Source organism: Sorex fumeus, unplaced genomic scaffold (genome assembly GCF_029834395.1).
Source record: "Sorex fumeus unplaced genomic scaffold, SorFum_2.1 ptg000098l, whole genome shotgun sequence".
NCBI lineage: Eukaryota > Metazoa > Chordata > Mammalia > Eulipotyphla > Soricidae > Sorex > Sorex fumeus.
Window position 1 is genome coordinate 33,896,881 of NW_026606155.1, and position 60,948 is coordinate 33,957,828.

The following is a 60,948-nucleotide window of genomic DNA, read 5'->3' on the forward strand; positions in this document are numbered from 1 at the left end:
AAGGGAGCACCAAATAAAGGGTGTTTGGAGGATCCTCCCAGGAGGGGAGATGCATGTCAAAAGTAGACTATGGACTGAACATGTTTGCCACTCAATGCCTCTTTTGCAGACCACAACACCCAAAACGAGAGAGAGAACACAGGGGATTGCACTGCCACAGAGGCAGGGGAGGATGGGGGGGATATTATCCATGGTGGTGGAAAATGGGCACTGGTGGAGGGATGGGTATCTGATCATTGTATAATTGAAACCGAAGCACAAAAAATTGTAAATCTACAACTGTACCTCATGGTATTTCACTAATAAAAAAAAAATCAATAAAAAAAATTAAACTAGACTAAATGTGGTAGAGGGAACAAATTCCCATCTTCCCAAGATCTTCCAACATTTTTCCTGCATCTCATCCAAAACTACACTTTTTTAGTAAGGACTGGGAGGTAGTCCAAACGAGACTACAAGCAGCTGGGCATGCACTAACCCAGGCTCGGTCTCGGTACTGCAGGGCTTCCAGTGCATCACAGGACAGGGGCCTAAGACAACCAAGAAGCAGCAGTGGTGGCTCCTGAGGTTTGAGCATTGAAGTGGTAGACTGATTAGCTGAGAATGGCTGGGTGTGGTCCCTGGGTATCCTGAGCACCAGGAGGGAGGCCCCACATATTAAAAATAAATTAACTAAAATGACATTTTGAAACCACCTTTTATACTAAGTAGCTAAAATGTAGCAACGAATCTATCTGAAAGACAATATCTAAAAATAAAAACATACAAGAAGCATTGTGGGAACACTACCACTTTTTTTGTTCTGTTGTGTTTTTGAGACACAACCAGTGGTGCTCAGGAGCTCTGTGCTAGAGGTGATTCCCAGCATTATTTGGGGACCATGTGGTGCCAAGGGCTCAAAGCTGGGCCTCCGTGCATTCCTGCCTGTTGAACAATCTCTCTTGCCTCCCACTGACACATTTTAAGACACATCAGACGTAATCAGTGATGGTATCTTACTTTTTTTTTCCCTAGAAGTGTCTCCTAAAATAAGATGTGGAAGTAGTTACAAAGGCAAATTTAACAAAGACTAGTCTTTAGGATTCCAGTGTAAAAGAGTTTTTAACGCTGAAAAGGCTAACGAGGAATACAGGCAGCTTGAGCATCAGTACTCGGATCAGGGGACTTAACTGAGCATTTGTGCTGATGAGATTTGAACACAGATAAATCAAAGCTGGAAAAGGATGTATTAAATAGAAAATCATGTGCCCTGCCACATGGGAGAAGCCACTACTCACATCCAGCTATCTGCTAGTATATGGCCAATTGCGACTGACATTACTGGGCCTCTGATTTTTGGGGCGGAGGAGAGACCACACAGTGGTAGTTGGTGAATCATGTGAAGCCAAACTCCCTTTGAGCCATCCCTCCAGCCCAGAACTCTAATTCCTGAACCTCCCGCCTCCTGCCTTGTGTGTGTGTGTGTGTGTGTGTGTGTGTGTGTGTGTGTGTGCGCGCGCGCCTCTGAAGGGCCCAGAAAGCAATCCTCTCAATTCTTGGCCAGCTGGGCCAGTGGCTTGGTGCTAGAGCCGAGGATGCAATACTGCTTGAGCCCTATGATGCTGAGACCGCCCTGTGGTGCTGGAGGGCCTCCAGGGCCGCCTCCAGTGAAGCCTAGGGAACCTTGGGGTGCTGAGAATCAAACTGGGGTCAGCCATACAAAACACATACACTTTAATCCCTGTATCTCCTCTTTCCCAGAACTCACTTTTTTTTGTTTTAGTTTTTGGTTTTGGGGACACACACCCAGCAATGCTTCAGGGCATAGTCCTAGATCTGCACTCGGGGACCACTTCTGGTGGGCTCGGGGGAACCATAGGGTACTGGGGACTGTAGACTGTACCTGCGTCAGCCATGTTCAAGGTAAATACCCGACCTGCTATATTATTGCTCCAGCTTCTCAGATTTTTAAGAAAATCTGGATATGCAGTACTTTACATGATGCCGTCAGATATTTAAATGTTAAAAAATATTATTTAAAAAAACTTTAAAACAATATCAAGCAAACAAACTAAATCTGTGTGAAAAATTTGGCCAAAGACTATCAGTGTGCAACTTATGAAAAACACTAAATTATAAAGAATAGTAAATCTGTGCTACATTAGCATCACATTACTCAAATTTTAAATGCTATATAATTTTATTACATCTTATAAAGTATATGCTTACATATCTTAAGAGTATGCAATTAAACTGTTTATGGCAGAAAATCCACTTTTGAGGTTAAACATAACATAGCTATTAAGTCTTGAAGCAAACTGGAAATAAAAAGTTCTCTGAATTTTAGCTCCAGAGAATGAAGCCAGTACTCTAGGCTGCCTCTCAACACTGCCATGCATGTGTCATCGTTCATCCACAAAACAAACATAACGGTGAGCAACCAAACAAATAAGTAATGACATACCTTCCTGTCTGCTTGCCACTGCTGATGCTCCAAAACTATGTTTTTGATATTGTCAAAAAAATCATCCTTTATCAAGCTGAGGGCTTTATCTGGATTGGATTTATCAGCTGAAATGATATGCTTCATATTCTGATAATGGTCATGAACATTCAGCATTTCCTAAAGGTAAAAAAAAAAAGAGTCCTTTATTTCAATTTCAACTTGAAGGCAAAATAACACAAACTAAATTCACCTTCGACAATGATTGTGCTGATAAGGAACTAACAGACACAGGGTCAGAGCTTAGTACAGCAGGTAAGGTACCTGCCCTGTTCACGGCCCAACTGCGTTTGATCCCCAGCATCTAATATAGGTGCCCCTATAATTCCTGAGAGTAATTTCTGAGTGCAGAGTTAGAAGTAAGCCCTGATCATTACGGAGTGTGGCCCAAAAACAAAAAATGTATCTCAATGATAGTCCTCTCTTCTTAGCATATACACAAATATCTAAGCATGTGTGTATGTGCGGGTTGGAACAATAGCACAGTGGTAGGGCACTTGCCTTGAGCGCAGCCAGCCTGGCCGAGCCAAGTTCGATTCCTCTGCCCCTCTCGGAGAGCCCAGCAAGCCACCAAGAGTATCTTGCCCACAGGGCAAAGCCTGGCAAGCTCCCTGTGACTGACATATTCAATATGCCAAACATAGTAACAACAAGTCTCAAAATGGAGACGTTACTGGGCCCACTTGAGCAAATCGATGAACGGGAGGACAGTGACAGTGTGACAGTGTGTATGTGTGCGCGTGCATGAGCATGTGTATACACACGTGACACACATACAGAGATGTGTGCATATATACATATATATGCAAGCACACACAAATTCAATTTTTTTGAAATGTGAACACACCACTATTTAAAAAGTTGTAGTTCTGTAAAACAATCTTGTTTGAATCTCAGGGAAGAACCATTATAACAAAACTCTACAAGAAATACTATTTATCCATGCATACATATCCATGAAAAAAAAAGAAAAAGATTTTCCTCACAAATTATACCACACAAGTAAAGCTGTTTTAAGACCATACCTCTTACACACAGTTCTTTAGAACAAATTTCTGTTTCATCAGAACAGCCTCGTTGTCAAATTTTTTTTTGGTGATCATTTTTTATATAAACATTGTAGAAAGGAACTCAGAAAATCAACGTCAAAAAAGTTTAAAGTTTTTCTTTATGGACTATGTCAATCTAAAAAAATTATTTCAGTATTTGAATCCAAAAATACCACATTCACATTCAGTCTTCTATAACCTTCTGTTAATCAGTGCATTTCAAGATTTATCCCATTAAATTTTAATGTATTTAAGATGCGTTATTTCTGATTCCTGAAAGTAAAAGCAGTCTATGGTTGTTTAAATGAGAAAAGTTTTCAGCACCCAGTAGAGAACAGTATAACCTTAATATATACTGACCAACAAAATATTTTTTTAAATTCAAGTATGCAAGTAAATTTACCTCTAATACATCAGAAGTGATAAGTTTCATCACACGATCATTTGGATCCTTAAATTCTTCTGTAACTTCTGCTCGTTGAGCTTTTTTCTTCATTCTGTATGACAACTATAAAATAAAAGTCTTAAAATCAATGCTTTTTAAAGGATTTTGGGGAGAATGAAATATAAGCTGGCAATAAAAGTGCTAGAAATAAACCTATCCAGGTTTGTTAGGTTTGTAAACCTAACAAAAGCAGCTCTATGTATCCCTGTGCTAAATAATCCATTATCCAATGACTACAATAACTTAATATACCATGCCACATGCTTAAAAATTCAGGTAAGATTCAGATTTATACGACTTGCCTGTTAATGGTAAAATCCAAACTGGAACCTAGTGTTCTTTCAACTTACTGTTCTGTCTCAAGACTGATAAAATAAATTAGTTGAAGTTTCAAGTTTTTACAAATGGACACTGAGATTTCTGGTCCTCTATCAGTAAACTCTCTAATGTTTGAATAAAAGAATGAGCAAATGCAGATGCTAAATCTAATTTTCTCTAACAGTTTGCTGAATAGACAGTCTCCAGAAACACACTGCATTTGAAAGTAGAGACTGAAGTTGTTTACACAGAAAAGTAATCAGAAGTATTTTCTCCTCTTTTAAGTAGGCCCTCTCAGCCACAGAGAATTGCCTTGAATTTAGGAGACCCTAAGTTTCACCCCTGGTTCCAAGAAGGTGGGGGGGGGGGGGCAGGAGGAGAAGCTTTCTATAGATAATAGAAATTATAAAAAAATTCCTTTGACTTTTTGAGACTGAGGTACTTAGTGGACAATCAGAAAACATATCTCAAGGAACATACCAATTTAGGCATCGCTGTATAGTGAAATGCTTTATCTAGTCGTAACTTCCTAAAAATATAAGCTGCATCAAAATGTTGGGCATTTATCAAATCTTGCTGAAATTTTAAAACTTCATCCCAATCTTTCAGGGCAACTCTAATCTGCAAACAAGAAGAGTAAAAAGTTGTTACCAAATATAAATTTTTTTCCCCATAGAAACATTATAACTTCAAAATACTGGTCATTCAATTTACATCAGTTTGTGAAACTGATGTAATTCACAAAGTATTACCTTTTGTTTTGGCTGGCATAACTGGGTATTATATAATCCATATAGCAGGTACAAAGCACCAACTCTTATCTGGAAGGTATACGGAGGTAAAAAATATCGCCATGCCAAAGCTAATGCTTCTTTTGTAAACGTGTTCTTTTCTAAATTTCTCATTTTACCACTAGAAAACAAAAGGAAAATATATTATGGTTCTAAGTAAATAACAGCAGAAACCAGGAGTGATATATAATTGCTTAAATTGCAGTTTTTAGAACTGAGTGAGATTAGTGGTTACTACAAGGAAAGGAGGAAGATATAGGAAAATCAGGCAGAGGGGTCAACTGTACAAAAAAAAAAGGACTGAATCCGATTTTTAATGATGTGTATACATGCACTTAGTTTTAAAGAATTCTTACTGAAACTTATATGTTATAATGCAATGTTATTTGAGAAAGAGAAAAAAAATGATAAATATCCCACACCTGACCTTTTCATGATTCAAGGCGCAGATATCTGACAAACACATATCTTTTTAAAATATTTTACTAAAGAACTGTGATTTACCAAGTTTTGATAGTTTTGTTTTAGCCATTTAATATTTTATCATCAATCTCACCAACAGTGTCAACTTCCTCCCACCAGTGCCCCATATTCCCTCCCCACCCCAACCCCTATCCTATCCCTGTCTATCAACTTGGCAGGCACATTATAAAGTTTCAGTGGCTGTAGCTTAGATCTCATGATTACAGTTTCATTGAGCATGTTAAACATGAATCTCTCTAAAACCTCAACTTTACTTACTAACTTGGGAACAAAAAAGGGAGGAAAACAGTTACAGATAAACTTACATGTATTATTCAAATATAATAGAAAATTTCCCCCCAATACTTTCAGGGACTTATTAAGAAGTATTTGTCGGTTGGTTGAAGCCATAGGATATTGGGTAGGATGCTCACCTTGCACACAGCTAAACAAGGTTCCATCCCTGGGCCCTCCAGGAATGATCCCTGAGTGCAAAGGCAGGAATAAGCCCTAAGCATCACCATGTGTGCCCCCCAAATAAAACAAAACAAAAAGTAAAAAGCATTGGTCAGTCTAGAGAGAGAGTTCGATTGGTCGGGTTCACTGAAAGCCAACAATACAACAAAAGTCTACCACTATTTCTGCTTCTTCCACTCTTGGCCAATTCCACAGGACAGCTCATCAAAGTAAAGAAGGAACAGGACAAGAACTCAGACTTAGCTCTTCATACTAAGAGCCAGAGAGATATTTTCTCTGGGTTAAGGTTCTAGACATGACAAATTTGGGGAGGCAGGTGGGGGAACCACCAAAAAAAAAAATCCTATAAAATTCTGTGAAAAACATGGCAGTTATTTAGGAAAAGAGAACGGATAGGGTGAAGAGAGGGGGGAGAGAGGTGGTTATTTTGATAGAATGGTGACTCTGGAGCATCTGTGGTGAATATGGAGTGTGAAGTCATACTCCTGATATAGAACTGCAAACCAACAGTAAACCAGTAACATTTTATGAAAAATTAATTCCAGAGGGGGTAAGAGCGTTAATTCACTGGGTAAAGGGCTTGCCTTGCACGCTGCAGACCCGGGTTGGATTCTCGGTATTCCATACGGTCTCCAGAACGCTGCCAACAGTGATCCCGGAGTGCAATCCCTGAGCATCGCAGAGTGTGCCCCACACCTCTCCCTGCCCAATTAATTCCAATGATGCTATCCCAAGTTTTATGGAAAAGTTCACACGATCATATACTTCAAAGTTGTACAGAAATATGGTTTTAGAGGCTGGAGAGCTAGGATCACAGGTGAAGCGCTTGCACGTGGAGACTCGTTTTGTTCTATAGGGTCCTTCAAGGCTCAGCAGGCCACAATCCCTGATGGCATAGTAGGGTGCGGCCCAACCCCCTGCTCCCATCTAATGGAGTTCAGTGCTTATCAAAAACCATCTTACTGGGAGCTGAAATTAAAATAACATTTACTTCATTTGGAGAGGTCTGTTCAAATTATACGTTCCATACTTTTTAATAAAATAATCTAAAGCTGACTTTAGTATTATAAATCGTGTCCAGAGACATAAGTTATGATTTTGCAAAGTCTAAATAAAAATTTCACTTTTGTTTGGGAACCCCACCCGGAGATGATCTGAAGATGATTCCGGACTCTGCTCCTGGGATCACTCCTGAAGTGGCTGGGGGAGGTGGTGCGGGGGGGCTGGCGGGGGGGGGACGGGGGGGGGGGGGGGGAGATCATATGGGGTGCTGCCGAGGATAGAACCCAGACCGGTGGTGCAAGACAAGCACCCTACCTACCCGTTGTACTATCGCTCTGCCACCCTCTCCCCAAATTTCACTTTTTAATACACACAAGACACAGAAACACTGGGTGCTTTCCTTGCAGGCTAATCTGGGTTCGATTTCCCAACTTCACAGGCCTCCCTGGGTATCTCTCAATGTGGCCCAGGGGGTACTACCCCCTGGGGCGGAGGGTAGACGTGCAAACTCTTACTCCAAGGCCAGAGAGGAGAGTGCAAACTCTTACTCCAAGGGCGAAGAGAAGTGTGCAAACTCTAACTCCAGGGAGGAAGAGAGCGCGCAAACTCTTACTCCAAAAACAGAGGAGAGCGTGCAAATTCTTAATGCAAGGACGGAGCGAAGCATGCAAACTCTTACTCCAAAGGCGAAGAGGAGCATGCAAACTTTTACTCCAAGAGAGGAGCGGAGCATGCAAATTCCTACTCCAAGCACAGAGGCGAGCAAGCAAAGTCTTACTCCAAGGGCAGAAGGAACCGTGCAAACTCTTCCAGCGTTTGTGACCCGGCGGAAGCGGGCGGGAGACAAATACCTACCAGAAGATGGTCCCGAACTTCATGTTCCTCCAGAGTTCGGTGAAATCTTCAAAGCGCACGCTGTCGGTCTCCTGGAAGCGGCTGAGCAGCGCCTCACAGTCGGCCTGTAAGCCTGGAGGAGTCTCCATTCCTACAGAGGGCCAGAACAACGCAAGCTTGGAGCTGTCACCGAGGAAACAGGGCCCGGACAAGCCCGTCCCTGCCACGTGACGCGCCCGTACACGTCCCTTCCGGTCCCGTTAGCCCCGCCCACTGTGGGCGATGCGGACCACCTTCCTGCGCGTGCGTGTTGCGTGTGCTCACTTTTCTGGTTTTTCACGTTTTCTTTTTTTCTTTGGATTTTGAGCCACACCAGCTGTCGGGGACCAAACTTGGGTCAGCCGCATGCCAGGCAAGAGTCCCACCCTCTGTACTGTCTCTCCGGCTCCTGTTAACTTCTTGATTGATTCTTCAGCGAATCCGTTTTTTAAATTTTTTCTACTAACTTGGCTGTGTCGTGACCCTTAGGAGGAGGGGTTTTAGGGCATCACAGTTCCCTCGTTTATGTAAATTGGTTTACTCTTACAGTCACACTCTTAAAGTGATCCCAGAATGATAAGTCAACTGGAATGGCTAGGGAAGAAAAGTTCCTCCCAGCCCATGTGGGAGAAGGATGTAAAGAAGAGGGTTTGCTAGGAAATGGACTGTCCCACATATTACGGTCCCACATATTGCTTAAGGTGTAGCCCTGACAGCCTTCTTCAGCCGCTCAAGAAGCTCTTGTTAAATACAGCGCGCACCAGAAGCCCCTACTCAGATTCTACAAGTGCAGTCCTTAAAAGCATCTACATACTAAATACTTAGTGATTAGAGTGAAGACTTTCTGCGAACACTGCACCTCTTACCCTGAAGCCAGCGATAGAGTATTTGCGCTTTTCATCCTTTTTCCGATTGCACGGCATGCTACTTTTGTTCTTTAGAATAAGTATCCTAAAATAATAGAAACACACTGGACTTGTGCCTGTTGATGGAGATGGCAAGTCAACTTTTCTCATCATTTCATCTGTTTTTTATTTTTATGTTACCTTTATGTTTTGTATATACAGAAAAACTTACATACCCTATCTTAGATGGTATGGATGGGGTTGGATTGTGTGCTTTGCATGTAGGAAGCCCAAGTTTGATCCCTGGCAACACATGATCCCCAGCACTTCCAGAAGGACCTACCAGCACAGGCCCTGGGGGTGGGGGGAGGAGAAGAAGAGAGAGGGGAGGACTGGAACATATCTAGCAGAATCTTACCAGCACTGTCAGATCCATCCGTGAATTACTCTGGTCTATTGCTTTCTCCTACCTCTACCACTATCTTACTTTGTTTCTTTTAATCTTGTGTGCATACCTATGTGTATAATGTTATCACAAGTGTATTCATCTCTGATAATTTAGCAGCAATTGGTTTTCAATTTTGAAGAAAAAAATTTAATGATATTGCAATTTATAATAGTCTTTTAATTAATTTGGGGGCTATACCCAGAGGCACTCAAGGGACCATTTGGTGCTGGGACTGTAACCCAGTGTTCCTGCATGCAAAGTGTGCATTCCAGCCCTTTGAACCATTTCGCTGTTCCATCCCATTACTTGAAAGTACCTTTTTTTGTTTGCCTCTCATATTTATATCTTTTCTGAATTTTTAATTGCTCGATCCCAATATATAAACACATCAGTTAATTTTATATGGTTTTAATATGCAGTTTTCTTGTTAAACTCCTATTAATTATAATACTTTTTGATAGATTGTTTTAGGTGTCCAATATGTATATTTTATCAGCTATAAATAATGATAGTTTGCTTTTTTCTTTTCCAATTCTTTTTTTTCCTCTTAATTTTATTTTTCTAGTGAAGATCTCTTGTACTCTATTAGAAACCATCCATAGGAACATGGGCATGTGTCTGTGCGCTACAATATTACCAATAGCAAAAAGTGCTTGTTGGTACATGGTACTGAAGTTCAGTGACTGTTTCTTTTTCTTCTCAACTATAGGATTCCTATCTGGCTTTTTTAATTGTGTCTATTTTTTTTATATTGTATTTGATGAGGCAATGCCATCAGGTCTTTAAATGGCTTCTTGTGGTTCTTTGAACATGTTTTCTTAATGTTTGTATTAAAATCCTTGCTTGTTAACACTCGCAGCTGAGCCATTTGATCTGTAATTTCTGTTGTATGTTCTCTTCCTATGATGGCCAAAACTTTCCTGAGCACTTTCTTGTGAATTTTTTTTTTTAATATCCCTTTACCTACTTTCAACACTCAGTTCTTGTCCAGAGTGATCATTTCCAACTATCATACTTGACCCTTCTCTATTTTAACTACCCTCCACCCTCCCAATTTAAAAAACAATTTAAAGTTATTTTTTAAAACAATTTTAACAATTTAATTGTTAACTTAAATTGTTCAATTTTTAAAACAATTTTAGCAATTTTTTTTAACAATTTAAAAATTGTTTTCAAACTATGTCTGTACACACAGCACACTGGGATGACAGTGGCTTTAGCAGGGCTTTCTTTTCACAACCAGTGGTACTCACAGCCTACTCCTGGATTTAGGAGTCACTCCTTACAGAGCTCAACAGGGCTGGCAGGCTTGGGAGACCAGGAATTGAATAATTGAATGATGGTTGGCCATGTGCATGACAAGTGCCCACTGGCTATACTTTGGCTTAGGCAACATAGCAAATCTTTCCTAATGGTCTCTCTGAACTCTGTTAAGCTACTTCTTTGTTGATTTGTTTTTAAAATACCTCCTTTTTTTTTTGTTTGTTTGCTTTGGTTTGCTTTGTTGTTACTGTGTTTGGCATATCACATGGGCTGGAGCGATAGCACAGCGGTAGGGCGTTCGCCTTACAAGCGGCCAACATGGCCGACCCGAGTTCGATTCCTCCGCCCCTCTCGGAGAGCCCAGCAAGCTACCGAGAGTATCTCGCCCGCACGGCAGAGCCTGGCAAGCTACTCGTGACATATTCGATATGCCAGACACAGTAATAACAAAGTCTCCAATGGAGACGTTACTGGGCCCGCTCGAGCAAATCGACGATCAACGGGAGGGCTTTTACCTTTACCTTACCTTTGGTTTGGTTTTGGGTTTGGCCACACCTTGCCATGCCCAGGGCTTACCTTTGTTTCTGTGCTCAAGATTCACTTCAGGCAAGGCTCAGGGTGCTGGGCATTAACCTAGGTTGGAAAGGATCAAGACAAACACCCTTCCTACTTAATACTATCTCTCCAGCCCCTGGATCTACTTCTTTTTGAATCACACTTAACAGTTAATTGCTAGTTGTATTTGGCAATGTCCCAGGCATAAATTTCTTCCGCACTCTAATTCAATTATGGTTAAGTTCTTTTTGCAGAAGTAGTCTTTTGAGTATGGTCTAGACATTAGTTCTGATCCCAGAGTGCTTTTCTAAATTGTCTCTAGTAAAATTGCTGTCATGGAACTACTACTAGCCTCCTCTTACCATCTAGTCATTGCTTTCAAGAGCACCTCCATGTTTGAGTTTTCTCACATTCATTTCCCCGAAAATACCTATTCCTTTGGGGACAGCTTTAAAGTTCTCCGTTGGAGTAGGCTTTTTATCTCACTGGGAAAATTTTCTGAGACTAGTCTGGAGCTGGGGAATGAATGTGGGCAGTGGCTTGTTTCACGTTATGAGCAAAGCCATCACGGGAACAGTATCCTATCATATGATACTCAGCTTCAGGCTTCCTCTCCTGACATGGATCTCCCAAGTGACCTGTGAGCTGGGGCAAGGACATTTGAGAGCTGGAAAAATCTGTTCCCAAAATGGTATCTTAAAGGAAGAAGAGAATGACAATTTCTTCCATCTCTAGACCACACTCACCTGAAATTTAGCATTTGCAGCAAGAAAACTAAGGATGAGAGATGCCTGCAGCCTATCCCTCCTAGATGTTGGGGAAAATGCAGCCTCATATCCTTGGCCACATCACCTCTACTGGAATTTTTATTACACTGAGCAGGGTTTGGTTGGCAGGCAGTTCAAGTGCTAATAACTCCTGCTGTTCTTATCAAGATTTAGTCTATTATGTTGAATAAATGATTCTTCGCTTGCTTACATTCCCTTTAGAAAATTTCAAAAAGTCTCTAAATGGTTATTTTGTAAAATTTTCATCAACTTTGGTTGTCTCACTGGTAAATTCATGGAGCGCCTCTTTTTAAAAGCAAACTCTGGATAGTTCTATTAGGAAAAACCATACACAATGAATTTTACCAAAGGAAACAATTTATACTAAAAATGTAAGATGTACCCATGTGTGGGAGTGCAGAGGCATAGTTATTTTTTCTAAACAAGACCTGTCTTTGTGCTTTACAACAAAATTGTGCAATTATTTCAATTACAAACAATTGAATGGAAAATCCATTGTCTATAAACTCCAAAGGATTCTTATTAGCTCTTCTCACATCAAACTCAAGATGTGGCTCACAATAAATTCAGAAAACACACTCGGGACAAAACCTCCCCAGGGGCCTGGACTTTTGATTAGTGCCATCAGATATATCTCAAAATGCTTTGAAGCAAAGGAGTAATTAGGGTATTTTAAGGGGATATATTTGTATATATGTAAACAAACAAGATTAAAAGATGGCTAATCTTGGGCTGGAGATTAGCCAGCACAGCAGGTAGGGTCTTTGAGCCTTGCATGTCTGTGACCCAAGTTGGATTCCCAGCATCCCATATTACTGAGCACCGCCAGGAGTAATTCCTGAGCACATGAGCCAGGAGTAATCCGTGTGCATCCCCAAGTGTGACCCAAAAAGCAAAAAAGAAAAAAAAAAGATGACTAATCTTTACAAATTTACACTACCCAAGCTCCAATGATCCATTCTACAAAATATGGCATTAACACTTGGGTAGGGCTGGAGCTGGAGTGATAGCAAGGCGGAAGGTTGTTTGCCTTGCACGCGGCCAGCCTGGGCTACCGTGGTTGGATTCCTCCGCCCCTCTCGAGCATAAGGATGAACAATGGGAGGACAGTGCTACAGTGCTACAACACTTGGGAATAAGTGAGTTTTCCAGCAACATACCATCTCTTATTCTTAGACTTCCTCCCGCCTCCCAGCATTCCAATATCCCTTAAGGAAGAAAAGGAAAGGCTGAGGACCTGCCATCAAAATCCTGCAAGTCACTGACGACAAAGGACGGCCAGCCCCCTTGTGCACCCGCCCCGCCCAGCCAAAGGCCAAGGCGGCAGCGCCTGGCACATGCGCTCTCACACGTAGGCCCCGGGCAGGGAGCAGCTAGTCCAAGCTGCACCAGCAGCTCCCAAAGCAGGGCAACAACCCGAGGGGCTCCGGCAGAAAGCTGCGGTGTAGGGCCTCAGCACGTACCGGGGCGTGGCCTGCAGGACAGAGGGAGGGGCTGGACAAGTTTCCCTGGTAGCTTCAATTTTGCTTCCTTACTGTGTCACCAGCCGCACCAGAGAAGCAAGGGCACCGGGCCTCTTCCGTATCTACATCCGTGGTACTTTCCCTGCCCCGGAGGTCTGATCGCTGGCGCTCTCAGGCACCTGTTTTTCCTCTCCATCCCGGGCTGGAGCCAAGACAAGGCAATAAATGAAATTAAATAGTACAAGGAGATCGGGTGTCTGGGCAGCGTCTTGGATAAAACCTTCCGCCACAGGTAAGAATAAATGGTGGCCAAACTCCAGAACGGTGTAACACAACAAAGCTCCAGAAGACATCCGTCCATGGGAGGTTTGTTTGTGGTAAGGTGTAGCTTTATTCTTAGAGCAAAACTACATCATATCAGATTCTACAGATTGCACCAATTCTCTGTAAAAATGATCTGGGACAGCAGGCTCAGAGCTATTTAAAGGGATGAAATATGAGCAAAGTAGTTAGTGGCAGACTGAAAAGGAAAAAAGGAAGATTTTTAAGACAATGGGAGGGGACTGTACTTAAAAAATAGAAATAGAGTAGAAATTTACAGGTTTCTAAAAAACAGTAGCTTTTATCATTTCTGTATTTTATTGGTTCTAGTGGTTTAGGAGTAAATTAAGCTTTATAATAGTAAATGTGAGGTGACACAAACTTGAAAAAGAAAAGCAGGTTCTCATGCCATGAAGTCATGTAGCTCTGGAAGGTTCATACTGCACGTTCACTTTTCATACTCAATGTTTCAATACCCTAGTTCGTTTGCCTGAGAATTAATGTCTCTATAAAAACACCCGAATCTCTAGTGCAAACTCCAGTCAAGTAGTCCTACAGCTGTATTCATTTCCATTTGTTTTGTGGAGATCTCGCTTACAACAGTTGGTCAAATTTTTATATTTAATTTCCTTCAAAGGACCCTTACCTTTAGTTCCCTCTATGGACATTACTTTTTATTTGCTGTTTAAACAGTTATCCATGGGAAAAGCGGATGTTCTATTTAGCCAGAAGCACTCCAGGGTGGCACACACTTGGGGTATGGAGTCACCCAGTCAGTTTGAGCTCTGAGCCTCACCAAGAAAATCTTCTCACTTACAAAATTACAAACTACTAATTCATAGTTTTTGAAGAGTGTCAAGCTGCATACAAAATGTTTTACATGAAATCTAGCATATACTAATAGATACAGCACTGTAGTACTGTCCTCCCATTGTTCATAGATTTGCTAGAGCAGGCACCAGTAACATCTCCATTGTGAAATTTGTTACTGTTTTTGGCATCTTGAATACACCATGGGGAGCTTGCCAGGCTCTGCAGTGTGGGCAGGATACTCTTGGTAGCTTACCGGGGCTCTCTGAGAGAGACGGAGGTCTGGAACCTGAGTCGGCTGAGTGCAAGGCAAACGCCCTACCCTCTGTGCTATCATTCCGCCCTTACTAGTACTAATAGATATATCCATTTTAAATCCAGAGTCTTAAGAGTCATTGACCTAGCAGTGGAGGAGGGGTGGGAGGTGGGAAGGGCTTCTCTCTGGGAAACTATTTGATTGCAAGGTTAATAGTGAGTTTAGAACAAAATACATTTTTTTTAACCATATTTTCTTCAGGTGTGCAAGTAACAGTCATTTATTCAACACACCAGAGAAGACAAAAAGTCTACATATGGACATCTTATCAGGACATCTTTTTATGACATCTTATTATCTCATTCCTACTTTGGACAAACTTGCAGGCTATTGAATGTAGCCTGCCCACAGGGCAGAGTCTGGCAAACTCCCCGTGGCGTACCCAATATGCCAAATACCAGTAACAATGATGGGTCTCATTTTCCTAAAGAGCCTTGAATATAATCTCAGGGCTAGGATGAAAGAGACGTTACTGGGGCCTGCTCGAGGCAATCGACGAATGGATAGCTAGGGGAGAGAAATATGGGTAGAAAAGCTACATATAGTTGACAGGGGAGGGTTACGTTTCTGGGATAAAGACATAATTAAGAAATCTGTAACTATCAGAGGGCTCAATACTGGGAATGATAAAAAGGCTGGAGCTGCTATTTCAAACAACTTCAATACTTCAAGGAGTTTGTTTTCTGAACGACTGAGAGGTAAGTACTTGATTTCTTTTAGTTCTTACTGTCCTTTAAAGTAGCTTTCTTTTCTACATTACTGATTTCAATCATTACATAATCTAATTTTAAGTTTAAAAATTTGAAAACTATACATAAACATCTAGTTTTAAACTGAAGCCAATTTATTAGCAAAATAAACAGCTTTTGACATTTTAACTTAGAAATATATATATATATTTATATACTCACATATACTATATTTTTTGGTTTGGGGCCACTTCTGGCTATGCTCAGGGGTTACTCCCCACTTTACATTCAGGAACAACACCTGGTGGTACTGGTGACCAGATGGAATACCAGGTATTGAGCCTGGGTCAAACGCATGCAAGGCAATCTGTGTACTATGTACTATGTCTATACTATGTCTCCAGCTGTGTCCTACAAATATTAAGTAACAACTTTATTCTCAAATACCACATTCTAGTATTATCTGTAATTAAATGAGTAAGGATTTGGGATCATATATGTCCACTGAATTATACATGTATTTCCAAAATCTTGAATTGGATCCTTATAAATTTTTGTCACCAAAATTTCATGTACTTAAATAATTTTCATTCTAAAACAAACACATAAATTTGTGGCTTATTTTGTTCAGGGTATTATATTCCTGTAATCTCAAATTATAGTACCCCAAACTTCAGTATTGCTATTATATATTATGTCCATAAAATTATTTTCCATTACCTCTAGTTCACAATGAACATAGGTTCTAGGTTCACAGTGAGTTTTATGTGATATTTAATTTCTTAAAAATTAGAATATTATTTATAATCAGAAATGTATTTCATTAAAAAATAAGAATAAAATTTTAAATATACAATATTGTTAAAAACAAAAGCAAAGCAAGACTTGTTCTAGTTTCATGTTAGAGTCATTAAGACCCAGTTTATTTTTAAAATACAATTTTTTTGTTTGTTTTTGTATTTGGGCAAAATTTGGCTGTAGTCAGGGCTTACTCTTGACTTTGTGCTCAGGGATCGCTCCTGGAGAGATTTGGGGAACCATAATGTGGTGCCTGGAGAATGAAACCCAGGTCAGCTGTGTGCAAGGCAAGCATCTTACTTGTTGTATTATTTCTCCAACTGCAGAAGATCTAAAGTTTGACCTGCCATTTGTGACCCTTAGAGTTCATCAGTTACATTTCAATAATTTGAGATCTGATTTCTTCATTCATGAAAAGGAGCTTTAGAGACAGCTTTTTTTTTTAACAGCTTTTCTGTTAAAAAGCTTTAGCAGAATTTCAAACCATTACATACTGTAATTGTAATGCTTAGAATTTGCTTCACTCATCTTACTCATTAAAACATTATAAATTTTTTCACTTTAATAGGTTAATAAGTTTATAAACGACAAGTTTCTTCTCTAAAAGCATACTTTTTACATTGGGACTTTATGATGTTGTTACATTTACAGACACAGTATACAGTAAAGGTGAGGCAATAAGATAAATGTAGAAATAATCAGTACCAATATAATTTCCATAACATACTTAAACTGCTGGTAAACAATTTTATGAGCTAGAGGTACGGAAGCAAATACTATAAGGTGATCAAAGGGGACCTGGTCCACTAAGATGTTTATTTGATATAACAAAACAATACAGTTAGTGTTAGATTCAACCACAAAGAGCAAAAGGAATAAAAAATTTGTACAATGCACAGAGGAAAACAAGATGTTTACTGTGACAGCTATATATTTCTAAAATAATGCTTCTAAAATTACTCATTTATTGAAATCTATATGAAAACAGAAGGATGTTAATAACAACAAAGTGCATAAGACCAAACATCAAATTTTGAGCAAATTAACATACTAGGTAATTTTGCTAACAAAACATGATTTTTTTTCGTGTTTACAATCTGCTCAAAATAAATTTATACCAACAGGGTGGGTAGAACATTAGGTTTAATATCAATTATACAATATTAGCATAAACATCCACAACTACAGATAGGGTACTGTTTTTTCCTTTGAGCTGGCAGTGTGATTACAGAAACATCAGATCTTTTCTCTGAGTTGAGAATTTTTATTCAAATAAATGCTACATAACTCCCAAATATATGTATATCTTTCTATATCATGTAAATGGCTTTACCCATTTAAATAATAAACTGTATACGTATTTAAGAATCATTATATGATTAACAATGGCATGTTCCAGGTTTAACAATTTCATAGGCCAAAGGGGGAAAAAAAACTTCTTAAAAACTAGTTTTATAAATGCAGAATATATTGCATGATTAACTGCTGGTATCTTTTTAAGAAAATATATTGTGCAATTGTGGCTACCATGTACTGCTGGCAAATCACTGTTATGTAAAATATGAAAAAAAATGAGTAAAAATTTTCCAAGCTGATCATGATGAAAGGTTACTGCCTTATTAAAAAATTATACTGGCATCTTATTAAAAATAAATCGATAAGGGACAAATTCCCTAGCCCAAAATAAATAAATAAAAAGGTGCATTTTTATAAACGAATGCTATTGCAATGCAACAGTTTAAATACTAGAGAACAGTGAAAATGTGTGGTCTGTGATCTGGCATTAAAGAACATATTAAGAAAGAGTATTAATGTAAATTAAGTAGAAAGGGGATCAAAACTGAACTAATCAAGTTTGTGCAGTATTGTAGCCAGGCTTCTAAAATTAGATATAGAAAATATAAATAGACTGCTTTAGGTAATGAGCCACCAGTGTCCAAAAAAAGGAATGAGATTATGAAAAAGAAAAAAAAAGAAGCTCAGTTAACTTGATCCAAAGCTCTGAGTAATTCTTCACCCTGCAGTAGATTTCTGCTGCCTTGTATAGGAGCATTAACTTCACAATCATAACTCGTTAGTTGTGGCAATCCACTTTCATCCATTGATTGCCCCAGCAATCGACATGCTAAATCTGAAAGAGAAAATTGAGTGAAGTATTTATTTTCTAGTTCAGGATTTCTAAAACTTTTATTTTTGTGATCCCTTTCTGCCTGAGACATTTTTACACAACTCTAAGTATAAAAATAAGTATACAAATAAAACATTTACAGATTTACAGATTGCATTTAAACATTGCAGATAATCATAGCTGCACTGCAAACCACATATATAATCAATAAATATTACTAAACACCCACTATAGGGAAAGTATGGTAAAAATTATTTTTGAAGAAAAAAATTCTGCAACAGTTTACAAGCTTTTGGGGGAAACTCACAGGTATGGGAAAAAGTAGGTGCAAAAAGAAGCACTGCTTATAATGAATATTAAGTACTTAGAAAATATAATGAAGGCACAATGAGTAATACATAAATTTAGAAAGGGCAAAAAAATTATTAAGCTTCAGCTTCCATACTGGTAGCACAAACTAACTGCAGCTAAAATATGTATGTTCCACCTTGAAGTGCATGCTTTACATGCAATAGAACCAAGTTCCATTCTCAGCACCACATGGTCTCTGGAGTACCACTGGGTAGTGCCCCCCAAAAATTCCACCTTGAAATAGCTATAGCATAGCCATAAGATAAAAACACTTTTATGTGATGTGTGTGTGAGTGTGTGATGCTGGAGATTAGACCCAGTACCTCACACATATGCTCTCCCTCAGCCACATTCCTTATCCCTGCTACTTCACTTTTTAATCTTGCAAAGGAGTTAGAGCCACTCTCTCACTTGAATGTTAAAGTCTGATGTATTTTAATTGTTTTGTGATGGTTAAGGGCAGAAATAGTTAACCAACCAGAGGGTATTAAAATAATTGTCTTCTGCTCCATTCCATTTTGTTCACTGGTTTTGCATCCTTTAACTCGTTTCCAGGAAAGCGATGAAGTAGTTGTGCGGTTATCTGGTTGCTGTATTAATGTTCCCTAAAAACAGTAAGATTAGTTCACCATATAGAAAGAACTTCACAAATACTGAACACTAAAAATAAGCTTAAGTTTGGTAATATGTAGGCAGGTTTCCTAAAGCAAATACTGCTCTAAATTAAAAATTTTAAGTTTTTATATTTAATAATACTCCAGTAAAGTCATTTGCACTCATTCTAGCTAATTTGTTCTAAAAATATAGTATGAATTTTATATCAGTATCAAATCACCACCAAAACATAGTAGTATGTTAATAATAGAAAGTAAAGGAGTGGGGGAAGAATGAGATTAGTGTTGAAATTAGGGGCATATTTAGGGGAGAATTTAATTTTTTTTGTTACTGTCTTGGGGTCACACCTGGCTCTGTATTCAAGAATTGCTCCTGATGGTACTCAGAGGAACATATGGGATGCTGGGGATAGAACTATCTCTCCAGCCCCAAGAACTTAATTTTTTATATAAAATACACAAATACTTAAAAAAATTATGGCTCCCCAAGTCTCACCAAAAGTGATTCCTGAGCTCAGAGCCAAAAGTAAGCCCTGAGCACCACTGTGTGTGGCCCCAAACCAAATAAAAATAAATAAAGGAGCCAGGAGATAGGACAGTGTGTAGGGTGCTTGCCTTACATGAAGCCAACACATGTTTATTCCCTGATTTATCCCAACATGGTCCCCTGAGCACTGCCAGGAGTGATCTCTGAGTTCAGAGCCAGGAGTAAGCCCAATGCACTGCCGGTGTGGCCCCAAACCCATAAAAACTAAATTAAAATAAAATAATTTTTATACAGAGAAAAGACTCATAACTCCTAGTGTTTTATTTCTGAAAATTAATCTTATACGTATACACACACACAAAAAAAATAACTCCTCAAAAATAGCACACTAGATTAGAAAAATAAACATACTTTCAGACTTACAATTCCTACTGCTTGAAAAAGTGAACCATCATGTTCTATTTTTCGCTTTCTCTGAGCATTTTGCAAAGCTATTATCTTTGGATTTAGTTCTTCCTCAGGAACAGTGTTTCTGTGGGGAAAAAAAAAAGCTTAATAGAAATATGGTTCATTATTATTACTATTTAAAAATACCCGGCTAATCTTTTTTTTTTTTTTTTTTTGCTCTTTTGGGTCACACCCGGCGATGCACAGGGTTACTCCTGGCTCTGCACTCAGGAGTTACTCCTGGCGGTGCTCAGGGGACCATATGGGATGCTGGGAATCAAACCCGGGTCGGCTGCGTGCAAGGCTAACGCCCTACCCGCTGTGTTATAGCTCCAGCCCCACCGACTAATCTTTTGAAACAAAATCTATAATGCCTTTTTTCAACATTATACATACTATTCATATTATACATGAAGTAGCTTTAACAAAATTATGTGTTAAAAGTAACATGTCTAAGGCAGTCTACTTCTCTAAATGAGCTCAGATCAAAAATCAGTTGGTAAAATCCGTGTAAAGTAATGAGAAGTGCTTCTTTGTTACTCCAAAGCTCCAGAATTTTTCCTTAACTCTAGAAAATAACCTCTCCCAGAACTTTTGGTAAAAACAGTGACACAGGACAGGAAGAAAAAGAGATCAAACTCTGGCTTTGCAGTGCCTTTTCCTAATGGCAAAGAAAAGATGGAATAATTTCTCTCCTCCATAAATGGATTAGCAAAAACATTTTTTAATTATAGCTTCAAATTTAAAACATGTCCAATGCCATTATAAATAAATTATACAGAGAAATAATAACTTAAGAATTAGATGGTGGGGCTGGGGAACAGTACAGCAAGTAAGGCCCTTACTTTGCATGCAGTCTACCTGGGCTTAATCCCCAGCACCCCATATGGTGTCCCGAGCACAGAGCCAAGTGTTAAGCTCTGAGCACCACAGAGTGCGGCTCCAAACCAAACCAAAGCAAAATTAATCAACAGATGTTTATCAAAACTAGCACCATATAGAAGCCATGGCACGAATCATGCTTAGATTCATTCCCGTCATTTTTTTTTAAACACCCTGATTAGCCACAAAATAATGTCCTATAAATGCATAATGAAAATTAAGGACAACTGTGATATAAGTATGTGTAGAATTTAAACTGCGATATAATTATATGTAGAATTTTAAAAGGTTTATAAATAAGTATCAACATATTTGTCATCACACGTATTTTCTCAACATTATATAACCTTAATATTACACATAAATACCTTTGACTCAAAGTGACAGATAACACATTAGGGCTTCTTGGATGAGATTTTTCTGTCTGTTCTATGACTCCATTGCCTGCTCTGTTTGGTGAAGCTGTTCGACTTCGAGTATCACTATAGGGTGACGTTGTGGCACTTGTAGTTTCTTTAGATATATGAGTAGGAGATGGAGATGCAATCAATACTTTAATGTCTTCCATACCATCTTTTGTCACTGCTTTTAACTCATCAGTGGTGGCAGTGGCAGTGGAAATAGTAGATTCTTGCATTGGAGTTGGTGGTTGGAATACTGTAATTGTGCTTGCATTTTGAGGGCTTGAAGAACTGCTCTCCAATGGTGACAACTGATCGAAGGAACGTAACTGGAAGTCATCGTCCATAGGGATATAGGGAGCTAACATCTCCAAGTCTAAATCAGTATCCTTAAAAAAAAAAAAATACATGTTTTTATAATGGCCATAAAGTCCAGTTATTTTAGTGTAAAAAGTAATAAAATTTAATATGGAACAAGTCTATACCTGAGTGGAAAATGGATTCTTTGCTTCTGTGTCTTCAGCAAAAAGTTTCTCCACCAATTCCAACTTGAATTCATTGACCATGTCACTATCCACATCAAAACAGTATCCGCTGGGACTGGTAGGCTATGTATAAAGAAAGTAAATGTCTAACTTTAAAGGAATTAAAGGAGTCTTCACATTTTCTACTAGTAGTTAGAATTGTTATATCGGCTCTTAGGGAAATACTGAACAAAGGCCATTTCTTTTAACAATTTTTATTTAACTGATTAGAAGTGACAGTTTCAATATTATACTTGTATATGACTTTGATAATAAACCTATATCCTAACTAGATCATATAGCATTTGTAAAATTAAAAGACACATCTAATTTTTATTTATTTTTTTGCTTTTTGGGTCACACCCGGTGATGCACAGGGGTTACTCCTGGTTCTGCACTCAGGAATTACCCGTGGCAGTGCTCAGGGGACCATATGGGATGCTGAAAATCGAACCCAGGTCGGCCGCGTGCACGGCAAACACCGTACCCGCGGTGCTATTGCTCCAGCCTCCCTCACTCATCTAATTTTTAAAGACTAAAACATATTTCAATTCAGATAATTTAAGCTTTTACTTACATTTGCCTGATGGATTTACAATTTAGGAATTCTGGGGAGTCTAGTAAGAAACCATAGCTATGCATTCTAAGCACAAACTTCTACTTTGCTCATTTAACATTTTTGTGGTTGTAACCTGAGTGACTACCGTGTAGATACATTCCCCACACTGATATATCAAATCTACTACAATTTGCCACTCTGAATCAATAAATAATAAAAATTTATATTCTTTTAAGGTTTGTCACACGATACTGTTCAAACCTAAGTTGCCTTACTCAGAAACAAATTTCTAGACATTCTGCAAAATTCTGAAATTATTTTATATTTAGAAAATGATCACTTTGGGCTGGAGTAGGTAGACTTAGTTACAGCAGGTAGGGGTGCTTGCCTTGCATGCGGCTGACCTGGATTCAATCCCTGCCACCCCTTTAGAGTCCACTGAGGCCAACAGGAGTGACCCCTGAGAACAAAGCCAGAAGTAAACCCTGAACATAGCCAGGTATGGCACAAAAACAAAAGGAAGAAAAAGAAATGAACACCAATGTGATGTAATCCTGATACAGTCTAGTCTTTAAAAGATTTTGTTTATGTGGCTGGAGACACAGTACAGACTGTGTAAGTCCGCCCCCAGGACTGCTAGAGATGAACCCCGATACAGAGTTAGAAATGAGCCTGAGAACTACGAGTGTGGCCCCCAAACCAAAACAAACAAAGTAATAATTATTTGTGGAGTCAGGGAGATAGTTCAAAAGGTTAGGGTGAACATTTAGCATCTGGAAGCTCTGGTTGAATATCCAGCACTGCATGGTATTCCAAGAACCACCAGGAGCAATCCTGGAGCATCACATCAAGAGCAGCTTTTTTTTTTCTTTTTTTTTTTAATTTAATTTTATTTATTTATTTATTTATTTATTTTTTATTATTAGTGAAACACCATGAGGTACAGTTGTAGATTTACAAATCTTTGTGCTTGGATCTCGGTCATACCACGATCAAATACCCATCCCTCCACCAGTGCCCATTTTCCACCACCAGGATAATATCCCTCCCCCCCATCCCCCCATCCCCCCCTGCCACTGTGGCAGGGCATTCCCTTTTGTTCTCTCTCTCCTTTTGGGTGTTGTGATCAGCAAAAGAGGCATTGAGTGGCAAACATGTTCAGTCCAGTCTACTTTCAACCTAAGAGCAGCTTTTAAAACAACACCAGTTGTGTCTCCCTTCCGACCCATCCTATGTTTGTAGGGTAATTAGCATCAAGAAAGTATTAGAATTAAAACGCTTATTTTGTGTATGAAGGCATGCTATATTCATATTAAATCTGTACAGAATTTCAAAAAGGAAGGAAATTGAAGTAAATTAGGGTAAGAATTTAAATGATTATTCTTTGCCAGTGAACTATCTAACTTTGAATGATTAAATTAAATTAATTAATTAATTAAATTAATTAATTAATTAAATTAAATTTAAATGATTATTCTTTGCCAGTGAATTATCTAACTCAAAAGGATTTAAGTTTAGAGCTATGTTAGGGAGACATAGTGGATGACATATTTTTCTATGGATGTCTAAACTACTTTTCTTTGTTGTGTTTATAGAAATATCTAGACAAATATTGTAAGTTTTACTTTGTGATCTATGTGACATGTGGTTCAAGTTAAAATACTGAGTAAAATTTATACATACATTTCTGAACATGACATCTTAAGTATTATTTATCTTACCATGAAACCTACCTCAGGTGAACTTTGTCTAGTGCTTCCATCAGAAGGACTGACTGGCTGATCTTGAATCTGGGGCATTGTAAAAGAAAGTTCTAGCGACTCAGTATTTGGTTCCAATTTTAATGCAACTTCCTGGTTGAGTGCAGGGTCAGCATTACTTCGAAGAGGCTTTGGAGTTTCAGAAGCAGGTAATGGAGACAGTGCCAAATTAATATTCTGTATTTTTTCACTCGATGAAGGGAGCATTACATCATTGTACAATGGAGCTTCTTCCAGTTGTTGGTCATCAGTGTCCGTATCTGCAGGGGAAAAATGGTCAATTTTAAAAATATCTGCATTTTTTTTTTCTTTTTGGGTCACACCTGGCAATGCACAGGGGTTACTCCTGGCTCTGTACTCAGGAATTACTCCTGGCGGTGCTCAGGGAACCATCCATATGGGATGCTGGGGATTGAACCCGGGTCGGCCATGTGCAAGGCAAATGCCCTACCCGCTGTGCTATTGCTCCAGTCCCAAATATCTGTATTTTAATATATAAAAACTTTTATAAAAGGTTTCCAAATTTTTTTTTAATCAGAACACATGTATTATGGTATAACCTTAAATTACATTTATCTTTCTAGCTCATTAATAACACTATTTATCTATATGGTACAAACCTGTTCTTTTTTTTTTTTTTTTGTTCGGGGGCAACACTCAGCAATGTTCAGGTGCTACTCCTGGTAGTGTTCCGAGGACTACAGATGGGGCCAAGGATCAAACTGTGGTCAGCTGCATGTAAGGTCATGTACCTTATCCCTGTACTATCTCTCTGGCCCTGATTTTTTTCCCGAGGGAGGGAGGGAATTTTTGAGCCACAATGGCAACATTCAGGAGTTATGATCCCAAGCAATGACTCCTGGTGGTGTGGAACTCAACCAGCATGCTAGAGATCAAATCAAGGTCAGCTGTGTGCAAAGCAAACCCCCTCCCTACCTGCTGTACTAAGGTTCTGGCCCATCTGCCCCCTACTATTTAATGTTTAATATCTTGTATGACTGCTTACTTTACCTTTAATGTAACTGTACCTCACTGTCACTGTCCTCCCGTTGTTCATCGATTTGCTCGAGTGGGCCCAGTAATGCCTCCATTGTGACAATTGTTACTGTGTTTGGCATATGGAGTACATCACGGGTAGCTTGCCAGGCTTTGCCGTATGGGCAAAATACTCTCAGTAGCTTGCCAGGCTCTCCGAGAGGGGCGGAGGAACTGAACTCTGGTCGGCCATGTTGGCCGCTTGCAAGGCAAACGCCCTACCCGCTGTGCTATCGCTCCCATTTAATTAAAAACTTGTAGAGAAAATATGACAGTGGAATACAGAAACAGGGCTGAAAAAAGTTATCTATAAAGATATTTCAAAGCACAATTTTCAACAAAGTGTTAAAAACAGGAATGTTGAGAAATACTTAGGAAAATAATTAACCAAATATTTTCAACAACTGTAGCACTACACTGCACTGTCCTCCCTGTTCATTGATTTGATTTGCTCTAGCGAGCACCAGTAACATCTCCATTATGAAACTTGTTACTGTTTTTGGTATATCAAATATGCCACAGAGAGCTTGCCAGGCTCTGCTGTGGGATACTCTCAGTAGCCTGCCCGACTCTCCAAGAGGGATGAAGGAATCAAACCCCGGTGGGCTTCATGCAAGGCAAACACCCTACCTGCTGTGTTATCACTCCAGTGAGAATTGTATAAAAAACAAAATATGGGGGCCGGAGCTATAGCACAGCGGGTAGGGTGTTTGCCTTGCACGTAGCCGACCTGGGTTCGATCCTTGGCATCCCATATGGTCCCCCAAGCGCTGCAGGGATAATTTCTGAGTGTAGAGCCAGGAGTCACCCCAGAGCATCGCCGGATGTGACCCAAAAAGTTAAAACAAACAAACAAACAAAAAACTCCACCAAAATATGAAAGACAACAATATCCAAATAATTACTAACCCCCTCCCCCTACCAAATCAGACTAAAGTGCAGTTAAACAGACTTGTAGCAGGTGGGGGATGGGTGGGAGGGGTTCTGGAAACACTGGAAGGGACCCTCATGCTCTGGTGGCTGGTGTAGACTGGGACATTATTATGCCTCACCTCAAACTTGATTATTAACAGTACTATAAATCATGGTTTTAAAATAACTTAAAAAAAACTGAACCAGGCTTGTGGTTGTAGACAGATTAAAAAATTAATAAAGTAACTAAATATCTACCATTGCTGCCAAAATCTAAAGATATGATTGTGTCTCCAGCAGCAGGTGCCAGCAAAGTTAAAGCATCGGGTTCCTTCTTAAGTTTGTCAAAGAGGCTACTTGTGTCTTCGGATTCAACTTTGGTGAATAGCTGAGTCATTTTCATATCTGAAGATTCAACTGGTTTGAGGATACATTCTGTTTGTTGAAGGGAGAAAATCAAGTCGTGCTGAATAATACCACTGTTAAAAAAGAGAGAGAAGTAGTTCTTAAATGAGCACTTGACACATTGAGTGGAAGAAGCTCTGAAATACCCCGGTCTCTTAAAAAGCTCTGCTTCTATGTAAGGAATACTTTAAAATTTCTTAAGCTAATCTCATACATACTTGGTCCTATCCTACGTTTAGAACCACCAATATGAAGTAAAGATTAATTGGTGCTAGAGAAATCAATCATCAGGTTGAGAATATTTTTGCACCTTGGAGGCCAGAGTTTGATCCCTAGTACTGCTGCATGGTCCCAAGCAATTCCAGGAACGAACCCTGAGTACAAAGTGAAAAGCAGACCCTCAGTACTGCCAGGTATGGTTCAAAATCCACTAAAATGTAGTTTAAAATAATTCAAATATTTTACTAAATTTATTAAGAATTTTCAGAATTCAAAAATTTGGAAACAAAAAAATCCCTTTGGAAAAAGTTATGGTAAAATCCAATAATTGAATTGGGCCAAAAAAAGATCTTCACAAACTGTGTGCTGATTCACAATAAAATTTGCACAGAAGTCTTTGCCACTAATAAATATTGCCAGATTGATATCCTTTTAAAGAGGGATGTCATATTTTCTTTAGTAGCAAGAAAATAATAGGGTTGTACCATGTAGGCTAGAGTTGGGATGGGATGATGAACAATAGTAGCACTTTCATGGTTCAGCTAAATGTGAATTTTACTATTCTTTCAGTATTAAGTGTTTGAGGGTGGAGAGATAGCACAGCCAGCAAGGTGCTTGCTTTGAAAATGGTTTACCCAGGTTCAATTCCTGGCACCCCATGAGGTCCCCTGAGCCTGCCAGGAGTGATCACTGCGTACAGAGCCAGGAGTAGGTACTGAGTATAGCTGAGTGTGTCCCCAAATTAAAAATAAATGTCTATGCTATGTGAAATGAGCTGGGAATACAAAAATTGAAACGCACAACTCTTGCTCCGAAAAAGTTTATACCTCAATATGAAAGTAGATGTGTAAACAATTAAACACTGTGATAACTTCTAAAAATTGCTCCACAGAGAGGACAATAAGCTGAAACACAGGCTCAAATAGGATTTGTTAGGCAGACTGAGAAGGGGGAAAGAAGCATATTCCACGTTGGTGATTCTTACATCATGGTAATGTCACAAGAGAAGCCCTTGGCATTTATACTAAAATATTAAAAAATTTTGTTAATGGTGGCAAAAATAAAAGCAAATGACCAGAAATCTAAGGGGGATACCCTCAGATATCAGAAAGAGGACTTACATCAATAGGACATAAAAGTAATAAAAATGCCAAGAAATGAAGAGGAAAAACAAGCTTACGTGTATGTCTATCTTTTTAATTTTATTTTTAAAATGAAATATTTCATTAAAAAGAAAGGTTTATGTTAGGTCTAACAAAGAGATTTTTAAAACACGGTCACGGTCCTCCCGTTGTTCATTGATTTGCTCGAGCGGGCCCAGTAACATCTCCATTGGAGACTTTTTTGTTACTGTGTTTGGCATATCGAATACGTCACGGGTAGCTTGCCAGGCTCTGCCGTGCAGGCGAGATACTCTTGGGAGCTTGCTGGGCTCTCCTAGAGGGGCGGAGGAATCAAACTCGGGTCGGCCATGTTGGCTGCGTGCAAGGCAAAGGCCCTACCGCTGTGCTATCGGAGCACAGCAGGTAGGGAGTTTGCCTTGCACTCGGCCAACCCTGGTTCGACTCCCAGCATCCCATATGGTCCCCTGAGAACCGCTAGGGGTACTTTCTGAGTGCAGAGCCAGGAGTAACCCCTGTGCATCACCAGGTGTGACCCCCCAAAAAAGAAAAATAAAAAAATAAAACAACAACTTCCTTGTTCATTTTGAAAACAATTCTCAAGAAAATGAGATGATGGGTCTGGAGCAATACTACAGAGATTAAGGCATTTGCTTTGCACATCATCGACCAGGATTCGATCCCCGGCATCCCATTATGGGCCCCTGATCACCACCAGGAGTAATTCCTGAGTGCAAAGCCAGGAGTAACCCCTGAACACCACTAGGTATGGCACCCAAACAAAAAAAAAAAAGATTAGGGGCCAGAACAATAGTACAATGGATAAGGTGCTTGCCTTACACTTGGTTAGCCTGGGTTCAATCCCAGCACCCCAAATGATCACCCTGACTCCTACCAGGAGTGAGCACAGAGGAGTAAATCTTGAACACCACTGGGATGGGGGGGAAGGGGGGAAAGAGGGAGAGAGAGAGAGAGAGAGAGAGAGAGAGGAGAGAGAGATGAGGGAAGAGAGAGAGAGAGGGAATATCAGTTGACTCTGATGAGCAAAACAACTCATCCTGGTAAAAGATGAACTAGAAGGAAGCAGTAGCCTATTGAAATATATCAAATGAAACACTAGTTTAAGATATCCTAATTTCCACAGGTCAATCAACTAAGAAAAGAGTTCATGAATATTCAAGGCCTATTTTGACAGTAATAATCTCCCATAGAATTTCATTTAAACTCTCATAAGCATTTAAAGTATAATCATCTCTCAGACATAGATGAAATTCAAGAGAAACAGTATTTCCTCATGGTTAGGGTACTATCATGTTACAGAGCTAGGGCACAAAGGCCAGTATTCAAGACCTACAAAAACATCATAGTTCCCTAGAATTAGTAAATGACTTTAACTACATAACTAGAACAAACTATAACATGTTGCTTTTTTCAAGGTATTCATTTTTTTTTCCAGTGGAATGAAAGGATGGGATAGACAGGGATAGATAGACAGATAGATAGATAGATAGATAGATAGATAGTATAATTACTGTGCAATAAGTAGATTGAAAACCCGAATCAAAAAATCATAGTAATGTGAATGGAAAATAAAATGCACCTTTATACACAAGAACAGGATCTAAAAACAAGTTATTTGTTACCCCAAATTACCAATTTTCCAAGCTTACCTCACAACATAATTTACACACACAATGCATTGTGGTTGAGAATTCTTGGTGTTATATATGACAGTTGCTTGAGTTTCAACCCATACATAACCACCTCTTTTTGCAAGCATCCTGTACTGTCCTGTGGTAACTTGTCCTTTAGTAAACACTATAAGTGAAAAGGAAAAAGAATTATGCAGAGAAAATAATCTGATTTTAATAGATGCAATTACAAAGAAAGCACCGAGCAAAAAATGCATTTTTCTAATCTTCTGAATAAACTTCTTTCCTATCGACCTTCACTTTATTTATTTTTTTGTGATTTGGGGGCCACATCCAGCAACACTCATATTTCAGGATCATATGTAGTGCCTGAAATTGAACTAGAGTCAGCCACATGCAAGGCAAGCAACATATTCCATGTATTAACTCACCAGCTCCCAATCTTTTATTTTAAATGAGAAGAAAGCTAGGATTGAGGTATAGCAGTGACTAAAGTTTCTCTAAATATCTTGAAAGTATCAAGAATGATTTTAATAAAATGAATAATCTACAAAAATCCAATACTGATCCAAGAAAGAGACACTACTATCATTTTCTTTCTTCTTTTTTTTTTGTTTTTGTTTTTGGGGCCACAACCGACAGCGCTCAGAGCTATTTCTAGCTCTGCACTCAGAAATCACTCCTGGAAAGTCTCAGGGAACCATATGGGGTGCCAGGGACCAAAACTAGATCAGTCACATGCAAGGCAAGCATCCAACCTATACTGTTACACTTGCCCCTACTATCTATTTTGTAAAAATTTTTGCTATCGTTTCCAGAGAACCAAAGATGGTTCAAACAGCTGTGTCAGCATATTTAAGCCTCTGAGTCCTGATAACTTATTTTATTTTGGGCCTGTCAAACTATGCTCAGGGGGATCTTGGGATAAAGGAGAGATGAAACTGTCTCAGCAGTTAACCAGGCCACAACATGAAGGTCAAGGCTCATAAAAAAGATCTTTAGGCATTCCCAATCATATGAGGAAACCTGTACAGATGACACAGGTAACTGAGAAATTACAAAGGTTTACTTGTCATGGAATCTTTAAACAAAATTTGGATAAAATTAAAAGCCATAATCATATATTAAGGACGCTTGTTACACCAAAGACCTCCAGGACCAGCTACCACCATGCTGAGACCACTCTCCGCACACATGAAGGTACTGGCAGAGGGACAAAGTCACGCAGGTTCCGGGGCCGAGATCTCCAAGCCTACTCGGATTGGGGCCGAGCATCCTCCACCCAGATCCTCCAAATTCCAGTAGGCGGGGATCACACCCACCAACTGGCCCCCTGGCGCCGTGTAATCCCATCAGCGGCCAAGACTCAGAGACTATAAAAACCAGCTCCCGGAACCGCGCGGCCGGGAATTATTATGACATCTTATTATCTCATTCCTAATTTGGTCAAACTGGCAGGCTACCAAATGTAACCTGCCCACACGGCAGAGTCTGGCAAACTCCCTGTGGTGTACCCAATATGCCAAATACCAGTAACAATGATGGGTCTCATTCTCCTAAAGAGCCTTGAATATAATCTCAGGGCTAGGATGAAGGAGACGTTACTGGCGCCTGCTCGAGGCAATCGACGATTAACAGGATGATTTGTGATTTTGTGATTTGTGTTACACTATTACATAGTGCTGAGTATTTTCATATTAATTGAACAGCTTTTTGTTTTGAGTGCCTACTATCTACTTATCACTTTTTTTTTGATGGGAACACAATAATTTTAATGATTTAAGTTAAAATGGAAACTTGATTCAGTGATAGGAAGATGAAAATAATTACAAGTAAATCTATATGGAAAAGTTCAAGCTTCAAGAGCTAAACATCAATCAACTGTGGTCAAAATATTTAAGAAAGCAAAAATAAAACTGCTTAATACATGAAAGCATGAAAGTACATATCTCAAGAGGGGAGATACGGGCGACACATATGTTCAGTTGCCACATGTGCTTGGCCGCGTGGGTGTAAGCAGCACATGGGCAGGGGCAGCATATGTGCCTACTTACCACTCTTGATGCTGAAATGTTCTATGATTTTGAGTCTTTGTATTAAAATTTCAGGGAAATTTTAAATAGCATTAAATGATTCCATTTTAACAGTATTGGTTTTAGTAAACACAAAATACAGATTTAATAGTCAAGATCTTAGGAAGAGGTTTATTAAGATACTTAGTCTAGGGGTCCAGAAGAATAGTACAGCAGGTAAGGAGCTTACATTGCACATGGTAGTCCTAGATTCGACCTTCAGCACCTCACATGGTCCTCCAAGCCCTGCCATAAGTAATACCTGAACACTGCCAGGTATGGTCCCCAAACAAACAAAAACCAAGATACTTAGTATAGGAAGACTTGTTTATTGAAAATGGTTGCCTTGGCCACTTCCAGCAATACTAGGGATTGATCCCAGATTTCTGCCCGATGGACCATATGGTGCCAGAGATCAAATCAGGGTCATGTAAGTCACATGTATGCTTTAACTAATCCCTGTGTAATTTTCCCAGACCCAAGACCGGCTAATTTTAAACAAAAAGGTTGCCACATGACCAAACAGTAAAGAGACTGCAAAAGTTAAATAATTTAAATATCTAGGAGTTCTTTCATTATACTTACTATCATGATGAGTTTTGGTTAAATGATCAGAGTCCAAAGCATGATAATATTCATATATTGAGCGGCCCAGAAGTTCTTCTGGCTCATATCCCATCAATTCAGTAATTCTACAATGTTAAAAGAAAAAAAAGATAAAGAATTTATTAAGGCAAATTTCACTTCTCTAGAGCAGGGTTTTTTTTTCCTACTTGCAACCCCTTTTTGCCCAAGAAGTTTTTATGCAATTCTAGGTAATAAGTATAAAATGACTCATACAACAAATATTTACTGATAAAAAATTAATCAAAAATTATTTCTAGGGGCTGGAGCGATAGCACAGCGGGTAGGGCGTTTGCCTTGCACACAGCTAACCCAGGTTCGATTCCCAGCATCTCATATGGTTCCCCGAGCACCGCCAGGAGTGATTCCTGAGTTCATGAGCCAGGAGTAACACCTGTGCATCACCAGGTGTGACCCAAAAAAGCAAAACAAAAATTATTTTTAACAAAATTTTCACACACACACTTACTCACATTTAGTTATGTTACCCCATATCAGGTCAGGTTATGACCCACAGTTTGAAGAAGCTATGTTCTAGCAGTGTTTCTAAGCCAGGGGTAATATGACCTCCTGTAAGCCCCCAGAATTTTCCAAAGGGCCACAGTTATGAGAACAGGGTACTAAGCAGTAGGCTAAGGGTGCCATAGAAAAGAAACAAAGTCAGAAGGAGGCCACAGTTTGAAAAAGGTTGAGAAATACTAATTGTATTAATATCACGGAGAAGTAAATTTTATTTTTCAGACGGTCTTGGAGCACGCTTGATAGTGCTCAGATGATTATGTAGTGCTGGGGGCTAAACTAGAGTGAACAATGTACATGGTAAACACCTCAACCCCAACCCCAGTATGATCCCTAGCATCCCATATGGTCCCCAGAATCCTCCCAGAAGTGATCCCTGAGTACTAGGTAGGAGTAAGCTCTGATTACCACCAGGTATGGCCCCAAAATAAAAATAAAGAGCATTCACTATTTTTTTGTATAGATTACATTTGCATCTTACTTTCAGAAACTTCACAGCTACTAAATGTAGCACCATACATGTAAGTACTCTGGGTTCATTCTGCTTTCTTGTCCTTTTATGTCCTTTACCCAAGTCAAAATAAAAAAGAATTCTTCACAATGGGATATTCCCAAACATCAACACTAGGGGGCAGCATTGCAAAGGACATTGCTGTTAAAAACTTTTTTTTTTTTTTTGGTCTAAAAATAATTCTGGAAGCCAGAGCAATAGCACTGCAGGCAGGGCATTTGCCTTGCACATGGTCTACCCAGGTTCAATCCCCACCAACTTAACACGGTTCCCTGAGCCCACCAGAAATGATACCTGAGTAGTTAGGAGAGTAAGCCCTGCGCACCACTGAGTATGGCCACCAAACAAATAATAATCCTGACGTTAATTTACATGTTATGTAAGTGAAAGTAATTTTCAAGAACCACATTTTCATTCATCAGAAGATATAATGAGGTTAGATATAAATTCTTATAGGAGATGTGTAAATTGAAAAGTTGAGAGAAAGAGATGAGAAAAATGCTCAAACTGTACAAGCCACAAACATTCTGAAGGAGGGACTAGAGTGGAAGCAGAAGCTGAAGAAGGAGGAAGAATAAACAGATTATTGAGGTCATTATATTAATTAAAACATCAATTTGGTCACTGGCAATGTTAATCTGAGTTGAGGCATGTCTATAATACAAAATGTCAAAATACAGGTATTTTCCTAGAATGTTGAACTTATTCATGAATGAGGTAAGTTTGACTTAACGTAATTATGTAGCCCAAACTGTCCCCCCGCCCCTACCATCTCCACCATAGTTAATTCAGAAAATATGATCAAAAGTTTTATTGGGGGGAGACAGGACAAAACAACTGGTGTTTCTCAGGTACTACCCCCAGTTTGGGGCGATGGATTGACTCAGAGGTGTATTCTGGGGACCATGTAGTGATGGGAATCAAATCTGGGACTCCCGCATTGAACATATGCATTTTAGGCCTTTGAGCTATCTCCCCAGGCCCTCAAAAAAGTATTTTAAATGGACCAGAAAACCTATGATCTAAAGCCATATCATTACTTTGTTGTAAGTTTAAGGGCAACAACTTTTTAATCTTCAGTTTTTTAAAAGTGAAAATGCCATGCTACAAAAACACAGGGACGAATGGAGACATTACTGGCGCCCACTTGAGCAAATCAACAAATAAAGGGAACTCAAGTGATGAAGTGATCAAGTGCTTTTTGGGCCATGTCTGGTGGTACTCGAGGAACCATGGGGTGTCAAGAGAAAAAAAATTGAGTCCTCCTACATACAATGCATGCACGCAATCCATTTAAACAATCTCTCTAGCCTAAGACATTTTATGGGGAGCAACTGGGGCCACCAGTATTCAGGTATCACTTCTGGCACTGCAGTCAGGAATCACTTCTGGCAGTGATTCTTGCAATGCCAGGGATCGAACTTGGGTTGGTCATGTGCAAGGCACATGCCTTACCCATTGTACTATCCAACTGGCCCCATACTTCATCTTTAATTTTTTCCCCTCATTATTGTTGCACTAAGATTTTTTTTGGGGGGGGGGCACATCTGGCAGTGCTCAAGGCTTACTCCTGGCTCTGTGCTCAGGGATCATTCCTGGTAGACTTGGGAATAATCCTGGGTATCGAACCCAGGTCAGCTGTGTGCAAGACAAGCACCCTACATGCTATATCATCTCTCTAGATGCTTAAGATAACATGTTAACAGCTTTGATGTACAGTTATGTCTCTCCACCACCAAAATGCGTGACACTTCACACAATCCACTTCATTTTATACACATAAAAGTGTTCAATAAATGTGGTTTATGCCATCTACAAAAGTAATCTATTATTACTGAGTTTTAGGATATAACATTTAATTTAACTTAATAGAAGGAAACATACGTAGTCTTAATTAAAATGAACAGTAAAGAAAATGCTGTGGGTTAATTAAAATTTTTTAAGTTGTACTTTAAATATGGTTACCTTTCATCACAGTAAGAAAATTTCATATCCAGGCTGTGACGACTGAGGAAAGTCTTACTATCTAAAGGAATCTCAATATTTGATGGATGAGGAATGGGTTCACAAATCAGCACCAAGCACGTCATAGGTGGTTTCTTATACCCACACTGAGACTGATTATTGTTGGTATCGTACACATGAATATGGCCTGTGCAATGAAGTACCTGTGCATGAAGAAAACAAACTATTTTTAAAATATGCAATATTGGAGAAAAATAAAGTATAAAGAATAAATAGCTGAGTCTTGGCATTACAAATAAGCTTTGGTAAATTCACTATTATTAACGGTTTGACCATATTTTGTAGAATCAATGACACTACCTTAGGGCACCACAGATTTTTAAAAATTTTCCTTCAGAACCCACATCAAAATATTCTTCGCAATATTTTTTGATTCAGTCTTTGTGGAAAAAACAGGATGGAGACCTCTAAAAACAACTAAGAATTGAGTTTCCTGAGTGAAGCTGAAAAGAAATTTTTTTCTGCAAGACCCAGTAATTCTGCTTGTTCACATTTACCCAAGTGCACAAAACCATTAATCTTTTTAAAAGATTTTAAATATAAAAGATTTCTTCTATATTAATTTCAACAAGATCTGGAAACAAATGAAGAGGCCAGAAATAGATGAATGCTAATAGGAACTTGGTATAGATAAACATGGAATATTACTCTAAGGAAAGATGAAATACTGCAGTTCGGTGCAACTTAACTGGATCTGAAGGATGGGTATCATACTGAGTGAAATAAGTTCAAGGAAGAGGAACAAATATCAAATGATCTCCTATATGTGAGAGTATTATAATAGCAAGGGAATAAAAGCAGCCAAGGATAAAAAGAAATAACTCTCAAAGTATGCTTATAAAATTGAGTTTGCTGAAGTGGGAGGGTAAAGCTTGGTAGTAAGAGAGGAGCTAAAGACAGTGGTAGAGGGATGCTATTACTCTGGTAGTTAAGTATAGTGTAGCAGCATGGTTTTCCTGAAATATCACTAACAATTTGTAAATGACAGTGCCTAAAAAGAAATTTCCTTCATACAAATATAGGCTAATTTTTCATTTATCTGGTTATTTTAACTGTTTGATGGCTACTTCTTGCTCAGATGACTATGTTTCGATACTGAATAAAGAAATGAACACCAGTGAACAGAAAAAGAAGTCCTTTTAAGATTCAAACACTGAACTTGCTTGTCAAGCTCATGTTCTCCCCTTGACCACGTATCTTTTTAAAAGTAAAAGTAAAGTTATTGATTTATGCATGCTATTTATTCAGTCACTGACTAAGCTGACTGAAGTGGGCATGAACTCCACATTACTTTTTTAAAAAAATTCTTTTTAATTGAATATCTGTGAGACAGACCATTAAAAAACTGTTCAAAATTGGATTTCAGTCATACAATGATCCAACACCCATCCCTCCACCAGTGTACATTTCCCACCACCAATGTCCCGTTTCCTTTCCACCATTCCCCAACACCCCCAGTTTCCTACCCTCAGCTTCACTCTGTGAGAAGCACTTTCTTTCTTTCTTCCTTCCCTCCCTCCCTCCCTCCCTCCCTTCCTTCCTTCTCCTTTTCCTTTTGTGCATTATGGTTTGCAATACAGGAACTAAGAGGTCAACGTGCTCAAGGCATTCAGTATTTTTACTGGGACGGTAAAGTTGAAAGAGCTTTTTAACTGTGTGGCAGCATTGGGATGTGGATCTGACTGCAGAGGCTTCCAGAGGTAAGAAAGGTGGGGGGAGGTAGCCCATCCCAATCCTGAGAAAGCCTGGAGGATCTTGAACATGTATCTTGCTTGGTTGTCCCATGTTTCATTGCTGCCTGTGTTCTCTTGAACACATTTCCCCTCTTTCTCTCCTCTCACATCTTTCAAAGCAAGTTTCATTTAACAAAAACTACCTTGCCTCACTAAAAAAAAATTAAATAAAACCCAAACACTAAGTGGCTGACAAGGTAGCTTGATAATAACAATGTCAAGTTTCATACAGCTTAACTTCATGCCTCAGTCTGCAAAAGCCAAGGAGTCATTAGAAATTTTCTCTCAAAATTCTAGTACTAGTTTAATACTATAAATGTCAAGATGTATAAGTTATCTATAAATTTAGTATATCATCAAATTGTTCTTAGTTACCTTCCATGTTGCAGATTTTATGTTCATAGTTCTTCCCCGGCTAGTTAGGGTACACTTCATTCTCAAAAAAAAGCTTCTTTGTGTATTTTGTTCTTTACCCTTTTTCACGGGGCCTAATAAAAGTATGTAGAAGATTAAGAACAGACCAAAATACGCAAATTCATTACAGTAATTATATCAATCCCCAGAAACTAGATGTTATTAAGCATCAACATGAACACAGTGATGCACATGCTTTCTGTCCAAAGACACGCCCAAAGGCGCTAATTCATTTCAGAATCCATATTCTCCTTCCAGAGTAACAGACTGTCTCTGCTGGGACAATAGTTAGTCATTCTACATTCAAACCATTAAACTTAGTCAAATTATAAAAATATATAAATACGCTAGGTTGAGAAGCACTGGGAATGATTCTTGGTCCCCTAATAACTACTGCAGGCCCCTTACAAAACAAAGAAGACAAAAAACAAATACAAAAATGGCATAAATTTACCCTATTAATTACTGTCAACTGTAACAAAGCACACCCTAAAGAAGAACTTTAGTGAGAGGGTGGATAGAAAGAACAGCAGGTGAGGTGCTAACCTTGCATAAGGCTTATGGTAAACCTCACTTTGATCCCTGGTAATGCATACAGTCTCCCAAGCACTGCCAGGAGTGTTCCCTGAGTGCAGAGCCAGAACTAAAATCCAAAGGAGAAAGGGAGAGGGAAAGGAGGAGATAGAGTGGGGGGGGGGGGGGGAGAAAGAAAAGAGAGAGGAGGGGGGAACTATCAAATTCTTATGAAGCGTGTTGGTTCAATTTATAATAAGTACTCTGTGTATTTTTTAGAACTTTTAATCAGAGCAGGGTTTTTTTTCCAGCAAGAAATAGTTTTGTATATTTTATTTTTCCATAACTTTTCTAGGGAAAAAGAATCCTATTAAGTGTAAAAGTAGATTTTTTAAAAAGATGGTAGTTGTAGTAGTCATGGTGACTCTAGAGAACCACACATAATTTTAAAAAATTTTCAATCCTTTATAAACTAAGTTTGGATTGGACTGACCTTTAGAAAATTCAGCTGTGTTTGAACTAAAATATAACAATAAAAGTAAAAATCAAAGTAACTAAATAGTACGCTCCTAACTGAAAAACAAATTTATAAAGAACTAAATTTGGGGGTGGGAGGGAGAGCGATAGTACAGTGGGTGAAGCATTTGCATTTGCCTTGCACATGGCCAATCCAGATTCAACCCTTAGTATCCCAAATGGTCCCCTCAAGCACCACCAGGAGTGACTCCTGAATTTAGATCGAGGAGTAACATCTAAGCATCACTGGGTGTGACCCGAAAATCAAGACCAAAACAAAAAACAGAACTACATTTTTAGCTCTTTAAAAAGTATTGCAATAATACAATTAAAATACGCTTTCTAGAATTTAAATGAGACTAAGATAACATGTAAAACACATAGTGTTTCTTATTATATTCTTACAATGTGATATGCTGCAGCAGTTTTACTTTTTTGAAAGCAAAAATCTACATTTCCCCCAAGGAAATAAAATTTAGTAACTACAGTTAAGAATTATTCCAAACAACATTCAAGTACTTTAAAAAGTAGTGACACATCTAAACTACATCATGTAGACTAAGTCTGACTTAGATTTAGTATTTTTAACACCATTAATAAATCTAATCATGAGCCATGACTTTATAATATCCATCCATTTATAGTCAAGCCCATGGGAAGTGCTGAACCGACTGTTCAATCTTGAAAGCTTAAATACTAGAAGTCATATTAAAATTTATTGACAACACACATAGGTCCCAGATCATTGTACTTAGGCCTCTTTTTTCTCATACTGAAACGCATACACTTGTTTGCTATGTTTAACTTTAAATACACTAGTTAAAAATTATTAAACAGTAGTGGAAACTGGAGAGGTAGCTCAAAGGGCTGAGCACATGCTTTCATATAGAAGATCTGGGTTCAAACCTCAGCACTGTATGGTCCCCTGAGCACTCAGTAAGAAAAAAAATTAAAACAACTCAGAAATAAAACAGTAAAGGCCTGCTCTTAAATCTCATGTTCTCCTTTGAACATGTCTCACTAGCTCATTTCTTTGCTGTGTACTTGCTCTTTCACGCTCATGTTCTCCCTTGAACATGTATTCCTTTCCTTCTCCCCCTGCCACACCTCCCATCTAAGTCTCATTCAATAAAAATAATCATACTTCAGAAGAATAAATAAAACACACACAAAAAAATCAAAATAGGAGTCTAATTCTACTAATGAAATGGAAGGTATCAGTAAATGGAGTGAGTTGGCCAGTTATGAACTGAGTTCCCAAGTAGTAAATCTACCATAGCTTCACCCACACTCCACTAGCAAGTTACTCAATGTTATGCCTCAGAGAATTTCACAAGGTTGTAGTGAGGAATAAAGAAATTAAAGCAAGTGAAAAAGCAGAAAATAGTTAGCCAAAGATATGATTCAGAGGCAGAACACTTACATGCCTTGCATCTGTGAAGCCCTATCTTTGATCCCTGGCATCATTAAAATACATAAATAAATAAATAACAAAACCAAAAACCCAGCAGAGAACAGTATACTGGCAGAAAGTAATCTCTCAATAAATTATTACTATAAATGAGAAGAAACAAAGACAGTAAAAACTATTAGAAACAAACTATAAACACATGGTGTATAGAAGCATACAAAGGTATACATGGGGTGGGGGGTGCATGGGGAGGGTAGGAGGAGGAATTTGGGCCACATATGACAGTGCTCAGGGCTTCTGCCTCTGCAATCAGGAATCACTTGGCCACATACAAGGCAAGCACCCTACATGCTGTACTATCTCTCCAGCTCCCTAAATATAAGACTATAAAAACTCTTGCAAAGAACTATAGAGCACATTGGCCAATTTCTAATGTGGTAATCTTTAGTCAGTAAGCCCCGCTTAAGAAAGTACAAGGATCAGACAAAAGACTTCTTTAAATTAAAGAGGTACTTTCCCCAAATCTCAGAACATCTGATTATTTTTAACAATTCATTCCTAACAGTTAGGAGTCTTTATCAGGTCTTTTAAATTGTTGTGAATGTGTGGAGAACCATTAATAACTTGCATTCTAACTACATAGTCTTGAATGATTGTAACTACTCTGATGTGACAAATAAACAGGCACTCTTTATTTTCTGGGGAACTTGAATGCAAACTAGTACGCTAACTTCAGTAACTGTCTAAGTACCTCATTTCTATAATGACTTCCTCATGCCTCAAAGATAGAAAACATTTTTTGCTTAAAATATTAGTGACATCTGATTAACTAAACACTTGTCATATTAAATCAAATAGACTTTTCCTCTCACCATTTCTGTGTGTAAGCATTTCTCTCATTTCCTCATGGTCACATGGATGAGTAAAGTCAAATACACTGTGTCCAGTCAGTTCAAACTGTAAACACATTAAAATAATAAGATCTATAATAAAAAGAAATCACAAAAATATATAGAACATATCTTAATACATAAACATTTTACCTGAGTTAATCCCATATATTTGTTCACATTATCAGAAATGTAAATCATGTCGCCATCATCTGTGAGAACCATAACAAAACCATCCAAAGCTTTCAGATAAAAACAATTCATCTGTGCCTTCATTTCATCTTCAATATCCAAATCACCTATAAAACAAAGGAAAGTAATGAATTATACTTTCCTGACACCCCATATGATCCCTTGAACCCTGCCAGGAGTGATGTGGACGGGGTGGTTGGTTACAGACACTGGGAATATTGGTGGTGGGAGATGTGCACTGGTGATGGAGCTAGTGTTGGAACAGTCTACGAATAAAACCCAATCATGAACAACTTTGTAACTATGTACCTCACAGTGATTCAATTAAAAGAAAAAAAGGAAGTGATCCTTGAGTGTAGAGTAGAGCCAGGAGTAAGTCCTGAGTACAGCTGGGTGTGGCTTTAGGAGGGGGTAAAAAACCAAAACAAAAAACTACAATTGCCAGCTGCTTCTCCCATGACTGTTTAATGTAAGGCAGCAATGAAAACCACAGAAAAACAAAAGTGGTTATATTATTCCAAGGAAGATATAGGAAGGCAGGTGGGGCAGAAGAAAGAAGAAAAGCCTATTAAAAATCCAGATTAAAGCATTAAATGCAAGTAATAAAAGGGGTACCATAAAGAGGGATTAAAAGTATGACAACCTTCTGGAAAAAATTATTTAATTACTTCAATTTCTAATTTGCAGGCCTGTTAAACCCTTCTTAACCAACTCACCAGCATCCAGAAGTTTCCTCACACGTAAATAGCTAATGGTAAGTCTCATAACAGAAGCTTTATCAAGGTGCGAGCTCACATTATGGGGAAGTGGCAACTGATGAGCAAGTTCATAAAAAACTTCAGATTCTTTACTCCGACGAGATCGGGCAGCATCTCTAGACTTTTCTTTTCGGCGTTCAGAACTTATCCTATTTAACAGAAAAGAATATAAGGAAATTTTGTTAGTTTGCCTTTACTTAAATAATCTATACTTTTCTGCTTGCCAAAGAAGCTTTAGAACAAGTAATTAAACTATATAAAAAACTGTTTACTACTTAAATACATTTTTCCCCCTAAAGGAGAGTTGCATGTGTATGGATTATTGAAGACACAGCCACTCTCACAAGAAGCCCAGGATGAAACTTAAATCCTCTACCATGTCAAATTGGAGATGTTCTTGTTTTAGTGAAAACCTTAAAAATCATCCGTATATCTAAGGTTGCACTTCCAGTGGTATTCTAAAGTAGTCTCCCCTTCCAAAAAAAAAAAATTGTATCAGAAAGTCTCAACATAGCCAACAGGTATTAAGTAGGTAAAATAGTTACACCTAAAAACTTATTTTTGACATCATTTTGTTTTGACTCCAGAACTTTCCCATTATCTAGCACATAGCCAGCAGCATCAACTATGGGAGTCTATATAAGCAACAAAGGAAAGTTAAAATCTTCAGGTTTACTTCTTACTCTCTTAGAAACTCATATATTACTGATATAACAGGTATCCAAAATAGAGATATAGCAGGAAGAAAAAGATCTGGTACAATACCAAGAGTTTAAAGAACAAGTTAGCAAAGATTAATATAGGAGTCGATATAATTACATACTTCTGTTGCTGTTACAGTGCTAGGGGTCATGCTCCATAAATGTGGATTTTATAGGGCATTAAACCCAGAGAGCCTCACACATGCAAGGCTACACTCCACCACTGATGTACATCCCTGAATCCCTACAATATGTCTTTAAGAAAACGATACTAAATATTCAGCCAGAAATGTGCTTACATATCAAAAGTTGACCTCTTTTGCTTAAATGCCCAGCAATATCTATTCCTTCTGGCCCAAGACTAAATCTGGTTCTGATGTTAGCTTCTTCACAAACATGTGCTGTTTATTAAAACCTATTATGTACCTAACTCTATATTGTACTAGGTGATGAATTCTTTTCTCATAATACCCTATAAAAAGGTTAAACACTATCCCTATTTTACAGAAATAGTCACTCTCAATGTAGCAAACTCGATTTGAATGCAAATAACTTTTGACTGTAGCTTTTGCTATTACCAGTGTTTTATCTAATTGAAAATGTTGCTTTTACTTTAGGTACTCTACTGTTTTCCTATGCTCCCTCTCTCCCCCCAGTAATGCTCAGTCCCCAGGCTACTTTGGTTATAAGATCAGGTCTGGTGAAGTGGTGCTGCTCAGACCTCTGGCAGTGCAATAATAAGGCAATAATAATTCCGGGGCAGTGGCTGAGGAGACAATCTGGTGCTGAGGGCTGAATTGTGGACATCACAAATGTGAGGAATGTGCTCCAGCCTTTGAGTTATCTCCCTGGTCCTTTGTTACTTTACTGAATCCTTCTTATAATCCATTAAATGCTCTTCCACCTCTAATATTCCCTTCAAATGATGTGTACACTTGCAAGTTTCAAAGAAGAAACATTCTGAAAATAGAAGATGGGTCCTCAAAAAATGCTTTGTTATGTGAATATTAAATGCTTGTATAGTGACAAAAGTATATCTTTTTTTAGCACTTACTCAATTTTGGGCTGGAGTGATAGCACAGTGGTAGGGCGTTCGCCTTACAAGCGGCCAACATGGCTGACCCGAGTTCGATTCCTCCGCCCCTCTTGGAGAGCCTGGCAAGCTACCGAGAGTATCTCGCCCGCACGGCAGGGCCTGGCAAGCTCCCCGTGACGTATTTGATATGCCAAACACAGTAACAACAAAGTCTCCAATGGAGACGTTACTGGGCCCGCTCGAGCAAATCGATGAACAACGGGAGGGCCTTTACCTTTACCTTACTCAATTTTGTAAGTCCATTTAACTCTTAAACTTAAATATAGTATGGGAGCATTTGTTGTTAATAGCTGGATTTTGACACAAACATTTCAATCCAGGAATCAAGATAAATTTAACTGAAGTATTTTGACACTTATAGATGGCTATTAAAAACTGCAAGTACTTTTCAAAGCAGTTTATTAATAAAAAACAATATAAATTAAATTATTTCGGTTTTGCTTTGGGGCAGGAGTTGGGGTTCAGGATGGAAATATCCAAAATATTGTGGTGGGAAGGTGTAATGGTGATGGGGTTGGTTTTCAAATATTAAATGTAATCAAATATTGTGAACAATAGCACAGCGGGTAGGGTGTCTGCCTTGTACACGGCCGACCCAGGTTTGATTCCTCCACCCCTGTCTTGGCAAGCTATCGGTGACGTAGTCAATATGCCAAAAACAGTAACAAGTCTCACAATTTGTTGTAAGACATTACTGGTGCCCACTCGAGCAAAATCAATGAACAACGGGAGGACAGTGACACTGACTTTATAAAAATAAAATTTCAAAAAAGACTGAACAGTTAACATTCCAATAATGAATAAGAGCTCCTTTTCCCAACATCCATGCCAACACTCCTTGCTTTTTTTTTGTAACCTGTGTCAGTCTCTTGTATAATACATCATTATTCTTTCTATTGTTATTATTATTATAAAAGACAAATAGCTTCATTGATTTTATGTCATTCAAGTCACATGAAAAATAAAATAAAAAATAAAAACTGCAAGTACTTGTAAACTACTTACGTATTTGAATAAGAATTTTCTCAATGCTCTATAGCATGTCCTTAAATAACACAGTTTCATTATATATGCATTTTTTTGTAGATGAGAAAAAACAATCCCAGTCTAATGTTGAACAAAAGCACATTATCTGAGAACATGGTTTCCTTGTAATTGTTTCATTTAACGTTGCAATTTCTGAGAACCAAGTGACTATGCATACAATTTTCTTTAAAACCTAAACAGTTGATTACACTTCCATGAAATACAACAATGTCAACAGTTTATAAATTTGATTTTTATGTGCTTTAGAAATGCCTCATTTCAGTTTGCAAATCAATTGTATAACATTTAAGACTCTCTGTCACACAACACACACACACACACACACACCCCAGTTCCTGGAGGTAGAGAGGAGATCTTGTGTATCTCTGTAGGCCTTATTATTGCAGATATAGTTTCCTTCACAAATCTGCTAGTAAGAAACACTGGGAAATGGATTCCATCTGTTTCAAGTAAAACTATTTTTTTTCAAGATGATCTGTAATCTCAAAATAAATCAAAATGCAACTTTATATGCCACAACTGGTCCATATGCTCAGAATCTTCACAGCAAAGTTGGTCAGACTTACTATCCCTCTCTCTCTTGATTCCTCAATCTAATCGAAGCTACCAACAAATGAAACATCTAGTGAAGATTCAGATAAATTTATTTAAGTTATGTACTTTAAAGGAAAACTGCATAAAAATATTAAAATACTTCTAATATTTTCCACAATTACTATACCATATCTGATGGGATTCAGATAGTAGGCAACAAACTACAAAGAAAAATATATAAATATATGCCTCTCAGAGAGCCCGGTAAGCTACCAAGAGTATCCTGCCTACTTGGGCAGGGCCTGGCAAGCTCCCCATGGAATATTCGATATGGCAAATACAGTAAGGACAACAGGTCTCATTCCTCGGATCCTAAAAGAGTCTCCAATCGTTGGTAAAAGACTAGTAAAAAGAGGCTGCTAAAATCTCAGGATTGGGAGGAATAGAGACATTACTGGTGCCCGCACAAGTAATTCACCAAATCAAGGGGATGGCAGTGACACAGTGATATCACAGATATCACTTTAAGGATATCTGATCAAATCGAACATGATCATAAGTTTCTCTTTACCTTTAAAAGTATTTGTATCATCCAGAATTTGAAAGTTAACGATTGTTTAGGGTTTAGAAGCTAAATGTTAAGACAAATCCAAGAAGTGTTGAGCCTGGACAACACATTTACCACATTTATGGAATAATGCATTTAAGCTAGTTTAGACTCTGTGAACAGGAATTTGAACATTGGCCAGAGACATTACAGAGGGTAGGGTATCTGCCTTAAACGTGGCCCACCCAGGTTTAATCCCTGGCACCTCAACTGAGCATGGCTAGGAGTGATCCCTGAGCTGGGCATCACCAAAACCAAACAAACAAAAACAGAATTTGAAAATAAGCCAATATATTGGAAGGAAAATAAGCATCAAGGAAATAAGTATTATGATATTTAAAAAACTTTCAAAAAATAAAATCCATGCCTTGGATCAAACAGGGCATGGTCAGATGCAATGCAAAATATTATGAATTTGATTTCTTTAATCCCTGTACAATCTCTCCAGCCCATAGAATCATAGTTATCGACCAAGAATTAGTTTGATACATAAGTACCACAGAAATAAATCCTCATATATATGCAGGAGGCCCAAGATAGTATAACGAGTATGATGCTTGCTTTGAATGTGGACAACCCAGGCTTCTTTCCTGACACCTCATGTGTTCTACCCCCACATCTAAAACTGATCTTCAAGCACAGCTGAGTATGGGCCTACAGAATGCCCTCCAAATACACAAATTTAGGTCACCAAAAGTTTTTAAGTCTTATTATTTGGGTAATTATTTTAAAAAGGATGTGTCAACATAAAAAAATGAAACATTTAACTGTAACCAAAGCCACCAACAATTCAACACTCTGCTTGATAAATTCGATGTAAAAACACTCTGCTTGATAAATTCTATATACATGTATATATGTGTGTGTGTGTGTGTGTATGTATGTATATGGGCTGGAGTGATAGCACGGTGGAAGGGCGTTTGCCTTGCAAGCAGCCAACATGGCCAACCCGAGTTTGATTCCTGCGTCCCTCTAGGAGAGCCTGACAAGCTACTGAGAGTATCTCGCCTGCATGGCAAAGCCTGGCTACCCGTGACATATTCGATATGCCAAAACACAGTAACAATTGTCACAATGGAGACGTTACTGGGCCCGCTCGAGCAAATCGATGAACAGGAGGACAGTGACAGCGACAGTGATGTATGCATGTGTGTTGTAAGTCATATATATATTGTAAGTCACATATATATGCTGCTGTAAGTCACAGTGATCTCTGGTTGAACAAATTATTAAGCCATTTGAATTTTTCAAATCAATTTGTTCACATTATACGGGAAAATACCCCTTCTGCCATTTGCAATGAAGACTTGACTGTTAATTTTACACTGAACCCATTTAAACATTTTAGCTGTTATTTATTTGTAAAGTCAGGTAGTTTCCAACTTACCCCTGCAAACAGGTTAAAAGACAATTCAATTAGTTCTAAACACACACAAAAAAAAACACACACAAAAAAGTAGGCCTTCTTTGTTGTTTTGCTTTTGGGCAACACCTGACAGTGCTCAAGGATTATTCCTGGCGGGGCTCAGAAGGACCATTTAAGGTGCTGGGGACAGAACCCAAGTTGGGCACATCCAAGGCACATCTCATACCCACTATACTGTACTATTTCTCCAGTTCAAGAAGGCACTCTGCTTTTTTGGGCCACACTTGGTGATGCTCAGGACTTACTCCTCACACTGTGATCAGGGGGACCATATATGATGCCAGAAATTGAATCCAAGTTGGCCTCATGCAAGGCAAGAACCCCACCCATTAAACTACTACTGCTCCAGCCATCAAGAAGGCATTCTTAGTTTCCCATCCTCTAATAATAAAACAAATACCCTCGAGAATATTTTTCTTTCTTTACTATTATGGAAGGGCTGGAGCAATAGCACAGTTGGTAGGGCATTTGCCTTGCATGTGGCTGATCTGGGTTTGATCCCTCCGTCCCTCTTTGAGAGCTCGGCACTGAGAGTATACCGCCCGCACGGCAGAGCCAGGCAAGCTCCCCGTGGTGTATTTAATATGCCAAAAAACAGTAACAACAAGTCTCACAATGGAGACATTACTGGTGCCTGCTCAAGCAAACAGATGAACAATGGGAGGACTGTGCTACAGTGCTACTATTATGTAAATTATTATTTTAGAATAACATGTCCACATACACAAAAAAACAAGTACTCTTATTTAATCTGCACAGGGAGGATATTAATTGGGGCAACAATCAATGTTAAGGGAAAGTAGTATTATACTACTATGTAAGTTCAATGGTGGTTTAGGTCAAAGGACCTCAACTTTAGCTTATCTTCTGGAAAAAGGCTTGAATGGTTCTAAACCATTATCATGAGACTACATGAAAGTAAAATCTGAAACCAATTATTATAATAATATGATTAGAATGATAGTTCCAAGTTTATGAAGTACTTACCAAGGGCTGTTTTGAATATTCACATGGGTTAATATCTCATTTACTCAATAGTCCTATTGGGCAATTATTCTTATCATCCAAATTTACACAGGAAACCTAGAGAGGTAAAGCAACTTATGCAACTTCACACAGCCATTAAGTCAAAATGTCACACAGTCAAAATGATAGCTGTATGAAAGTATTAACAGCAGAATCGATCAAAAATCTACATAAGCTGTCAAAATAAGGAGCCAGCTTAGATCTCAACCTCTTTGCCATTAGTTATCATATACTCTTTTTGACAGAGGAGGTTCAGTCACACCTGGTGTTGCTCAGAGTTGACTCTTGGCTCTCTGCCACTCCTGCAAGACTCAGAAGGTGACTCATATGAGGTGAAAGGGATCAAACCCAGGTTCGCTGCATGCAAGGGAAACACCCTATCTACTGTACTATCTCTCTGCCCCCACTTCCTCACCTTTGCGTAAGCTAATGAACTAAAAACCCTAACCCACAGTAGATAAAATGCTACTCTTCCCAAAAGGCACAGCTAGAACAGGGGTGGAGATGGGGGTGGGGGTGGTGGTGGTGGCTGGCGGCGGCTGAAGTTGGGCTGAGGCTGGGTAGGGAGCCGGTGAGAGTAAGCTCTGAGAACCATGAGGTGTACCCTCTTCCTTGCCAAAAAGGAAAAACTGCTTGGTAGAAAACTTTTTTAAAATATTAACTGAGCTGATTTACAAGAAAAATCTACAGCTCCATCCATTTTAACACCAGAATGGATCAAAAGTCCTATGTATGAGAAAATAATAATCCATAAAGGCACATAATCTACAATGACATTTAATTTATGATACAAAGGAATCCCACTGACATAGTTAAAAACAAAGAGACCAGAGACCAGGTGAGACAATAAAGGTGTTAGGGCTTGCATGTGGCTAACTCTAGCTTGATCTCTGGTACCATTTATTGGTCCCCCTAGCACCACCAAAAGTGACAGCTGGCAGAAGCCCTGAGCAACTGCTGGGTGTAGACCCCAATAAAAAATAAATAAATAAATAAATAAATAAATAGTCTAGCAGGGTAAACTGGTATACAGCACTAGGAAAAAGAATTCTTTGTATGGGGAGTTTTATTTCACTTTTCTAAAACTTGGGCTAAAACCATTGATATTTTGGGGCTTATGCATTATTAAGCAATGAAATTTAAGAGCCTTAACACATAAGACACATGTTCTAACAATTAACTTCATCTATGCTCCTTCCATTTAAAAAAAAATCACAAAGTTTTCGGATGTAAGTATGAAAATGATACTGGCCATTTTTTATACAATAAAGACAATGTCAATGACAGAATGAGATCAACCTGCTGAGCAAAGCCAATCTGTCAAATAATATTCATGAGAAAGTCAAGGATAATTACACTTGTGCAGACACATGAGACTTTAGATCAAACTATCTTTTTAACAAAAGTTAGATTGTAAGAGCCAGTAACTGGCTTTTAACCCCTTAAAACTGAGTTGCTTTTGTAACTTGAAATAAAAAGAAAAGACATAGATTATAAGAATAAAAAGTCTTAAGACACACTTTAACCAAACTGCCGCTGTTAAAAAAATATTTAATAAATGATAAAGAAAATGGTAGTCAGTTAACTGCTGGAGAGTATAAACTAGCACAAACTTTCTAGGAGATAAATAAGCAGTACTTTTGAAAGCTTTGAAATTCACACTTTTTGGCCTAATTTTACTTTTTATATTTCACTATTAAACAGGGACCAGAGAAAGACTATAGGGGTTTAGGTTGATGTCTTGCAGGCAGCCTACTCTGGTTCAATCTATCCACAGCATTGCCTGGTGGCACAAGCATCACAGGGTCTAGGCCTGGGTCTGAGCAGCACAGAATTATTCAGTCATAGCATTGAGCTACAGGCGGAGAATTGCTGAGCCTTCTAAGTGCTATCTGGGAGGAAGGATGAGGAAGAAAAGAAGATGAGGAGTAAGAAAAAGAAAAAGAGGGAAAACAAGAGGAAAATGAAAAAAGAAAAAAAGAAATGTTTATACTTAAGAGCCTATTAACTGTAATGCTGTAATAGAAAACATCAATGAATTTAAGTGTCTCAAAAAAGAGTTATGATGGGACATTTAGATAATGCAATACCATTCAACCTTAAATACATTTAAAAATAGTATTTAATGAAATTATTTCAACACTTAAATGTTCACTACATACTCTGTGGCAAACTTCTCCTGGTAGTATCAGAGATTAAATGCTCTGCCTCACATGCAAAGCATGATTTTTACCAGTGAATTACATCTCTGGCAGGTGGTAAACATTTTTGTTTATTCTTAAACAATCTGATATAAATTTATTAGTCATGTTATGACCTTTTCTGAGTGTCAGGATCTCTAAAAACAGCATGTAGTTTTCTACCCTTTGAACAAATGTGCTTAATATCTTACTTTGAGAATAGGTTTTGATATAAAGGTTATAGTGGTTATATACTAGCTCAGACTTAGTATATAGAGAACATTAAAACCCACATACTTTTGCTAGCAACTAATACTGTTACCTAATTTAAAACTTGGAACAATCGTGCAAAATTCCAAGAATCCCATTTCTTCATAGAGTGAAAATAGATGAAAATTTAAACAAGACAGAAATAGTTGTGCCCAAAAGTTGACAGTGGAAATTTCTAGGTAGTGAAATAGTAGGTGGTTACAATAATTTGTGCATTTTCACTTCTCTGTTTTTCCACCTTGAAATTTTTATTAAACATTAAAATAATCATTTAGCAAAAGCAGAAATTCTGAATACACTGAGAACTCATAAAGGCTATTACAAAGTAAGCAGACTCAAGCCCCAATATTACCATTTAATTATAAATAAAATTTGCAAAACTATAAAATATATGTATCACTGTATTTAACAGTAAATGTTCTCTTTACATATCATAGTATGGCTGGGACGGTTTTAATTTTTTTGCCAGTTCCATGGCTTGCACAATTGCTATATTTTAGTGAAGAAATTCCTGAAGCACAGTGGTATCAAAGAGAAAGAGTGATGCAAATGTCTGTCATTCAGTGTGGTGGCATTACTCTTAAGTATTATGGGGAAGTCAGAAAGTAATATAATTTAAGTATCTACATTAAAAGTAGAAAACATAACTTTTCTCCTACCAAAAATAACTTAGAGAATAACAATGAATTAAGGAAGATATGGGTAAAGTGCAATATGAAAAAAAAATTAAGATGACATAAGAATCCACAGGGCTGAGATGACTGTCAGGTAAAAGGTCAAAGTAAGCAAGACAATACAAAGTTTATAATCGAGAAAATGAATTAGTCTGATTTTTTTTTCCTTTGATGGTGCAAAGACTGAATCCAGGGTCTCACACATGCAAGCAAGTGCCCTACATCTCCAATGCTAAGTTAGCCTTATATAAAGGCCAGTGGGTGTTTTCCAAAAATTGTAGGGACGAAATGTGGTTTGTGGACTTTGAATAAAGATAACATAATCAAAGTAAAGGAAAAACCACCTAAGCAGCTGTTGGGCACACATTATCTTATTTCTAAACTTCAGATACCAGTATCTAGAATCTGAAAATACATGTTCATGGAGTAAATATTATCCAAGGTATGTTTAGAGCATTCAGTAACAGGGCTTATGGCATATATTTAATAGTTTTTTAAAAATTATTTAATAGAGGGTGGGAGGCTGGGGCCACACCCAGAGATGGTAAGGGCTTACTCCTGGCTCCACACCCAGGTTTCATTCCTGGCAGCCTTGGGAGACCATATTCTCATTAGGATTGAATTGAACCAGGAATTGAATCAGGGTGTCTGTGTGCAAGGCAAATGTCCTACCTACTGTAATATCACTTCAGCCTCCAAAAGATCAATATATCATGCTTCAAATTATAAGTTTAATATTAAAATATGTTTGACTTGGAAGTTTAAAATCAGAGGAATCACCACTTCACATTACATTTCAAATATTTATCTACTTAAAAGCATGCACGTTTTTTAAAAAAGATTCTTAAAACTGCATAGCTCTTAACCAGATATTACAGAGAAATTCAACGGACCATGGTAATAAACAATAATGTTTATTATTAGGGCCGGAGCGATAGCACAGCGGGTAGGGCATTTGCCTTGCATGCGGCCGACCCGGCCAACCCAGGTTCAATTCCTCCACCCCTCTCGGAGAGCCAGGCAAGCTACTGAGAGTACTTCGCCTGCACAGCAAAGCCTGGCAAGCTACGTGACATATTTGATATGCCAAAACACAGTAACAAGTGTTACAATGGAGACATTACTGGGCCTGCTCGAGCAAATCGATGAACAACGGGAGGACAGTGACAGTGGACAGTGACAGTGATTAGGTATAAGACTTATTTGTTTTGGAGCTGCACCTAATAGTACCAGGGAACCATGCAGAGTCAGGAATGGAACCTAAGACTCCCTGCACACCAACCCTTTGAGTTTTCTGCCAGGCCCAAGACTAATTTTTGAGAGAAAATTCCAAACAGCTGCATTAATTTTAAAATGCAGATATATGCGCTTCTATTATTAACTTTAAATGCTGCGAGGGCTCAAACCCTGGGACCCATATACTGCAACACAAAGGCTCTGCAGCTGAGCCACATACCTGGGTCACATTCAGTAGTAATTTTTCTAAGATTTTCTCAAACTGCAATGACCTCTAGGATTAGATGAAAGAACTAGGAATCATCTAAAACTTTTACCATAAATCTTAAAATCTAAAAATTTTGCATTTGATTATGAAGTTATAGTAATAAATTTTAGAAACAAGTATCTAATGCAACAACTGTTAACAGTTATCTTGAATAAAATATAATACTTATGACAAAAATAGCAAACACTGTCTTTTGTTTTTTTGGACCACATCCAGAGTGCTTAGAGATCACTGTTGGGGAGGGGCACTGGGGATTTAACCCAGGTTGGTGGCATGCAAGGCCTACTGTGCTCTCTGGCCCCACAAACACTGTTATACATATATTTGCTGTGCACTGTCCTAAGCATGTCTCATATGTTAACTACAAGGCTGTTATCAGAAAAAAAAAAACACAAAGTTAGGTCAGAAGGAATAATACATAATTCAATTATTAATTTAAACATTTTAATGTAGAAAATACCCATAAGAGCAAGAATAATATTTGAACAGATAGGGCTTTATTACCACCTTGCACATGGCTGACCAAGGTTTGGTCCCCAGCATCCCATATGATCCCCTGAGCCTAACCAGGATTGATCCCTGAGCAGAGAGTGAGAAGTGAGTCCTAGCACTGCCAAGGGAAGGGGGGAAGGAAAGAAGAGAGGAAGGAAAGAAAGAAGGAAGATGCTTATGATAAATTGAAAGAACTTGTATAAATCTATGTCAAAAAGTACATTTAGTTCAGAGACATTCAGTCTTAACTGTAATAAAAATTCATAAGAAATATACCAACTGACATCCTTGCTCAGAAATATATAGTTCAAAAGAATAAAGTAATCCCTGGCATTGGGCAAGGAATAGAGTTAACCAAGATATAATGTCAAAGGAAAAAGGGCTGAGCTCATTAATACATGTAGCTACACAAAGTCAAGGAGAACAATTATGTATATAAATTGTACAGATATGAAGAAGTTCTATTTGAACTATATATTTGAAACATAATGAATTATTATGGCGACTATCTGAGCAGACTGCAAATGATGATGGTAGTGATGAAAATTGTTTATACCCGATACATCTCTGGAGCTTGACAATTTCTACAATGAGAATAGATATATGTTATTTTTATAATTAAAATATTTTGGGGGCTGGAGTGGCACCAAAAACAAAGAACCAAACAAAAAAACCCTTCCATTTCCCTTATAACTACTTTTCAAGTCATGAAGTGATTTTTAAAAAGTCAAGAAAATCTTCTGTTTTTACAAATTTAGACTTCATGTATTACATTTTTCTGCATGAGCTATTCCAGTAATAAATGTTTATCATTTTATTTTTGAAGAAAACACATTAAAAGTTATTTCTTTTTGGTTTTCTTAGCCAACATCTCACTCTGTGTTCAGGGTTTACTGTCAGTAGTGCTTGGGAGACTATGTGGTGCGGGCTGCATGCAAACCAAGAACCTTAACCATGTTCAGCCCCAAAACCAAAGTTGTTAATATCCAAAGCACTAGAAAATACTTAATTATTGATGTTCTAAGAGACTAAGGAATACAAGTACTTTTTTTGTTTCTTGGGGGGGAGGGCAGGGGTCACAATGTCGATGCTCACCCTGAGTTACTCACCCAAGTTACTCTTGGCTCTGCACTCAGGAATTACTCCTGGCTGTGCTTAGGTGGACCACATGGGATGCCAGGGATGGAACCCGGGTCAGCCGCATGCAAGGCAAACACCTTCCCCGCTGTACTATAGGTTTAGTCTGGGATACAATTACTTTTTAAAATCCCAAGACTAGTTCATTTTTAAATTCTCACCATACTTTAGCTCGTGTATTTGCCACAAATTATTTTTCTCTCTAGCAGAAAACAAATAAACATATACACAACTAGTACACAACTGAATAAAATACACCAATAACTGATCCCAATGCACACAGCAAGAAACAAAAAAAAATTCTTATTAATTAAAAGTCATTTTCTAATAGAAATCTAATTCAACATTGAATTTCATCTAGATTCTTCCTTTTCCTTTTTGGTTTTGGATCACATCCAGTAGTGCTCAGAACTTACTCCCGGCTCTACATTCAGTGATCACTCTTAACAGGGCTTGGGGAAACTTAATAGATGCCATGGATGGAACCTGGGTTGGCCACATGTAAGGCAGGCACCCTACACATTGTGCTACTGCCCTAGCTCATCATTTATTTTATTCTAGTTTAGAAGCAGACCTTTAATAACAATCTTAGATAAGACTAGTTTTTTTCCTGGTTCATGAGCACCACCAGAAACACCCTAGCGAGTACAGGCAGGAGGCTCAGCAATGCCTGGTATTGCCAAAAAAATTAAATTTAAAAGAAAGAAAGAATATAGTCTTAAAGACGTTGGGGGGCTGGATCGATAGCACAGTGGGGAGGGCATTTGCTTTGCATGCAGCTGACCCGGGTTCGATTCCCAGCATCCCATATGGTCCCCTGAGCACTGCCAGGAGTAATTCCTGAGTTCAGAGATAGGAGTAACCCCTGTGCCTCGCCAGGTGTATCCCCAGAAAGAAAAAAAAAATTAAAGATGTTAAGGATATATGTAGCTCAACTGTAGAGGGCATGCCTTTTATGCTTGTGGCTTTGGGTTCTTCCATCTCTAGACACCATATGCCCCTCACACCTCCACATGGAGGAGTTGTGGCAGCCATAAAAACAGAAACATTAAAAAATTCTAAATTTTAAAGTCGTATTAAAAAATGAGTACGAACAAATGCAGTAATCAAATATTCACACATAAGGTTTTTTATTTCACTGTGGAAGAAAATAAACAGTAAAGTCCTGAGAAAAAAATTGTCAAGAGACTAGTTCTCTGCCTCCTATACTCCATTCTTAACATACAAGAGTATCACCACAAAATCTTAACCTTGAGCTCAAACCTTTTGTAACCTCTAGTGTTACAAAGACACAGTTAACAGAAAGATTAGATGTTCTCCAAAGAAATGAAGCTCTGGAGTGGATCTTTATGGAATAAACTTCCATACTCATCAGTCAAGATTAGTGTTTTCCTCACAAATACCTTGCTGAATTAAACATACGCTCAGTAAATTATTTAACTATAGGTTTATGACACAAAGATAAATTTAAAGTAATTTAGTTTGACCAGGATGAAAGGAAAACAAAGAGGTAAAGGCTTGTGAAGACGGTCTAGAGTAAGTGTTCAAGTATAACTGAGACTGGACGCCAACATAATCAAGAGACCCATCTTATAAAGGTCCAAATGCAGCGTTAGCCTTTTTATTTTCAGGAGAGACAGAAAAGCTCCAAGAAGACAAGTGAAACTAAAATAAATGATCTGGAAAGACAATTTTAAATTTGTCATTAAATTTTAAATGTTGTAGCAGTTTAAATTATAACTTGGTCATGTCTATTTTCAAATATAATGTCACCAAGACTCCAATTACTCACTGGAGATTATTTTATTTTATTTAATCTTCAAACAATCGCTAAAATGGTCACTGATATCATCATTGCAAATGGAGAAAAACAGATTCAGAAGCATTCAGCAACTTCCCAACATATATAAAGCAACAAGTAAAAAGACTGAACTCTAAGGTATTATTCTCTAGCGGTATCCGTAGCTATAAGCATGCTTCTCTTCAAACAAGAGAAACAAAATAAATAAAATCGTAACAAAAATGTTTACTAATAGATGAGGGGGCTCATTGATTTCTGATGATGCCCTTAAAGAAGGGAGTTGAGGATGTCTATTCCCAATGTCTTTACTTAAATGACACTGGGAATACACATAACTGAATAACTTGTTCTTGGAAAATCTGAAGTAATCTGGCTTGAAGCCTAAAAATCAACATTAAAGTGGTTAAGTCTAGCTTCTACTATGAGAAACTTACATGAAATGCCCCTATGTTAACATCTATTATAAACATTCTGTGTTCTGATTTCTTTCAATCCTTCAGCTTTTTTAGTTTTTCAGACCTTCTTTCAAAAGGACAACTTTTCTTTCTACCTAGATTCTGGAAGCTCATTTAATGAAAAATTGTAAAAAGAAAACCCCTGTGTCTCCATCACCCAGTTACCTTTTCAGAAAGTTTGAAAATGATCCATGTAAGTCTAAAAATCAGGCATGTTTAACAAACATTTAAAAGTCGAGTGGCCACCATTAATAGTTTGTCTTAGTTTTTCAGTTTTAAGGCTCTCTATATTAAGAAATGATTCCATCTGAGTTCAGATTTGCAAATATTTTAAATGCTAAAATCTTGAAAAATAACAGATGGGATTGAGGAAAATCCAAACTCCAGTTTATAATTTAGAGGGAGGGGTTCACAAGAGCTAATTATTTCATTTCCATTAAAACTGGTTTTGATATTCTCAACTGGTGAACTGCAAAGAAATGACTATAATATTTCATATAAAAGGAAGTGATTGGTACATAACTTCGGTTTAGTCTTAAGTGTGATAAAGCATATGACAAAACTGGCATCACACTGAGATAATCTTTAGATTTACAATACAGCAGTCTCATTTCATTGAAAGTATTGCAATCACTTCTGCAAAAATTAACTGCTATTAATTCTTAGAAACTCTGGGATTTAAGTCCAGACTTGCTTACTTGGCAACTCTTTTGAATTTTTAAGTGCTACAGTACACATATATTGGAAATATATTATTCTAGAGACTAGGAACCAAAGAGGAGCTACAAAATTGCAAGAACATACACAAATTTATCTTCTACTGATAGCGATTAAGGAAGTTAATCTCTCCAGAGTGGAAGGATTTAACAGTAAAAACAGTCTATTTAGGGGCCGGAGCGATAGCACAATGGGTAGGGCGTCTGCCCTGCACGCGGCTGACCCAGGTTCGATTCCCAGCATCCCATATGGTCCCCCGGGCATCTGCAGTAGTAATTCCTGAGTGCAGAGCCAGGAGTAATCCCTGAGCATTGCCGGGTGTGACGCAAAAAAGAAAAAAAGGACAGTCTACTTAACCACAAGTCCTACACAAATCTTCTATTTCTTAAAGTAAATTTCTCTAAGTTTTAAAATAAGTGAATCAAATTGTGAGGGAATGGGGAACCACTCAATTCCATCGGTTCCGTTCACAGCTCTGAATCCCATGTATCTTCTACACTCAAACTTCAAGGTGTTTTTTTAAAACTTGCAGTAAGTTCTAACAGAATGATAACTTCCCATATAGCCTGAAGGTTCTCTTTCAATACACCCAAATATCAGGAAAGAAAATAAAAGTTCTGCAGGATCCTCGCGTTCCATCCATAGTGAAATCTTTAGCGTTCCATCTTTAGTGAAATCATGTATTTCTATTTCGACCTGACTAAAACCGTTTGCCCAAATTTCTGCCAAGCCGCTCTGTTTCTACGAAGATATTTGCAAGAAATCCAGTATCTTTCACGGACCAAGTCTGAACGATCCTCCTCCTCCCGTCCCGTCCCGTCCCGTCCCGTCCCGTCCCGTCCCCTCTCTCCCCACCCCGGTCCTGACAGGTGATAGGAACGCACAATAGTATCCCACGCCGGTGTTCCCTTTTCAAAGGCGGCTGTTTCTCTAAAATTCCCGTTACTCAGACTCGCCAAGTCTAGCAAGTTTTTCCAAGCGAACTAAAACCAAACCAAACCAGCACGTGCAAACCGAAAAAAGTTCGCATCGCAGGGCCCTCGCAAGCAGCAAAAAAAAAAAAAAAAAATCTCTCCTGCACAAAGGCAAAGCCCACTGGCCGCGGCCGAACCGCGCGGCAGGGTTCGGTGACCGCGTTCGATCACGCGCGCCCGTGTGTGTGTGTGTGTGTGTGTGTGTGAAATGTGGAGTGTGGTGTGTGGTGTGTAGAGTGTGGTGTGCGTGACGTGTGGTGGTGGTGGTGGTGGTGGTGGTGGTGATGGTGTGTGTGTGTGTGTGTGTGTACTGTGTACGGCGTATATGCAGTGTGTGTGTATGTGGAGTGGTGTGTGTGTGTGTGTGTGTGTGTGTGTGTGTGTGTGTATGTGTGTAGAGTAGGATGGTCGGGAGCCCCGGGGGCCCCGCCGAGAGGAGAAGCCGGGGACTGGCGTGCAGCAAGGGCCGCCCTGGGGCCGGGCTTCCAGAGGCGCCCGGAGAGGCTCCGCCGGGCGGGAAGCACGGCGGCTCGAGTCCGAGCGGCGGCTCCTTTCCCCTCCGGGGGTCTCCGGGAGCCGGTTCGTCCACCCCGAGGGGGGCCCGCGGCCCGCGGGGCTCGGGGTCGGGGAGGGAGGAGAGCGGGTCACCACGCGGGTCCGTCCCTCCCCCCCTCGCCACCACACACCCCCGGCCCTGAGGGGACGGCGGGCAGGGGCAGCCCTCGGCCCCAGAAAGCACTTTCGAGGCGTCTTCCACCCCCCACGACAAGATGGCGACGTGGACAGAGGGGGGGAGCCCCCGCCGGCGAGCTCGGGGGAAAGAGGGGAGGGGAGAAGCCGGAGAAACAAAAAGGCGCCCCCCCACCCCCCACCCCCTCCCCATCCCCGGGACGCCGAGGCCGGCCCGGGCGCCCGCCGCGGCGGCTGGCGGACGGAAGGGGCTTACTTTTTCTTGTCGTTCGCGCCGCCCGCGCCCTCCATGGCGAATGGGTCCCGGCGAAGCCTTCGTGGCCGGCGGCCCCCAGGCTCGCCCGTCCAAAGCCGCCGGCTGCCTCCGCACCAGGGGAGAGCGAGCGACCGAGAGAGAGCGAGAAGGGGCAGGCACGTCCAGACAGGGCTGGGGTGCGAGGCGGCCAATCCCTCGTGAAACCCCAGGCGACAATCGCCGGGCTGCAGGGCCGCCTCCGAAGAGCCGCTCTCGGGGCCGCTTGTCAGGGCCCGACGCACCAGCAGAAGCGGCGGCGGCGGCTCGATCCTCGCGTCCCCTCACACTAGGCGACTGCGTGCACTGAGAAGCTTGGGCAGCGGCAGACGGCGGGCAAAGGCGGAGGCGCGCGCGGGGACGCGCACGAAGGAGGCGGGGGAGCGGAGCGGGGGGGGGGGGGGAGCGTCGGGGACGCGCTTCGCCGGGACCCGGCGCGCATTCTGGCCAGCCCGCCTCACCTGAGGGGGAGGCGGGTTCCCTGAGAGCCAATGGGGAGCGACGCAGACGGCCAGGCCCCACCCCAGCCCTCGTCGCTCTCAGCCAATCGAGAGACGGTCAGCTGAGGCACAGCTGGGCCGCGCTCACGTGCTGGTCTGTGTGCTGCTGGGTAGGAAGGAGAAAGGAGCTGGGCTGCGGCTAGCCTGGTTCTGAAGACGCCGCACCTTCTCCCCGGGAAGGCCGCGATTGGCTTTGGGAGGCGCTGCAGAGAGGGAATTTCGGTTTGCGGCGTCCGAAGCCTGCATCACATTGCCTTGTTTTCCGATGCTTAGGGGTCTTCCTCTTTCTCCTCAGCAGCGCTGTGCAGCATTGCCGCCTAGCTCTGTTAGAGTTCTAGTTCTAAAAAAAAAATAAAAAAAAAAAAAGCAGACTTGTCTGCCTAGCGATAAACCCTTTCGTCCTTTTGCTCCAGTTGGGTTACAATAAGGTCTTTCTTGCCAGGTTACTCAACTGTGGCCAGTGTCAGCACTGACTGCATTCTTTGCCATGGAACTGAAGTATATGCAGTTTTTCTGTGATGGTTCTATTGCAGATTTGGAAAAAAAAAAAAAACGGGTGGTTCAGGGGGGCACACCCACAATGCTCAGGGCTTACTCCTGACCCTGCACTCAGGAATCATTCCTGATGGGCACGGAGGTCCATAGGAGATGTTGGGGATTGAATCCCAGTAGGCCCTATACAAGGCAATCACCCTACCTGCTGTATTATCGCCCTGGCCCTTATTGCTGATAAAATTTTAGAACAACCCTTTGACTGCAAACTTCTCAAAGGAAGAAATAAACATAAGGGAATATTTAAAAATCTGAAGTTATTTTAGGATTTACAAAATGACAGTAGGTATGAATCACTGATAAAAGTACAAACCTAAATTTCTATTAAAGAGTAGGAAAAATGGCTTTAGGCAGAATTTTTTTTTCCTTGTTGCTTGGAAAAAAGCTAGTGATAATCATATTA

The 60,948-nt window shown here is 39.2% G+C and overlaps 2 protein-coding genes across 3 annotated transcripts in view; both read right to left on the reverse strand.

Annotated features, from left to right (window-relative positions):
- Nucleotides 1-8,068, reverse strand: part of SNAPC1 (small nuclear RNA activating complex polypeptide 1) — a 32,469-nt gene extending 24,401 nt beyond the window's left edge. The window contains exons 1-5 of the mRNA XM_056133189.1: nt 7,882-8,068; nt 5,047-5,206; nt 4,775-4,915; nt 3,935-4,039; nt 2,444-2,602 (exon numbers count right to left, since the gene is read on the reverse strand). Coding sequence (XP_055989164.1) covers nt 2,444-2,602; nt 3,935-4,039; nt 4,775-4,915; nt 5,047-5,206; nt 7,882-8,009 — 693 coding nt within the window. The 5' untranslated portion in view covers nt 8,010-8,068. The remainder of the gene's footprint in view (nt 1-2,443; nt 2,603-3,934; nt 4,040-4,774; nt 4,916-5,046; nt 5,207-7,881) is intronic.
- An 8,924-nt stretch (nt 8,069-16,992) lies between these two features.
- Nucleotides 16,993-59,866, reverse strand: HIF1A (hypoxia inducible factor 1 subunit alpha). 2 transcript variants are annotated; one of them, XM_056133184.1, is made up of 15 exons: nt 59,458-59,866; nt 41,829-42,019; nt 41,074-41,219; nt 40,903-40,987; nt 37,552-37,664; nt 35,384-35,586; nt 32,350-32,456; nt 29,711-29,858; nt 26,554-26,774; nt 24,322-24,608; nt 21,991-22,113; nt 21,473-21,894; nt 20,187-20,307; nt 19,153-19,279; nt 16,993-18,326 (listed from the first exon to the last, which is right to left on the reverse strand). In XM_056133184.1, exons 1-15 carry the CDS (start codon nt 59,490-59,492, stop codon nt 18,175-18,177), a joined length of 2,481 nt encoding a protein of 826 aa, XP_055989159.1. In that variant the 5' UTR covers nt 59,493-59,866; the 3' UTR covers nt 16,993-18,174. The 2 variants fall into 2 exon arrangements, with proteins under 2 accessions (XP_055989159.1, XP_055989160.1); XM_056133185.1 differs by having other exon boundaries at nt 20,199-20,307; nt 59,458-59,865.
- Between the last annotated feature and the right edge of the window lie 1,082 nt (nt 59,867-60,948).

Coding starts and splice junctions, on each gene's coding strand:
- HIF1A (XM_056133184.1), bottom strand. CDS start 59,492: ATGGAGGGCGCGGGCGGCGCGAACGACAAGAAAAA. Junction 40,988..41,073: donor AATATATGGGATTAACTCAG/GTAAAATGTTTA, acceptor ATGTGTTTACAG/TTTGAACTGACTGGACACAG. Junction 26,775..29,710: donor TGTGTAAATTATGTTGTGAG/GTAAGCTTGGAA, acceptor CTTTTTTAACAG/TGGTATTATTCAGCACGACT.